Raw genomic sequence first — 69,716 nt, forward strand, 5'->3', positions numbered from 1 at the left:
CATTCTGTTTGTTGTGTCCGTCCTTACTTTGCAGGATTCGAGGAGGAAGTCGTAACAGACAAACTGTAGGAGTCCATGATGCGTTTCATGGACCCGGTACGCATTGGAAAACCATGACCCGGAAAACTATAAATAATCACAGAAAGATGTTACGGCGCTCCGTCATTGTCGCCCCACACGGCATCAAACGGTCGTGTTTCCGTCACAGCGTCATCACTGCTCAACATGGCCCCCGTCCGTCACTGAGAGTGCCGCTCTATTTCCACAGACAACACGGAGAGTCATAACAATGAGAAGTTGTTGTTTACAGGAAATATAGACAGTGGTTTTACAGACAGGAGGGCTGCGCTGTGTAGACCGCATAGCGGTTGCTCCGCAAGACGCGCAAACCAGGAGATAACAGAGCCGAGGCAGCGTTCAATGTAAACTGGGTAAAATCGCGCTGTGCTTCAGAATCTTGGCTTTTTGGGCCCGGTGGACACAGTGGTTCCATGGGGGCATGGTCCTGGACCTTCACCAGCTTTGACCAATCATTATTATTGACTCGTACATACCCGTTCGAAATTTCAGACTTTCTAAGACATTTTAATGGCACAGTTTAACAAAAAGATGAAACTGCCCGTGCATGCCCGCTCGAAATGGCACAGTTTAACAAAATGTCAGGACAACTTTGCAATAAAGAATAAGCACCAAATGTGAATATATTTTGGCTTAAGTCACTTCAGGGATGCATTCAGGATCACCGCGCAGGGGTGTCCCCCTCTCGCATGCGTGTGTGAAGTTAAAGGTCACAAGCCCGGTGCTCGGCTCGCATCTCCAGCGCTTCCTCTGCCCTCTTGTTAGCAATGCAGGCAGCGTTGCTTGCCATGCGTGCGTCTTCACATTGGATCCAAATCGCTCCTCTTAGTGGAACTGGATGATGTCACAAAGCGCCATAGGTGCTCAGACTGGCTCGCTGTTCGCTTGTTTATTTAAAGTTTATTAATGTTACACACGTTGCATGTCCAAATTTGACTAAATTTCGACACTGCGCATGGGTAGGTCCCCAGCGGTACACCCGCCACATGTGAGGTCGATCGGATGAACGGTTGTCGAAATAATCAAAGGACATACAGACAGACAGACATAGAGACATAGACGGACAGTTGTCTATAATTATAGATAGATATATACTTTAATAATAATGTTAATAATAATTACAATTTACATATATAATAAAATAATATATGTAATATATATTATCATTATTATCATCATCATCATTGTTATAATTATTACTATTATTATTACATCTGTAGGTAACTTCCGTCTCAAAAATAGGCAATGCGTTCTCACCTCTATTTGTTCCTTATCGTAAAACTAAAATATTAATTCACAGACTTTTATCCTCTGCGTTTGTTGCACAAAATATAGCCTCAGCTATGCTCTTAAGGAACCTGGGCACATACTGTAGGAGGATATGCTTTTGGTAATACACAGCCACAGGCTCCCAGATAAGCCAAAGCATACTGTATAATACATACAGACCATCTGCCTGCAACGTATGACAGGCAGGACTGATGATGCCCTTACTATGTATTTTGAACGGCCTCTATCAGACATGCAGACTGCATACTTTGCATACCTGATAAGAATGAATGTTGTTACAATAAATGAAAAGATAATAATGAGGACGGAGCATCATATCATTATCCTTACTGTCAATCACCTCACCCATTCATCGCTTTTCCTTCACCTGCTTCACAGGGTCCGTGGGGAGGTTGGAGCCTTCCCAGGGACACCAGTCCATAAATATTTATTTCAAATATGTGAAATTTGTGAAAACCGTCAAAATCATGTTTCTGGAGTGAAAGCGTCAACCTCCACTCTTGTGAAACTACAGACTTCGACTGATTCGATGAATTAAACGAAACAATTATGCCCGTACTCCAGTTTCGTGTTCCACATCCGACAACGCATGGCGCCCACCAGCCGGCCTCATTACATTTTTTCGCTCATGTATAAATCTGTTTTCGTACCCGATTATTTGAAAAGAACAACAATTATTTTGTTATATAATTAAGAGGCACATTCCATGTGACTAGTGTGAAGGATTTCCGTTAATTAAATCTCAACGTTTATGTATCGCCTTGATTCAAATTAAATACTCGTTTCTAATGCCGAGTTTATTTCGCTTAAGCGAGGAGAATGAGTATGGAAGCGGCTCCGTAGCGCGTGCTGAAATCAGGTTGCCCCCGGGGGCCATCGTTAATAGGCATGAAAGGAATTAACAGCCAAACGGGTCTTTATCTCACTCATACGCTGAAAAGCCACGCACAATAAGAAAGTTTTTTCCGAAGCTATTTGAGGAAGCTTCATAAAGCAACTACACCTCAAGGTATCGTCGGGTTATGCAGTTCTAATTGCGGCGCATTGGGGAAAAAATATTAGGAGGAATTAAGATAATGTTTCCCTACTGATTAGGAAGCAGTCGCACAAGCTGAGTACAGCAGATTTTGGGTGTAAAAAAATAATGAAAATCTGCTTTCAAGGAGTTTTACGTCTTCGAGCGCGGCGGTCGCGCCAATGCTGAACATCTCTATAAAAGTCCTATCACATCTTAAACGGTCGCACGCCCTACACCGTTCATTGGCCGATATCACAGCTCACTGGCGATCTGTGATTATATCTGGATTTACGACGCCATGCCCTGCGATATTTTACCCTCTAAAGCAATACACCGTGTACCCTTCTCTGGATTTATACCGCAGCAAGGCCCCTGCCCCGATCGACAGCGCTGGGTGCTACAGTACTTACGCTGTGCTGTGGCAGCGGTGATCACTGACCCCGCAGAGATGATTTACGATCGGTGGGATTACTGGTTCCGAACAGCTTAATTGAGCCTGTATATTCCCCCGTGCAGTCCTTGAGGCGGGCGTAAGGTAATGAAGAATAAAATGATGAGCCGACGACACTTCGCCTTTGGTAAATCAGAGTCGTGTCGGGGTGTCGGCGGCCGAAAGCCACGGTTCCTCCGCTCCGCTCGCACCCTCCTGACGACCCCCCGGCCGCTTCCTTTGTCCCAGAGGAATAGACGCTGCGTGGATACCGTGGTAACCTGGATACCCCCTGCCCTCCCTCTCGCTCTCTCTCTCCACTCTCCTCCATCTCTATTTTCCTGCAAGTCTGGATTTTTTGCCTCATTAGATCTTTGCACCTGGATTCTGAACTGTTTTTTCCCCTCCTCTTGGCCGGAGTGCAGTGCGGTTCCCGGAGGGCCTTGACGGAGAACCCCGAGATCCAGGGAGCGCGTGGAGCTGCGTGGCTCCTGCAGATAACAAACCCCACGGTTGAACGATTGCGTGACCGCTATCGCGCCTCCGCCGTGGCGCCCGTGGAGGGCAAGGGAGGGAGGAGACGCGGCGTTGAAGAAGTAAAAAAGAAGAATGACAATACACTCGGCACCTGCGCGTGTGTTCCTAGTCCGTCTGTTTTGTTTTCCCACTGAATTCTTTTAGCTTTGCCTGCGTATTGGGTTTGGCAGAACAAGGCCAGAATGAGGCCCCCGATGTATGCTGGGGCTGAAAATTGGATCTCATTTCCTGTAATGATGTCCCTGCAGCTATACCGGTCAAGCGGAAGCTCCGTGCGGCGGGTGGGAGTGATGACGAAACTTAATTGAACGGCCATGAAAACAAGCTTCTTTGGCGGTAGATAAAGCTCCCCGGAGATTGAACAATTGCAACTTGAGAACTGAAAAAAAACAAAAAATAAATAATAAATAAATAATAATCATAATTATAATAATAACTCCATCAAAATAAACAAATCCACAAAGGACAACGATGCCAATCTGGGAGGAAAGATCTTTCATCTCCATGCAAGTCATCCATGTAAACATTGACGTCCCCAGCTATCATGGGCCCTGGGATGTCACTCATCTAAAATTAGATGAGTGAGCAGAAAAACATGTTGTCCTTGGTATTTCTGGGTATTCACTCGAGGCGAACAATATTTATTTTCGGTGAGAAATTTCCTGTTTGTTTGTTTTTAGACGAAGCAGGAAATTAAATGCGCATCTCATCTCTCTCAACTGCTTGCTTGAGGTTTATTGAGGGTGATTTTTGATGTCCAAATGGCGATACAGGGGCAGGGGAGGCCGGTACCGCCTCTTTTGCTTTGTCATACCTCAGCTTACATGTAAAAGAAATAATAGATTACCGTCTCCGAGCTCCCTTTCATCATGCTCGGTTTCCTGTTTATATATTCATAGGATTGGAAGAAAATCCTGCATGCCTTGCTTTGCATCAGCCTTCCATTATTCGGCATGTGAATAACTGTCTTTTCTTGAAGCCTAATAGCTGATAAGTAGGATAATTCCCCCGCTCCTTAAATCACACAACCTTTGCGGCATTGTAATTTTCCAATACAAGGGCTGTAATCATTCTGTCAGACCTGTCTCGTGGCGAACAAAGCTGCCGCAAAAATAGAAAGCCCTGCAGGCGACCGCGCTGGATAATTGAGGGTAGTTAGCAGTGGCAGTCGAGGGTTTTTTTTTTTTTGTGATTGCAGATTTGATGTTGCTTTGCATCCAGGAGGAGGATGTGGATTATCGACATGTCCGTAAAGACCGTGGAAGGCTGTCTGGAGGCCGGGACGAGGATCCTCGGCTATTGATCCCCTTTTTAATATAAACCCAGAGGGAGGGTGTGGAGGCCTGGAGGGGCGGAGGGGATGCTTCGTAGGCATCAGGTGAGCCTGTGGGATAGGGCAACTTTTTTGACCAGGGTCAACGAAAAAGTCAAAGGGAGGGATTTGGTGCTGATGGGTACATTTGATGCGCAAAAGCAGATTTATCGAACCCCTTCCGTGGCGTTAGGATTCGCACCAAGCTCAGCCTGAATGGTGATTCTGTGTTCCTATTGGACAGGGACTGGAGAAGGTAGGAGATAGCAGATGAATAGGAGAGCAGCCATTATATACCGATATTTATATACTTTAAATTATATATATATATATTCCACATATTCCTGAAAGATTCATTACATAACAGTCACCTTTGCGGGTTTTTGTTATTTTATTCTCCGCTGGAGAAACCTCAATGCCATCTTGTCATATTCGCGTTGCATATCCAAAATGTATTCACGACCAGAGCCCTTATTTCCATACGAGTTAAAACCTCAACAAAGATGATCTCTTATGTTACTCCTGTTCCCGTATCAATGTGTGCTGATGGCTGATCTTTGGCGCCCCGCTTGATCGGTTTCTTTTCAGACTCCTGCCCCGAGCGGACCAGCGTAAAATAGCAAGATGGCCACCTGCCTCCCGCCTCCATTATATTTGATCCTCTTTTCTACACGGCTCGTTGCTTTGCAGAGCAGACTGTACCGCCCAGCCTCATGTCTCGCTAAGCCCTAACAAAGCCCTTTCCTTTGAATTTGTGTTAGAAGACACTTTGGGTCCCAAGGGGGAGACGCTTCATCTATCACTGCAGAGGCTGCTTTTTGGGGGTGCTGCGCTGTGCTCCCCAAGCCTCGCTCCTTCCCAATGCAATGTGGCGACACTGCAGAATATGTTAGCTAAAAATAGTGCCACCCATAAATGGTGCATGGGACACAGAGTTGTGTCTCTTTTTCCATTCCTTGATATTCTCTCAAGGATAGAAATGCATATTAAAATGTGAATGACGGGGTAGGGGAGGTTTCAAGTCTTAAAATAAGGCCAATTTGCACAGGGTGCAGCGGGAAGCGTGTGACACAAGCGAAAGCCGTTTTGATTTCGGTCCAGCGCAGTGATTAAGCCACAATACCCAGGAAATTCATGTGGAAATTTTCGAACTGGGGCTATTGTGCAAAAATCCCCTTCGACAAATTGTTCCGCGCAGGGGCTGATTTGAATTCATTTCACTCCGAGAAAGAGGAACTTGAGACAGAATCAATTATAACCCGACTGAAATGAAGATCTCCAGAATTCCACTTGAGTAAAAAAAAAAAAAAAAAAAAGGAGTGACCACAGTAATGCAATTTCGAATTGTTTTTAATTGAATCCATTTTTTTTTTTGCACAATTACAGTCAGGGATGGTTAATCCGATACCCATTAGCATTATATATTCTAACTACACAATATTATCTATCCTACACATTATGACAGCATTGCACAAAATATGTCTACGATAGCAAACAGAAGACTCGGCAGTGCTTTCCTTATTGAAGTTTGTGTCGGTTTTTGTCACACACCAGATTCTTCCACCAAACAAAACTGATTTTTCATACACTGGGAGGCGGGGGTGGAATGACATGCAGTGCAGTTATCATAGCCTGGCATAAGTGGTCGTCTGTGGGGGTCGTGATACTTCATTGCTTACACACAGCACCATCTCAGTACATCTAACTGCATGTACAGTTTGTGAAAGGTTGATTAGCCGACTGCGGTTAATAATGTCGCCCCTGAGGTTGCTTTGTTGCTCGGAACTAGTGATATAGCCTGAAGCACGTCTGGCTCACAACCATGGCTCTCTTTTGGGGGGTTTGCTGTGAAAAAACAGGGTTGGTGCGCCATCTTAAGAGCGGGAAGGAATTCAAGCCCCGACAGGAGTAACCTGATTTGCCCATGTGCATATCAAAAAACAACACTGTGCCTACATACGATAAATCAGCGACTCACGTGGCCCTTTTTTACTGATTTGTTGTGCTCTGCAAGTCATGCTGTCGAGAAAGTGGCCGCTGTTTCCTCTCGTTACAGTATGTGTCTTTGACGGTGAGGTCTACAGCTCTAGCTCTGCTCTGTTACCCTGCATGTACAGTACAGTGAGGCTACCGACTCTCTGATCCGCTCGCTCTCTTTATCTGTATCTCACTGCAGGCTTCCTCTTTGTTTCTTTTTCTATTGCAAACATACACTCACACACACCCACACACGCCCACACACACACACACACGCACATGCAGACCTGTACAGACATAACACACAAATACACGCATTCACACACCCATGTGCTTAGAGGCGGTACTTTCGGAGCAGCTCGGACTGCCACATGTTCTTCCTCTCCGGAAAGCGCTCGGGGATCCGAATGCGACGGAAGTCCTGGATGCACTTCTCCAGCTCCTGCTCGGGCGTCATCTTCTCCTTGTTGGCTTTCCTCTTCGCCGCCTCCCGGTCCCGCACGCCGAAGGTCCGCACGCGCAGCATGTCCGTCTTTCGCCGCATCTCGGCCTGCTGCATCATCTGCGACGGGCCGGCCTTCATGGGGCGGTCCAGCGTCTGGATGTTGGTCTGCCGCCGCACGGGGCCGCAGATCACCGTGCCCTGCGGGGAGCTGGCCTCCGACTGGGTCTCGGAGCAGGAGGTGGACAGCTCGTTGATGGAGGTGCCGCTCTCACCCTCGCGCTCGCTTTTGTGGCTCTTGCAACAGCAGTCGCAGTGGGAGGAAGACCACCGAGACGGCCCACCTAGGAAATGCACGCGCGCGCGCACAGGCGCGCACACAAACACACACACACACGCACACACGCGCACACACACACACACACATACACACACACACACACCCACACACACACACACACACACACACACACACACACACCCGTCACTTGTCATGAGCATAAAATACAGTGGACCTGGTGTAAGTATTGCATGGCAGGTAGAACCACCCTCCCTCAGAGAGGGAAGGTGAACTATTTTTCCATTTCATTAGGGAATGATTTTAATTATTTATTATTTATCTATTTATTATATTTTATATATATATATATATAACGTTATATGCCCAGCATGCTGACAGCACAGTTTTTTTTTGTTTTTTTTTAATACAAATAAATAAATACATAAAAGATTTACCTGTGCTGTCAGCATGCTGGGCATACAACACAGAGTATTTGTGCCATTGCATCTAGGACAGAGTTAGTCTGCAAGTGGAGTTCAAGTTCTCAACCTGCAATGCAGCTCTTTATTCATTCTTTAATCATCAAGAACGGCTGCAATAACTCTGTCCTGTGGACATCCTACAGGACGACGAGAGCACAATTTTGATTATAGAGAAATAGCGGCTGATTTTAGCCCAAATCAAAGGAAGCAGTGTGTGGTGACCAACCACAACAAACCCAGATGCCCACAGCTTTTCCAAGGCCGTTCCAAACCCATTTCAAAGATAAAACACCTGGGTTTGTTTAGCGTCGGTGTGCGCGGCTGCGTGCGTGTGCAGGGCGAGGACATGAAAACATGTGGACCACTGCCTTTGACCTTTAATTACAGTGTCTCAGCGAGCTGTTGAGCCGTGCATATTGCTCCCTCAGATAACGAGCGCCGCCCCGGAGCTCAAGGCGGCTTAGAAACACTCCCGGAGACGCTTCCCGCCTTTCCACGTGCAGAGCTTGTCTCGGTGCCAAAGCAATCTGCCTCTGCCCTGGCAGTATCTTATTAGAGCTACGACCTGGCCGCCGTGTTGTAAGAAGCCCATGTATTATTCCTCTTGTCTTGGTCGCTCCCAGTCAAATAAGTCATGGAGGTGCCTCCGTTGCCCTCGGGGAGCCGACAAGGTGGGGAGACGTGGTCAGCGCGGGAACATAATTCATCTGAGCCGCGATAGTACGGCAACAGAATGGGGTCAGTGAGTATTTGAGTGAACGGAGGCTCCTACGGGCCCCACGAGCGCCATGACCCACTGTCACGGAGGATGGATATGAGCCGTAAACTATATCAACAGAGCATTTTCACAAACCATAATACACCCCCCCCCCCCCTTAAATGTCCTGCTTCCATCCTGCGTCTCACTTGCTCCGACGTGGTCAGTGTGACACCGGTGAGAGTCATTAAGGGCTTTAAAGAAGTCGAAGCAACTTCGCGGAATTGATCGGGAGGATTCATTTCAAATAATATTCTCATCAAAATCCTGACAGTTTGCAGTTGTTTGGTTCCACAAATGGTACTTTTTCTTCCATCCCACTCTTCTCTTTTTATACTGGAAATGCTGAGCTAGAGGTTAATGCTCTGAAAAAAAAAAGAAGAAATGTTTTCTGCCCGGCTATGAAAAAAATTCCTTTTAAAGAAAGAAAGAAAACTGCACAACACGTTCGCCCAGACTGTACAACCCCCTGCTTTTATTCTCGACCCCCCGGGTGCTGGGATTTGGTATTGAACGCCGCAGAATATTTGGATACTTTAGAGTATTGATGCATTACGTTTAAAACCATAAAAGTATTGAATTCCAATAGGCCACATCCTGTGCATCTCTTGCCAGAACAACTGTATCAGACATCAGCGGGGACAAATGTATTTCCACAGTTTTCAATTCACTGTAATTGGCCGATAAAAGGTTTATACAAAGCCCTATCAATATTTAATCAGCTTTAGATATCTTGAATAATGTGCTGTGTAGTAGTGTGCTTGGTGCGCTGTGCAACCCCCAAATGGCTTTCTCAATGGAATCTGCACACTCAATAGCAATGATATTTCACTGGGAGGGATTTGGCCATTACTTCCTTCCAGTACATGCACAAATTTATATTGAACAGAGTTCAAAGGGTTTTTAACCTCTTTATGCTCACTGTTATAATGTCCTTATCGCTAGTGCTATTTGGCTGATAGAGGGAGAGAATCGCTAACAGCTTTTTAATAGCTAATCCATGAGTAAAGAGCCCAATCAGAACACCAATTTCCCCCCACAGAAAATGAATGAGGCTGAGTCCAGCAGCCTGGCAGCACCGTGCAAATGGAGGCACTTTGTTGAGGTGAACCGAGAGGAGGAAGGAGGCTGAGCGTTGCCTCTTAATGGATGGATGCTGTAGTCCACAGGGGCAGCCCGTTTCGGAATCTGGCCAGATTCCAAAAATAGCAACATAAAAATTTCAGGCAATCTTAGCAAAATAAATTGTAATGTTGTTACCGCTGGGCATCAGAGCTTCCATCCTGTAATGACCATTATTATTGCATGGCTTTGGGCCGGGCTGGTGCGGGATGTACTGCAATATAGCTGTCTGTATGTCCATGAGGCATAACTTTTAAAGGAGCCAGTTGGGAAGACTGCGGTGTAGGCTCGTGGTCCACTTCGGGGGAAGCCTTGATGAACCTTGCCGGGAAAGTGTATAACGCATGCTTGAGTACATTTAAACAAGCGGATGTGTGTTATACACTTCGGCGTCTTTTCGGGAAAAGGCATTGATTGTGATGCGCTCTCCTCAGGTCTATATTGCCTTCCCAACAGATCATATTGCAAGCCCATTAAAAGACCGGGGCTCTTCCTCAACCCGGTGTCTCCGAGTCGCTCGCTCTATGAGAGTGCATAACTCATAAATAACACAGGGAGGGAGGGAGAGGCGCGAGTCCTGCACTGGCGACGAGCACGGTTCCTGGCATGTCACAAGGGCATCTTAAACCCCCCCCCTGCGTCTCTCATGACAGCGGGCATCTTTCTGCCCGTGACTCGGGGGAGGGGTTTGTAATTTTATGTAAATCCAAAAGCGCACGGAGATTGAACGTAACTAAATGTTGTTGTTTGTTTTTCATGCAGAGAATGATTTTGGCTCAAAGTAAATGGCAGCAAAGTAGGATTTGGGGATTGAAGGCAATCTTCTGTGACACACTCACTGGCAAGCAAATGTCAGTGGGTTTATCGCCGGACAGAGTTGTATGTTGTCGGGTTTTCTTTTTTGTTTTTTTTGTCCTTCTGTGCTTCTGCATTGACTCATCGGGGATTCTAATGATGGCGGTGGGAGCTTTGTTTCCGTTTTCTTGAACAGCGATGCAATCACACGCTTATATAATGGAAATGGAAAAAGGCTCCCACAATTACTCCTTTAGAGGTACTGTATGAAAGATTAATCCAATTATGGCTGACAATGGCTTTACCGTATCTACAGGTTCCATTTTAAAAAGCCAAAAAAATAACGCAGATAAATAACCTTCTTTTCTTCTAGTTGCAGTCATTTAAGTGGATGCAAAGATTTTGCACGCTACATTTTCTGCCCCATAATCCGAAAAGGTTTTGGTCGCGGAGCAAGGAAACCGGCAGAAACCCGTGCGAGCGCTTAAGTCCCTTTTTTTTAAATCGTCCGTGTCTGCGTGCCGTTGCAGCCGAGATGAAAAAAAATGATCGGAGATACTATGATCTCAGGCAGAGACCTACATTCTCCGGCTACTAAATCCAGTTACTCAAATGCTTTTCGCCGTGGGACACGCGTTGTTTACGTGCTCGTTAACTCACAAATTAGGCCAGAGCGTCCTTGCAGGGAGGGGGGGGGGGCTCGTCTTGCAAAGTCGACAACTGTCATCGCAGGGATAAAGGGGAGGGGTGCACAGGATGTATGGTTTCAGCCCGCTCACCTTGACCTGTGGAGCTATAATGATTTCTACAACATTTGCAAACTTTTGTGTGTCTAAATCCATACTTACTACTGTACTTCCTCCTTCCTCCGTGGCTCCTTCCTTGCTTTTGATTAAAAAAAAATCCAGGCGGTAACCCTGGGAGCTTAACCCAAGGTCGCGATGCCACTCTCTCTCTCGCTCTCTCTCTCTCTCTCTCACTCTCTCTCTCTCTCTCCCTCTCTCTTTCTTGCTCTCACTCTCTCCCTAATGTAAATTATCTGCTGTCCATGAATAAAGTGACAATCGCGCCGGCTGATTGATCATGACAACTGGACGCCGGCCACTCCCGGAGTCGGCCGGGGTGACTGGCCGAGCGAGCTCCGTCTTGACAAGGAGATGAAGAAGCAGGGCAGACAGATTGGAATGTGTGTGTCAGCTGCTGGCCCCCAGGCCAGGCCCCCAACACCACAACCGCGACTACGACCACCACCACCACCAAGACCCACCCACCCCACGCAACACACACACAAACACACCCTCCACCTGAACATGGACCCGTGGAACACGCTGCAGCCAGGAGGAGGCCAAGGCAGAGGATGTCTGAAGCGTTTAGGGAGCAATTGTCGCCACATAAATGACGCTCGGGGAAGCCATAGTGGAGCCGGGGGGGGGGGGGGGGGGGGAGTCCTCTATCCTCCAAAAAAAAGTCAAGTGTGGGTAAGAGATGCTCAAAAGCACAGCAGCAATGTTAAGGAGAGAACTCCAGGCATCATGTTCATAACCCCCTTATTTATGATCCCCGGCGTTGACTTACAGTAGGTAAGATAGCTTTACCATTAAAGGGGAGCTATTATGCGTTTCCCTATTTTCAGTCATATATATAATGTTACAATGTCGGATGTTCATATTAGACGCGGCCAAAGCGTCAAATAATGAGGTAAACGAATGACAAAGTAATGGCTGTGAACAAAACACGGAGGCTTCTGACTTCTCTCAACGCTCGGCTTCCAAAAGTGTTTTCTACTCTCTGCGTGAGCTGACGTCAGCTCGTGACGGATTTCTTTGTGTGGTCATCTGCTCCATCCCATCCGCTGTGCGTTTCTCCAAACAAAACCAATAAAAAATAATGTGATTTTAATTGTAGATGTATTTATTTTATGTTCCAACGTATACATGAAACAAAAAACCCCCGCGTGCGAGGGTCCCGGTGCGTCGCGGTGTGGTGTCCCCCACAAGCTTGAAGCACGGCAACGAAAGTCGGAACAAACCTTTAAACGGTTAGTTTAGGTCTTGTCGCTCTAATAGGAGTGAAGGTTCAACAACTGGATTGTTTGTTTCTCGCCTCAGTTGTTAAGAAACTGATTTCGGTGTACTGATAAGGTGAAATCAGTGAAAGTGCATGCATAAATGCCATTGACTCGCAGAACCCAAAACCTGTGCTCAAACCCCATTGGCTCACATAGAACTCGTGGCTTCCACTGAAACAGAGCATCAGGAACACTATGGATTGAAGGTATGTTAGCATGGCTCTAGTGCATAACCTGAGGTCGTATTTTCAGAAAAAATAAACTTCAAAAACATGTTTTGGGGACCTCAGAGACCTATTATCTTTTGTAAAAAGGAGCATAATAGGTCCCCTTTGACACGTCATTTCATTTTTGCAGCTGACATCAGCTTCCTGCCGCTCCGAAATAAAGGCATGGCCGTACAATCACCGTCTGACCGAGATACCATTCAGAAGATTGGAACGTGATCAATGATGCAAATAATCATCACCTTGCAAAATACAGCTGATGAGGCTGAGGTAGAGGTCAGTCGGACTGTGAAGATGGCCGGGAGCCAAAATGTCAGCCCGCTGCAGCTGCTAATTGGCATAGATGTGATTCAGGGTCGATAGATTTTTGCTTGCCGGCTTTACGCTTTACTTCATTTACGGCGAGAGAAGTTGCCCGCGGAGAACTTCCTGCTGCATACCAAAACTAGGGATGTAGTTGCTTTCCATGTACAGGCAGGATCCGGCCGTTCTGACGGCCCGGCCTGGTGTGCCAGAAGGTGACTTTACGGGATTAGCCGTCAGAGGATAAGGCTGTCGTACCCGCTGAGAGACGTAAAGTGCAGAAACCTGGCAAAGAAAATAGTATGAGTAGGAGAAGAATTTCAAAGTATGACTGACAGACAGTATCCACTGGGTCTGAAGCTTAGATTTTTCTTTTTTTTTTTTTTTAACAAAATAAGGATCTTAAACTCAAAGCAACTGAAGCATACAAAAATTATGACTGATTGGATTTATGAATAAAAAGTCTCCCTTTTTGCGGGAGCTTTTCCATAGATTAAAAACTGCTCCCGGGCTAAACCAGCTTTCATTTGAGCTGATGTAGTGCTCAAGGTTCGGTAGCTACAGTAAGAAAAATGGCACAGCTGTACCTTGCTGCTGAGGCTTTTTCTCAGCCACGGTTCTCTCTAGACTCGTGTGAGTTATTCATAGGCGCGCCATCCATCTCTTGTAAGCACTGCCAATCTATTGAGGCTCCAACGAGGCTGCCTGGGAGCCCCGGGACGGCCCAATCTCAGCCTCCATTACACCCAGCAATTGATTACTTTCCTCCTTCCCTCCCTGTTGACTCGTGGCCATTGTTCGGGCCCCGTTACGGTCACAAATCATCCCACTCGCGGGCCAAATGAACACTGCACATTTATATTAGCGCAAGCGCACCTGGCAAGTGTGATCATATTCCATCTGTGTAAGCTCCGGTTTGACAGACACCTCTGAGCTCTCTCCGAGTTGGGGGAAGATGAAACTGTCTCAGACACGACCGTCCTGCCGCAAAAGAAACAAAAAAAACATGCTATTCCCTCTCGCACTAATGTAACCCAATTGTAGAAAAGCTGTAATGTTTTGTTCACTTTGAGAGGCTCCATCTCATCACTGACCGACTGACAAACGCTTTTACTTTGTAAAAATGTTCGTTATCATTGCGAATTGTCATTTTGAGAGATGATTTATTCGAATGATAATGTTTGAAATTATATCTAATAATTTAGCTTTTGTTTCAACACAATCTTAAGATGAGTCTTTTATAATAAAATATAACGTGCGGCGACAGTGGAGGAAGGTAAAAAAAATATTTCATTAATTATCTTTAGCTACCTATATACTAAGTATATGCCATTTTGGACACTTTCGGGTTTTACCCAAATACATTTCAAACACAGTCACGTTATTTTAGCTATTTTAGTTATTTTAGTCATGATTTATATTTATATTTATATATCCTTGTTAATGACTATGACGCCACCTATATAAATTTATTGTCAGATGCATGAAGACTCATCTGCAGAAAAAGAGCTGCAGTCACACTTTATGACGTATTATAGTCTATATGGCAGGGCACTGGATATGACAAGTGCTTTTCCTTTTCACACTTTAAGTACATTTAAAAGCAGGCACTTATATACGTGTACTCATTCCACCGCTGGAACTTTAGGCTCTCAGATTGCTCTTTAATTAGGGAGCGTTCTTCCAATCCCCCAGAGAAAATTAGCAATACAGCGTCAGGCCCCAAGCGCAAACAGGAGGTTGGATTCAATTATAACCGGGGCATTAAGGCAGTCATTATAAATCCAAAACCTAAATATGCCTCATAATTGACAAACCACCATTTCTGCAAGACAAATAGTCTCGTGGCTGTATCCGTCCCTAGAGGACTGCGACACTTTCCTTGTAAGACCAGTCTTTAGTCCCGGAGGGTTTTACCATTAAATTTAAAAGCATTCCGGATCCTAGTTACTATAGGAAACCACATAGTAAAATGGGTGTTGAAGATCAGTTTCTATATGTTTGTTTAATGGTTATCGGGTGAATTAAACCATTTCCAATCAACAAGGAATTGTGTGTTATTGCTGACAATACAAGGAGGGGGAAACCAAGTAAATATACCCTTTTTCGGCTGGACATGATTTTTACGTTATTGGCAGTGCAACGTCTTCACTTCCTCCCGGATACAGGGCCTCAACTTGCATCATCCGACACGTTATCAGCCACCGACGCCTCTGTGAGGGGCTTTCAAAGGTCCACACTCCACAGAGATCCAGAGCGGAGTCTGCAGTGCCTGTGGAAAACAACTGACGCGTGAAACGGGAAGAGCTGCACGAACAGTTCTCACACGCGAAACCCAACTTCCACTTTGCCGTTCTGACTGCCTGAGAGCGGGTAGAATTTGTTGAAGTAAAAAAATAAAATAAAACATCAACGCAGCTGAGTGGCTTGACTGCAGTAACACTAAAGCAGGTCTGTCAGGTGTTGTCTTTTCCCAGTCTGAGTACTACCTGCTCCTGACCGGCCTGTGGCCCACATTTTGGATTTAGGTTACAGTGCTTGTTCTCAGGGCTGATGCCAGCCACCGTGCTGATGCAGAAAGAGGGCTTTCATGTCTGGCTGCCTCACTGGCAGCCAGACAGCCAGCCAGACCCACCCCAGTCCATCATTCTGACTTGGCCTCTGCCTCTTCTCTCTCTCTCTCTCTCTCTCTTCCTCTCTCTCTCTCTCTCTCTCTCTCTCTCCCTCTCTCTCTCTGCCTCCCCCCGCCCTCACCTTGCCTGGTCTCTATTAATCCCATCTCTCCACTGGCGCTTTGCTCACCCACCTCGGCTGATGTCTCATTGATGAGCCTTTCCTCTGTCTCCTTCAAACCTAGTGAACTCCTCGGCTTTTGTGCCTACTCTATCAATTCACAACCCCCCACCGCACGCACGCACGCGCACACACGCATGCACTCACTTCCCCTCTGTCTCTCGACCGCTTGAGTTCTCTCCCTCCTACCGTGGCCAGGACTCATGCAACTTTTACTTTCTCCGCCTCAGCCTCTAATTCCTCCATCTGTTTGCCGTTCTGTCATCTCCTTCCTCCCGACATAACTCTTTAAGTCCCTTTTGTCTACCTATCTTCGTCTTCTTCGTCTTCTTCTTCTTCTTCTTCTTTTTCCCTGCTCTTTTTTCTGTTTTCTGGAGAGATATCCCCTTTCTCCTCTCCCATGCCCCTCTTCAAGGGCAGTGTACTTTGGAATGCGCCATGCTTCAAAATACCAAATGACTCATTGTCATTTGGCATGTTCTGCATGTTTTGCCTGAGGGTCAGACACATCTCTATGGTATAGTTCATATTGATATGAAAGCAAGATTATTAGTGAAGTATACGTCTCACCTTCTTGGGTCCACTACCACACCCCCATCCCTGACCTATAAAGTAGTTTTCTTCCGTTTTCCAAAGGGAGCCATTTGGAATAATGAACAAAGTGCTTTTTAATTGGCCATATGGTTCAGCTCCTTTCTCCTCAAATGATAGAATGAACCAAATTACTGTGTAATGACTGCATATGGTGATGGCCACACTGCATTTCTTCGAATAAATAAAACAACCACATTTTTGTGAATCCACCCACGCTGGCTGTGATATTTTAGTATCCAGAGTTACTATATTATTTATAGCATGCATATGTCCACTTAGGATCTCAGAAAGCAGGCGGTAATCCATAATAAGGCATGATGGACAGGCTAAACAGCTGGTTTGCTGAACTACAACGGCCTGATATTTCACCTTCCCTGATACTATAGAGGGCAACTTTGCACTTTGGGGATGACTATTGATAATATTGAGTATCAAAACATGATATAATATCGATATGCTATTGATATTGTGATGTGAGACTAGATACCGTCTGGGGATTTTGCATGACATACTGTAATGCAACCTTGAAGACAACATCCAACTCTATCACGACATAATCCAATATGATATCTCGTCTCGTGATATCATTATTGTATCGATATCGATATACAACATCGATATAATATCATGTATCGATGTTAGTATAATATTTATATCTAGTTCAAGATATTGATACGATAATAGATATGTCTGGGATTTTGCATTGTACTGTAACTGTAACTATATTAATTAACTATAATAACCAAAATCCCAGGCGATAGTCTCATATCGCGATATGGATACTATATCGACGTATCGCCCTGCCCTAATTGGAACCATTGCAGAAATGCACAAGTCTATATTTAAATCAATAATTCTGTGGTTCACTTACGGTAAAAGACATACTGTGTGAAATTGGACCAGACCCTGTCCTCGTAATGACCCACGGAGGACGCGGTGAGCGCTGAGTTGCAGGCCACGACGTGGAAGCCGCTCTCTGACAGCATGTCGAAGGCCCTCTCCAGGTGTCGGAACCTCAGGTGGAACCGGCAGCTGTACCGGTCCGGAGCCCTGTCACACTCGCGGTTCTCACCCAGGGCGTCTCCGAACACCTCCTTCACCAGGCCCACCCTGCCACTGATAAAGATCCTGGTCGGCAACCTTTTGGTTTTGGCGTCGCCTTGACTTTCTCTGGCACAGGCGCCCCTGACGCCCACCGTGATGTATCCGAACTTCCTGTCCAAGGAGTAAGAGGAGTAGAACCTCTGGTCGCCGCCCTGAGACCCGTCCTCGGCGTCGCTGTGGGAGAAGTCCTCCGGAAACAGCTTGGAGTCGTCGGAGGACAGAAGTTTGGCCAGATCGGGCAGCTGGAAGTACTCCGCTTCCCTTCGCAGCCTGCCCCTCTCGGGGAAGTGGTCGGGGAGGACGACCTGCTTGTCCCTGAGGTAATCCAACACGTACCGAAAGAGGAAGCCATCCCTGTCGATGAAGTAGCGTCCTCTGAGGTCCCGGGACAGGTCGTTGGAGGAGCCCTTCTTGTTGGAGAACAGTCTGCCGAGCAGGGAGTTGGGGATGCTCGTCAGGGTGGCGTGGCGGGTGTAGTACACCTGTCCGCCCACGTTGAGTTCGATGACATCCGACGGAGGGTTCTGCACCGAGCCCGGCTCCTTGGCCGGCTGGGTCTTCGTTTCGCTCAGTGCCATGCTCGGTTGGTCGGAGAGGGGAGAACGGCCCGGATCACGGAGCGCAGATTTCCCCAAAGTTCATCGTAGGGAAGAGCCTCCGATTGATCCTAAAGCGCCCAAGCACGCTGAGACCGAAGCGTCAAACCGAAGCGCAGCTCTCACGCTCTCTCATGTGAACCGACGAGAAGCCAAGGTGTGTCCGTGCGCTTTAACTCCGCGGTGCGTAAATGCGCTTGGCCGCGGCGCGTTCTCCCCTGCAGCATCGATCCCAGTCAGCGGGCGCATCGTGTTACAGACCACCACTGCAATGGGTCATTAGTGCGACTTGGTAAAAAAAATTAAAAAAAATAAATAACAACCCCTAGTTCCCAAGTACAGTAGCTACAACGAAATAATTCCAAAAGGAAGAATACGATCTGGTTATTTTCCCCACGGAGGAATATTTACCCACTTGCGTCGACGGTCCAGATGTTCTTCTTACAGACCGAGTCCAAGATAGAGTCCAAGATTGTTATCATTACTTTTTTGGTAAAGATATTTTTTGAAGATTTTTGTAGCCCACCAGTGTGCTCAGAAACGTCGCTGGGTGCGTGGGATGCTGAAGTGAACTGAATTCTCCGTGGGAGAAGCGCTGCACCGATCACTGTGCGCAACCCCCGTCTCCCCACTGAGCAGCTTGGCCCGGTCAGTGCGCCGCCGAAGGTTTGGGAAGATGTTGCTTCAAGCCGTGAGAGAGGGAAAGAAGAGTCGTCCCATGAACTGATATCTTACCTCATCTTAAAGGAAAATGACGTCTGCAGACTTTGAATGTAAAACGGGCACGTCGACGTGACATTGATGCATCTTGGATAGTTGGACCAAACGCTGCGCGCGTTGTTGCAGTGTTGCATTGTGTCCAAGCTTGGCATTTTAAAATTGGTACTTTTTATGTTCTAGGACAAAACCCCAAACATTTTGAAATCTGTTGTCTGTGACCATATCAAACCCTTTTCTGTTAAACCCCTCCAAGCCTCTCTCAACCCTTTAACTGTTGATCGGATTATGTTACATAATCTGTGTTATATATGACGTAATATACATGTATGTATGTGTATATGTGTAATATGTATATACATATTTATCAATAATTGTATGCATTGTTATTGTTAGGATTTTCATTATTTTCCTTGGCACTTTTTGGGCTAAAATCGTCTGGAACAGAACAACCGCTGCAGCTTCGGAAACGGCTGAGGTGTCGTAGGAACCAGGACGGCGCAGATGAACTTTCCTGCATCACCGACATGCCAATGTTGGGTAATGGAGCGAAATGAGTTTGTGGAGTAAGACGTTTTGTGACATCATCATCCAATTTGTTATAAACGTGCAGGTCGTGACAACAAACGTCCAATAGCGTGTTGTGCGGTGCGTAGCGTAGACTCCATCGCTCTGTCATGGTTAAAGGTAACAAACTAGGCGTGTATGTGTGTGGTTATGTACTGTTTTACATGGGAGATGTGTCTGCGGGGCTGTTCGATTGATATTTTATCTTTTTGGTCTTTTTGTAAATTACATTTTATTCCGATCTAACCGCGTGTTGGATGGGGCATGGTGGTCCTCCTTACTTCGCGGGATTCGCAGAAATTGTAACATACAAAAATGGCGAGTCCGTGATGAGTTTCATGTGCTCAGAACGAATTGGAAAAATAGTATCATGAAAATTGTAAATAATCCCTTAAAAACATCAACCGTTTTTCGGTTTCATGGAATCGTAACCCATCGAAAAACTTGAACACGAAACAACATTAATCCACAGAAAGCTGTCGCCACGTCGAGACAAGTCCACCCCGACTGTGGCAATGAACGATGCGTTCATGTACTCGGAACATGTCGGAAAACTCTTACCCGTGAAATTGTAATTAGTCACAGATGATGAGTTGCCAACGCTTTTCGGATTTCATGGAACCGTAACCTATCGGAAATTTTTTTAGTGGTGATGTAAAGACGTCGCCACTAAAATGACGTAACTTTGCTTCGCTTCGTAAGCTGCCATAAAGAACGTCACCATTGCCCCCAGACAACCAAATGTCAACTTTCGTCACTGTGACTACAGTTCCATGTCCACAGACAACACGGTGAGTTATAACAATGACAAGGTTTGGTTCAAAGGCAAAAATAGACGATTGGATTAAAGAAACTTCATGCACATGCGGCTTCTTACAGTTAAACGTAGCAGTCTTAAAAAAAAAAGGGAGAAGGTGTTCAATAGACACAAGTCCTTCCATAATAAGGCAAATTCCAAATTAATGTGAATGTCCAATGTCGAGTATGTTATCTGTATTACATTACAGGCAATTAATCAATTTACGTAAGTGAGTTTTTCAATTTGACTTACAAACATGTACGCATCAGGTGTGGGGCAAGTCAGGAAAGTTTCAACACCGACAATGAAGACCACAATTGCCAAAGTTGTAATAGTTTCCAAATCCAGGATATATACAACGGTAACATCAGTGGCACTCTGGAAGTTACAAATGATGCAGTGCAGCCTAACCTGGATGCTCCAGTAACTATTACAATGTCTGTCACGTACCATTATCTGGTAAAATACAGAATTACCCACTCAATGACAGATATTGCAGCCATCCAGCGACAATTTGTTCCAGGTGGCTCCTTACGTGTCACCTACACCACCAACAATATGGTGACTGACATTACTTAGGCAGAAAAACATGGCCAAAAAAACCCCCCCAAAAAACATGAAGGTGAATAATTTATTGTTTACCTTTGTTAAGATGGCTTTGGTTTTGTAATGAATATATTACAAATGTCAAGCTGTCTTTATAAAATTAATTTTCTGAACACTATTTTTGTGTTAAATGACTACATATAACACAATGTTTATAAATACTGTTTAATTTGACAACTTAATACAAGTTGTAAATTGCTTTTTTTCTCCCTTTTTTGCAATTACCAAAGATGCCATTTTTTATAATACACAATTATTATACGTTGTGTGATGTTTAGAAATACTGTATATATATACTGTAAATATTATATTTTGTTAGATTATTTTGTCCTGATGTTTTGGACAACTGTTTAATAAAACAATTATGTCACCTGTTTTTTCAACTCTTTTCCCAATTTCCCAATGCACTCAATTTTACAAATATTTAAGGTTTTAGCTTAAATAGGTTCAACTGGTCTAATATTTACAATTGAAGAACTTGACATTTGTGATTCATGTCAATATAAAAAAAAAGTGTTTTGCAAAACCTCAACAAGCTCAAGAACTTGTAATAGCTATAATGTACAAACAATTGCCCTTTGTCCCAGAATTCACCTATTATGCCAGACCGCACAAAATAAGGACAAACAATAAAAAAACGACTATTATGGCCGGACAATTTAAATATTGTCTGACACGACAGATTCAGGTCAGAATCGGGCTCAATTCATGTAATTCGATGAATTTGTGCAGTTTCATTCCAGATAAGGGAAAATCTGCAAAATGTAATCGATAGGTCGGTATAGATCTGTCCAACCAAAGTCTTGCTCTTTATTTTTCATCACTTGACCATAGAAAAATTTCACCCCAGCTTATCGTGTTTTACTGTTCTATTTCAGAGATTTTGGGCACAGAGCACAAAAGTGCATTTGGATTTTGACATGAATTTAATTGCAATTCATTGCAAAAAATACAATAAGGCATCGTGTTAAAAGTAAGGCTTGATTGGCAAAACCTTTCTCAGAAAAAGTAAGCAACTCAATATTTAAAACCCCTGACAATAATGGGTACCGGTGCCAAAACACAGTATTTCTCAGCCAGCCTTTCATCAAAATGCGAAATGTAATCATTTCAATTTCAAAGTCTTTTGAGCTATTTTCTCTTTTCCCTGAAACCCACATTGCATATACAGTACTCGTCTAATAACGCTTATCCTTGACAGCTTACAAAAATCCTTACAAATGTTTCAGTTTTTATGCTGCTCTTTACTTGTTTTTTGTTTTTTTTTCTAGGTTGTGTGGTGGTGATGGGTTTTTAATCCGGGGTTTTAATTCTCACGGTGCAGAGAGAAGAGGACCCTTGACTGGTCACGCTTCACCCTGTTAATTCAGAGGAGTGCTGGATGGGGGGTTGCTAAGCAGCCACGGGGGCCTGAGTGGGATTCAAACAGTGGGGATTTAAAGCTGTGTGTGCCACTCCATTTTCCTGTTTCGCAGTCATGGGAGATTTGGCGGTTACCCGCCTCTGTTTAGGTGGATAGGTCCTCTGTTTGCGGTTTGTTCGTGTTGTCTGGGTCGGTGCTTATTTCTTATCACGTGCTTGGGGATAAAAGCAGCGCCATAGAATGATTTCCTCATCCTTCCCACACCCTTATACAATGTCCCAAAGCAGGTTCTATGTTTTGGGAGGAAACAGCATGCATAATATGATGTAATAAAAAAATATACATGTATAAAGTCCAGCTGAGTGAAAAGTAAGACTTCCTTACAGTATGAACAATAATATGCAGTGTAGTATGCCTATACCTTTTGGAGATAATGAACTGTTTGATGAACTTTGAAAGGAGGGCAGATATTAGTGCATTAGCGTATCCTGGAGTGCTCAACGGACGTGCCCTTGCAGAAAGCATTTATTTCTGCATTTAATCATGATCTACTGGTATTCTATCTGTGGCTGATGTGATATTTAAAGTTTACGCTTCTCTATAAGCTGACGAATAATACCGATCTGATCTGCGTAGCTCATTTGGTGCTGAGGACTGAGTTCTGCCCTGCATCTTGACGCATGAACGCGCTCGGGAGGTTCGACGCTGTGCCGCTCGGGGGCGCTGGAACAAACAGAGCAAACCTGAGCAAAGCTGCGCTGTACCGTAGCTGAACTAAGATAAGATACGGATACTTTGTCAATCCCCAACGGGACATTCCAGTGTTGCAGCGGCAATGACAAATCAAACTCATCACCATGTTCTATTACATGCCTGTCTGAGAATGAGGGGATAGACAAACGCCTGGGCTTTCCCATTTAATCAGCTGTGACCGCCGAGGAATTCCATTCAACAAATTGGAAAAACCTTTAAAATTGCTCAAGAAAAAAAATATTCAAAATCAAAATGAAAAGGAAGGAAGAAACAAGTCCAAATGTAACTAAGATATTTGTTTGCATGCTTGAGGAGGCTATGTCGTATAATCGTGCTATGGTCAATGCTACTACTACTACTACTATTATTATTATTATTATTATTGCTGTTGTCGTTATTATTAACGATTATAATTTATTATTATAATAATAAATAATAAATAATACTAATAATACACTTTATCTACTGTTGTTCGTTCCATCTGCCAAACAATATTTTGTGAAATACTGTTGACATAATGAATTCAAATGAAAACAGAATTATATTGGATATAAATGCTGTATAAATATCTAACGTATTAGAAATTAATTTATTACAGGGGGAACTGCGACGCATACGTGTTACTTATTTCTATCATTTACTGTATGGTTAATATTATTATTACTCCTATGTTGTATGACTAACTGACACAATGTTTATAGGTATTTTATCTGATTATGTTTCCATGTATGTGCAACCGTGTCCTTTGATTCAAAGGTGACATTTTCCAGTGGGGGGGGGAAAACATTCAAGCGTTGCCCGACGACGCTGCCCTCCCTGGAACTCGGAAATCCGTCAATCAAGAGTCGGTGTTTCACCTCCGGGGCGCAACGTAAAAGACAATGAAAACTCCAGAGCGTTTTGCGTCGAAGCTGGACTCGGGGCCCGGACTTCCATTGCCGCTCCTCGCACATCCCCGAAGCAGCAGGAGGCCCCCGGCGTTCACCGCGTCCCAGCGCCACCGGAGCGCGTCACGAGGCTACGTAGCAGACGCCTTCGGTGCAAGGCGACGCCTGCGGCTCCGCGGGCCCGCCGGCAGGGGGCGCCGCGTGGCGCAAACCGACCCGCCACGGGGTTGTGCTTGCCGTGATCTCCATTTTGGATGTTTTTCTCCTGGAGGTTAGCGCCTACTTCGTGGATGTCTCGCCGCGGATCGCCGCCGCGGGCCTGCGCGAAGCGTGGCGTGTGACCGTCGTGCAGACACAGCCGACTTTTGAGGAGGGTCCGAACCGAGTTCGCCCCGAGTCGCTTCTTCCCCTCAGGCGCGAGGCGTCCGGCGTCCGGGCGGCGAACGGTGTTGTCGTCCGCGTTGTTGAATCGCAACCAAAACAATGTTGTCAGAGGATCTGATGACACCCATAAACAAGCAAGAAACTGAACGGTAGGAATCGTCCCTTTGCTTCCTTCCGTGTTAAGGCAAAAACAAAATTAAAAAAATGCACTGTATCTCTGCCTTTACTTGCTAGCTGGCTAGCTAGCTAGTTAGCTGACATTTAGAGAGGTATCAGTAAGTGGAGAGTGGCTAATGTAGCATGCTGCTAGTAACTAGCATACAGAAAGTGATGCGTCCATGACACTCCGCGCTCATCTGACTTTCTGGTGACACTCAGAACACAAACTGCCATGTTTGTCGAATAGAAAGATACTATATTCAGATTGCGGTGCTACGGTAGCTAACATTAGTGAACGGTAACAGTAATAGTAATAGTTTACAAAGTAATAACAACTGGAAAGAATGACAATATGCTGTAAAGTTAATATAAAAAAAAAAAAATATATATATATATAAATTGGCTGTGAGCAATAAGCCAAAAATAACTAGAAGATAAATTTGGCAATAGTAAATTGTGCAAGCGCGCCTACATACATTTTCCAACAATGTAATATATACAGGGTGGTGAAAGATAATAGTTTTAATATCCACACGTGGTTGTCTCAGACGGTTGCTTCTCAGTGTCGTGTAGGTGGTGGAGGGATTGTCCACGATGGCCTGGAGTTTAGCCCTCATCCTCCTGTTAGCCACCTATTTATCAGTGTTTACAAGTTGAACACGTTTCACTCTATGCCAACTTGCAGTAGGTGTGCGTACAATTGACTGGTATTATTTCAAGACCAGATCTAATCCCAGCGGTAATCCCAGTTGGCCTGTAAAAAAAAAACCCAAAACGCTGAGTTCAAACCTGGCGCACACCTTTAATCTCTCTGTTTTTGTCTCCAAAGGATCGAAAGATGGATAAAGAGGGAGTGAATAAGATCAAACATAACCGAGATGACCATTTAAGCAAGCTGTTCTACACTGAAAACCCCGGGGAGGGAACGTTAAAAGTAGCCCCTCACAGTGCCATGTCCATCACATCTGCCACCTCTGTTGTGCTTCCGTCCAGCCCATTGATGCAGCCAGGCGATGTGCCCAATGGCCTCGGTGACTGCTCCCTGCCAGAGGAGCTCACTTCAGCCTCTCTCACTGCCTCTGTCGGCTTTCTGCTGGACGACCCAGAGCCTAAGGGGGGCACCAAGGACCAGAGGCTCCAGCAACAGTTGATCCAGCCTCAGTCCCTGACACCAGAATCTATTGGGCATTACTCCCTAGGAGAGAACTTCTCCCGTTTGGAGGCCAGCATAGCAGACCTCACCCACTCCTCCTCCATGGACTCACTAATTGGGGGCTCTGATCCCAACTTTTTCAAAACGGGGGACTTCAGCATGGATAAGGTAGACCATGATCCCATGGACCTGGACCATGATGCCTTCGGGCACATTGGGAAAGATGTGGACATAAACCAGAAGTTGTTTAATGACAACACCCTGGACCTGCTCCCGGACTTTGAGCTCACCGGGTCCCCTTCGGATTTCTACGTAGGTCCCGACGCTTTCCTTTCCACTCTGTCAGATGATTCCCTGCTTGGTGATGTCTGCCCCGAAAAGGACACCAAGCAAACTTCGAGCACCAATGGAAGCGGAGCCACCTCCGCTGTGCTGAATGGCAGCGGCCTGACAAATCGGGACGACTCGAGCCTGTCCACCGCAGTAGCCCTCACTCCCACCGCCTCTCTGACAGCGGTTAAGAAAGAGAAGGACTCTGCTTTCATTCAGCTCTGCACCCCCGGGGTCATCAAGCAGGAAAAGACGTCTGCAGGCCGCGGCTACTGCCAACTGAGTGGCACGACTTCTCCTGAGCTGCCCTCCCCCAGCCCCATCTCCATATGCGGGGTGAGCACCTCAGGTGGACAAAGCTACCACTTTGGAGTCAGCTCCAGCAGCAGCCCAACCTCCAGCAGTCCCGGCGGAGCTCAGCAGCAGAAGGATCAGAAGCCAGCGTTCAATCTCTACCTCCAAATGGCAACCATTGGAGAGGCCTGGAACCAGGGCCAGGGGATCCGGGACAACCAGAGGGCCAGTGAGACCTTCTCCAGCTCTCCCTCTTTCCCTTCCACCTTTGCCAGGTAAGAGACGCAGAGGTTAAGCTACCAAAAGCAATTTGTGCAGTTCAGGTTACGTTTCAAGAAAGGAACGGATTTGGTGTACACATTAAATACTAGCACCGTGATGAACATTCTTCTTAGTATTGAACAGGATTATTTATAATGTGGACTCTTTGGATTCCTTTGTTTGTTTGAAGTAGCAAAATTATATTAAAGGGGATCTACTATGGGGAAAAACTCACTTTCTCAGTGCTTGTGCACATACATTTGGGTCTTTGATGGTCCTAACACACAAACTGGGAAATAAGACAACACAGTGAGTTTTTTGTGAGTTGCATATTTGAGGAAACATGTCATAAAACAGCCGTTCAGCTTTTCAGCTCTGATCTATGTCATCCAGGGCTTCAGTAGAATTAGAACCACCCCCCATCTGAGTAACACCACCAATGGCTGGAGCGTTACAGAACCCGCTAGTATCAAAGCTAAAAGCTAAACATGGGAAGTGCTCTGTTGTGCGGCAGAGACCAGCACAAATCTTTGAAAAGAAAGAGGAATTAATACCAACTGTCGGTGGGGAAAAAAACTGCAGACTATGAAAATGTAACTATTTAAAAAACAATTCATCTGTGTTTATTTCTTTAAATAAAAAAAATAATGCAGTAGGTTGACGCTGTGCATTTCTCCAATCAAAATAAATCAAAACAGTGTGTTTTTATTGTTTATAAAACATTTATTAACTAACTATAATCTATTTACTTTATTTATTAGGGTTGAATTTTATTAAAGGGCTCAAAGCCCGAAGGGGTAAAATCCTATTGTTTTCTTGCCGGTTTATTAGTATTCTTTGTTCACTAATGCTGTGTCTCAAATTGCTAAGAGCTGGAACGAGCCAGAAAAATGAAACTTGGCACAATAACTGGAAATGATGTGCAAATGCTTCCCAAGAAACATGACATATTGGCCAGTTGGTAGCGGTAATTAAGGCCCAAAAAGTGCAATTTTGGAAAGGCCACGCCCTTCACACCATGACTCAGATTAACTTGAAACACAAGTCCAGCTCAATGGGCTCTACAAAAAACCCTCTTGGACCATAAATGTCTGCCATGATGCGGGGCTTAGCAGGAAATAGGCCATAACTCAAGCTGTTTTAGAGCAATTCTGATTCAACTCGGAGGAGATATCCCCACATTATGTTCTGAAGATACATACCAAATTTTGTTGAAATCTGATAATTTGGTGCAATTATTGAAATGCTGCGTACATTATGATGATACAAGTGTGTGATTCGCCTCACTCATTCTTTTAACAGAATTAAACTCGCTAAAGTGACTTTGCTCGGCTTTGTGAAGCCCCAAACCCGCTCGTTACCGCTCGCAGCTTTTATTTTGGCTGATTGAGCTGCTTCCTTCTCTTGAGTGCAAAAAGGTTTGAAAATATTGCGGCTTGCGGCTATATATATTTTTTTTTTTATTTTCCGACATTTACTTCCAACAGTTTGCTGTGCGCCCTTCACCGTTCCTCAGGAAGTTACTATTCATCATGTCATATCCCTTCTATCCTGCAATTGCATTATGCCAAAAATAAACATGAGAGGTGCTCTGCTTCTGAGTGATCCCACTGCACACAGAGCAAGCTGCGAGGATAGTTTGTTTCAAAACCAGGATGAATTAATTGTGGCCTTATTTTTATGAAATGTTTAGAACTATTGATCCAGACGAAGTCTTTTCATGGTCAGGGGTGGACAACAGGTAGAATATGGTAGTGCTTCATGCTGGCTTAGTAATGTGATTGTGGTCATCATTATATCCCCCATGATCCTCTTTAACAGTACTTACAGTGTGCACAGTGACAGCTGAAACATGCAGCGTTTCCCACCCCAGAGGTAGAAGGCGGTGGAGCTCACAATGTCTTGATTGTCCTTCTCTTTCTATGCTGCCTGTAAGGTTTTATGGGCTCGCTTGTAAAGTAGACTTTGGGGCCCAGTCTCGCAGCAGCGCAAAAGAAATACGTAGGCGGCAAGAGAGAGTGACACGTCTGAGGAGCTTCTATTGTTTCTCTTTCCGTGTATCAACACAGGCTTATTTTCATGCTTGTCTGATTCACGTGTATCTAAAAAGAACTGATGAGTTTTCAGTTGGTGTCCGAAGGCCGGCATGCAGAAAATCCACATACCAGTCGGGGTACAGCCCTGATTATTTTTCTCTCCCTATTATTTGTTTTATAATTTATCCAAATGAGTTTTGTGGGTGTCAGACAAGAAGATATGCCAACTGCTTAGTAACGTTACTTCATAACAGTGTAGTCAGTGACCAGGAACAGATGGAGCAAGACTCAAGATTACCCTGCCTTTATATTCTCAATAGGTGTGTGTTTGTGTATGTTTGACCTTGGGATTATGTGGGTGTGTCTGGTGTGACTTTCGATGACTGCGAGTGTGTGTGTCCCTGCTGTGTTGTGCGGCGTCTCCCGACCTCAGCCTATGTGACATTTAGAGGCGCTTTAGAGCTCGCAGAGCGCCGGTGTGCAATACTCCCACGTCCTCACCAGCTCTTCTACCTTCTCACGCAATGTGGCCACTTTGCCGGAACGGCGTGGCGGTTTAAGTTTGGGCTCACCCAGACTGTGTATAGATTTGGCTCTATTTACCTGCAGTATCCCCGGGGCTTGGTGAACTACTTAACCACTCTGTTGTTTGTCACGCAAGCTGGAGCTGAACAACATATTCATACATGTCTCCATCCCTTTCAGGAACAATAGTTTTTCCCCATAACTCCTTTGTTGAATAATTTGCATATCCCAGGTTTACAGTGTGACTCGGTGGTCTGTCACAGCCGAGTGGTTTCTCACACAACTTGGAAGGCTTGCAACCTTGTTAATAGCATACTTTGTTTTCTCCTACTGTAAGCCTGTGCCCTCTGCCTGTGATAATGTATCTCGATATGATAGGACCTGATTGAGGTGGAGTTTAATGAGTTCATCTGCAATCACTGCTGACTGGTGATAGATGCATCCTCTGCTGAGTTGCATGTCTTTCATGTTACATCATTTTCAGTGTGGAATTTCCCCCGTCTGGTTTTGTTGTGAACCAAACCCATGTTGTGTTGAGCAGTTTGCATATCATACAGTAATACTATTGTCACATGTGCCGCCATCTAAAGTGTAGTGTCATTGTTATTCTCCTGCTATATAGGATTGCCCTTTGATATAGGAGGCAGATAACTGTGCATATAACGTTGTTTTTAATGTACAGTATATTCATGAATTCTCAGTCTGTTGGCCAGATCATGTGTTGTACAGGGTTATGGTATTTGAGGGCAATAAAACCGACGGGAATAGAGCCATTGTCATTGGACAGACATGGCAGTCTTCTGCGTTTTATAGCCTTACGTCTTCCTCTGATACATTTTCAAGTGATGTATTGCCTTTTTTTTTTTTTTTTTTTTTTTTTTTTTTTTTGTTTGGCAAGAGAGCTTTTCATTTTATCCAAATAAAATGTCATTGTCTCTCCATGTGACGCAGTTCATACCACCCTGCTAGTTTTTCTTTGGCTATAGCTAGATAGTGTTGAATGTAATCCAAGAGCTGTTGTTTTGGTCATAATGTGTAACAGCTAAAGGAAAAGTATGGAGACTCTTTAGGTTTTTGCGGTATGTGGGGTAATTAGGTATTGTGCGGTATGTGGATGTCTTTCCAACTATTTTGGGGGGGGGGGGGAATATTTGGTTAAAATAAATTCATACGGGAAAAATACTGGTTGTCTATACTTATTGTAGTTACTTACTGGTTCTCTATGTCGCTTAAGCTTTAAAAATATGTTTATTGTGTGACTACAATCTCCTCATTGTCTGACTGTTGTACTATCCCGCCTCGTGGATAGTGATGTTACGGCATACCATTTTAAGGTATACCGCGGTATCAAGCAACCACGGTTCTGAATCGTAAGCCTTTCCCTGTAATACTATTCCCACGGTGTAAATTTGTGTTGCAAAATTTAGGATTTAAACTTTAATTCACCTTACCTTATGTTGCCGCTACCCGGTTGCAGACAGCCAAATGTTGTAATAATCATTCCAATGAGTAATTTCATTAAGCACCGCATTCCGCCAGAACTGCTTTACGCCAATATTTTACGACACAGTGCTATACGTTACATGCGTGCGCATGGGAGTTTAAACAAGTGTAAACAAAGATGGCGGAACACGGCCCTGGGCAAAATTGCTCATTGGATGGATTGTTGCAGCATTTGACTGCTACCCCGCAGTGGTAACGTAGGTGAGGTGAATAAAAGTTTACACTTTCAATTTTACAAATAATTAGGATTTTAATTTTTATGTCACTTACATTGTCTCTCATGTGAATCTGAGAGCCCTGACAAGCACCTTTCTATGCTGCACCGCAGCATAGAAAGGTGCTACTGTAGAATACTGTGCTACTGCTACTGTAGAATACTGTAAACGGCGGTATTTTGGTCGATACCGTACTATACTGTGAAATTTCATACTGTTACATCCCTACTCATGGAACTGAGTCGGGGAAAGGAAATCCAGCTTTGTTGTACTGAGTAAACAACGATGATGGCAACCAAAACGGTAAAACACATGACATGAAAATTATGAATACTTTAATACTCTCAGCACTTGTATAAAGAAATAAAACCCCACCCAGATCAACTGTTTTGCACGGCTTGGCCGTGCTTGGCACCACTTGGGTCTTTCATTGGTCATTCAGAAAGCTGAGTGACGCACCACTGTACACTGCAAAAGGCTCAACTGGAACTTTTTGGCCCAATCATTGTTCTCACTAAAAATTCTCCCTTTTTTTCGGGGTGGCAGGTAGAATCTGTGATGCGATGGGAATCGTCTTTAGATGAAGGGGCCACATGAGGGAAAGAAGACCGCTGCAAGAAGCTACACGTGTTGCCCAGTGTTGTTTCTATGTACGATTCCTTAATGTGTGGCTCTAATTGTGCCAATTAAAACCATATAAAACCAAGCCTTGCACAAATAACAATACTACTGTAAGTTTGCACAGGCAAGTTGAGCAAGTTTGTTCCTTGATTCTCAGCCTTTTTACTACAACTCAGAAGTATTGAAATCACACTAAATACTGCACAACAGAGAAGGGTAATGGAGCGAGGCTTACACTTTTCCCTGGTAGCTGCCATTTGGGAGAGGCCCCGCTGCTCCAATGACGACAAAGTGCCATGCGGCACCACATTGAATTTCTATAAACCAGGGCAAATTCTTTAACGAGTTGACAAACTTTTGATCAGTCCATTTATCACAGTTTTTATGAATGTATCAACAGGATTCTGGCTGTAGACCCAGCTACATGAGGTATCTTTTTATCCTCCGTTTTAGCCAAGTGTTTTCGCTCTCGACGCTTTGAACAGGGCCCCCATTCAGTGCACACGGTCTTGATATGTCGCTCCCTCCTTTCGCCCCTCGGCCCCTGTTGTTGCTTCCTGCAACCAAGGGCAGAGACCTTGCGTGTCAGCAGATGAGCCATTGTAAATCACGTTTTATGACGCCCGCTGTGTTTGTGTCGGTGAGAGGGAGTGAGTGAGAGATGCCTGTGTCAGTTTTTTTTTTTTTATATTATGCAGTATGCATGAGTGTAGGGAGTTGCGCATGCTTGGACGTGGGTGTGTCGTGAGCGCTCAGGCAGGCAGGCATGCAGGCAGGCGGACCACAGAGTGTTGCTGTGAAGCTCTCAATCTCCTGACCTACTTTCTGTCCCCGCCTCCCACAGCTGGCGCCAAGCTAACTCACCAGATGAAATGCCTGCCATTCCTTTTGCTTTCCTCGTTATTACCACGCACCCCAGTAAATACCTTTTTGCCATTTTGCACACTCAAGCTGTAGTCACGTTCATGAAGTCAAACAGGTTTACAGCAGAAATAACTAGGGTTCGAACGGTAGAGCTACAGTTCTGTGTTTCCCCCCCCTGCTTATTTTCACTGCTGTACAGTTGTCAAGTCAGCAATTTTCAATGTTTTTGGAGTGGGTTCCTCCCACATCCAGTGGTATGTTGTCCAGCTCGAGGTACCGTGGCGAATGTGGAGAGAACCCGCCTTACAGTGACTCCACTGCCCGTGAAGTCCTGTCACGCCTTCACACAGGCAGTAACTGTGTGCAATATGGAAAATAATATGTAAACTCAGATCCTTGAGGTTGTTTTTCTTGCGCCAAGCCCAGGGTAAAGTCCCACACCCCACAGGCAAATAGGCCTCCGTCTCAGGTTTAAGACAAAAAAGTTTATTTTGCAGATAGAAGAATTGGTTCATGTCAAGATATATTGCATGTGTATAGAATTCTTATACATATTTTTTGCTCATAAATTGATCAGTAAATTGACGAATTGATCCGCTTCCTAGGATCGGTCATCTCCAAGTCTGCTCAAATAAACCCCTCCCTGCTCCCTGATCAAAGCTCTGCTGTTGTTCAGCGTGTGAGAATGATTCAAAGCGAGTGGACCAGTTCCCCTTTCTATTTCGGTGGCTCTTGCCTCAGGGAAGGAGCACTTCCTTCTGCTCCTCCCCTCTGCTCACTCCTCAGCAGGGGGGAGGGGTGTTAAGCTAAGGAGTGGTGTGCAATTATGATGACCCCAACTATACAATGGTATAGTATCTAAAAGCCAGTCAGATTTATTTTTGTATCATTCATTCCCCCACTCAGCCATCCATCTTGGTTTACCACCAGGGTCCATCTGGCATTTTGCTCGGTTCCTGGAGGCACGACCTTTAGCTAAGATGCCTCCTCAATGTGAGACAAAGAGCAGCACTAACAACGTTTCCTTATTTTATTATTATTTGTATGGGTGTGGGTGGGCGGGTGGAAAAGACCACTTGTTACTTTAACTTGGAACAATGTAGCCTGAATAAATGTCCACAGGCTGAAAGGTGTGAATAGCTGCACATACTCCATATCAGCTTTAAGAGATACTGCACTGTTGTGTTCTTTTATCCCTCAGTGGCTGCTTGTCTCGATCCGCCGAGAGTGTAGAGCATAAGGATCAGGGGCCAGCCTGGATACTGCTGACAGTTGCTGGTAAAAGGGGATTATGAATTGTCAAGCAGGGCACTGGGCCACAGTATTTAGCGTTGGTGCAAGAAGTGGCCTACTTCATTAGACCTACGCTGATTGATTACATAGCTAAAAACCAAATGGGGGAAATTGTTGAGGGGAAGGCCCGTCTTTGAATCTCCGTTCTTCCTCGCCCTGGTATTGCACTGACCGATAGTAAACCCAAGTGGGAATGCAAGCGCTTCCTGAAGACGGCAGGCAAGAAGCTCAACATATGGCTTCCAAAAGGAGGAAACTTGGAAGAAGGAAACGGTTGCTGTACTCCAGACAATCCACAAAAACAGATTTCTGGCTTGTCTAACCACAAGTCTAAGGTTAGACAGACTCACTAAATGTGATTGATTGATCTCCTTCCTGAGTTTGTTGGAAATTAGGGATGCAAATGTCAAGGACTTTCCTTAATTGGTGGTTATTAACCTCAAGAAAAACAATTTCTAACATAAAAGCTAATGCCATCACCAGGGGATGGCCCGTGGGGACCTACGCAACTCCCCACGACTTCGAGATTTTGTGACTTGCCGCGAGGAGCGTTTCTCCTCATTTAATTTCAATGGAGGAGTTCCAGGCAAGACTCGCCAGGCTGGTTCATGCATACAGGAATATTTTAGACCCGTCTTTGCGCAAATTTAAATATTTTAACTTTTTGCTGTCCTCCATGACGTAATTAGCCAGATGTGACGTAGCAGATCAAGTCTGGTGCAGATATGAACAGAAATGACTAAACATTACTGAAATTCTTATACAAAATAATGGGCACAAAATAAGTCATCACCATAGCACCATATCGCTTGTTTCGTTCTTGCTTCGTACCTCTCCCTTACTCCGGGGGTTTTTTGTTTTTTTTCATTTTGGGTTTTTTTCTCGTCAAAATCTTAATCTATTCAATCCTTATTCACAGTTCATCGATAGTCTCTGAATTGCTGTTATCCCTAGCGGAAATCCTCACATGACAAAAAGTCTTGTACTCGTAACTCAAGTGCAAGGCAAACTAATCAACAAGATTTGCGCGAACGAGGTTAGTCCGGTTTGCACAAACAAGTGTCGGGGCAAAGCACTCACTTCAGGCCTTATTTGTTGTTGGGTGGCGTAACAAGCTGAATACTGCAGTAATTGGATTTAGGCCAGTAACCTTAAGCCTTTTCATAGTAAAGCTGGCCTGATCACACCTTTCAGCCTTGATCCCAAGCGGACGACTGAAGGACAAACATTTTTCTTCCTACTGTTGACCATACTTGCGCTTGGACCTTCACAGTCTTTTGTATGTGTCTGCGTGTTAAGCCTCCTTTTTCAGTTTTGCATAAAAACAGTTCTACATACCTTAAATTATCAGGGTATGAAGTTACCTCTTGTCATCGGATCATGTCGTCAAACAAGGCGTGTACCTCAGTTGCCTTGCGTCCCCTGCCTAGAAAATGTATCCGGTTAATCTAGTTTAGTAATCTAAATCTAGTTTCGCCTTTTGATTCATGAAGTAACCTGAATCAAAAATCGTATTATCCAGCCGAATCGGATTAGACTGTCAAAATTGTGAGTCGGGTACAGCTCTAGTATGGTACACAGTAAGTACAAGTGACCTATGTTTTTTCGTGGGTGAGGCAAGAATACATCTTTTTAATATATTGTAGAGTGATACAAGAGACATGGGGGGTAGAGAGAGGGAGCGACACACAGCAAATGACCACAGGCTGGATTCAAACCTCAGTCGCTGCAGGCTTTTCGCCTTTTTCGCCTACAAGTTATGGTGGCCATGGTTCCAGGAGAAATTGCATTCATTAAGGATTAAAGGGGCATTTCCCCCTGGTGAGACATGGCCCTGAAGTGGGTGTTCCACATAGGGCAGGGCAAATATAGACTGGTGATAAGACAAAGGAAGACTCAATTCATGGAAAGTAAAGGTACAAGCTTTGGCACCATTTCACCAAGCAGGCATTAGCTTACATTTCTTCCGGCGCTGTTAGAGATTCATCTCTATCGTGTTTTAGTTACACACACATACGGGTCGCATGTCTCAATCACTCTAATTTGCAAAGCTGAGCCTGCTGTGTCAATTTTTGTTTATATCATTGTATCTGTGTGAAGTATTTTCTTAACTTTCTTTCTTAACCTAATGAATAAAGAATTCTCTATGATTAGGAAGCCCTGTGAAGCCCACTTACGTCATTCATAGATGTCCAAGTGATATTTCAGGTCTAGAACACGGTCGGCTGGTGGTCATTGCTCGAGGAAACTGTAAAAGATGGGCTTTTTGATGTGGACAAGGAGGTGGTGATTGTTTGTCCTCTCACTGACTAAAAACGTGAAAAAGTCAAAGAATAATTACTTTCTTGACCCCCTTGGTGAAAGGTGTTCTCTGCTTCTCTGCGCCCATCCTAACTGTTTAGGAGCAGTGGGCAGCCACAGCACGGTGCCTGGGCACCAAATCATGACGTAGAGTCGAGGGCATTGGCAAAAGTGTGAACCTGACGTAGAATGACGGGGCAAGAAACCCACATGAGCATGTTTTCATGTCCTCCCCATGTTCATGTGGGCCTCCTCTGGCAAATTTCCCCATGGGGATCTCTCCACGAATTGGTGATTAATATGTGGAGGGAAAGCACTCCCAAACCTCTCCTCCCTTCTAATTACGGGAGGAGAGGGAGTAGGAGCCAATATCATTTTGTTGACCGTGCTTCCATGATGTTCGTCAATAGAGCTCGGTAAAATCTTAAGAGGATCCCCGGCGGCTGGGCCGTTAATCTCGCCGCCTGGATCTACTGAAGGCAGTGCTTTGATGTTTCACCTGGGGGCGATGCGTCCGGGATCCAGCTGCACCCTTCAGATTTTTGGGGGAATCGCCTGCTCTCATTCAAAGAGCCGGATGTAGTATAACTCGACTGTGAACTCTTGCCGCCCGGCGAGGGCAACAGCAGCAGCAGCAAGCCTCCGTGCTGGCATCACGGGGGTGCCGCACAAAGGCTCCCGTCAAATTAGACAGCCTTTGTTTTTGTGCTGCTGCAGTGGCAGACGGACTGACCGATGCATGCGTTGTCGCGTAGACTCAATATCCTCATTGTGTGGGCATGGTTGCTGTGGCTATTGGGTTAGAAAGAGGGTGGGGACCTCTGGCACAGGGCTGCAGCAGAGCCAGGCGCCCTCTAGTGCATTTAGGAGTGCAACACGCGTGGGAATATCTGCGGCGAAGTCATGAGGAAAAGAGCAGCTTTATGACAACCACTGGCATTACCGTTGAAACCGCGGGCCCCCTGAGAATTTAGGCTCTTAAGTTCTAAATGGGACACACAATGGGACTTTCCCTCCCTCCAGTTGGAGGTTTGGAAGGAAAGTAAAAAGGAATTTGAAAACAATAAGGAGAGCACTTTTATCATCTGTTTTTTTTTTTTTGTTTTTTTACATGGAAACTTGTGTTTTCTAAATAAAATGGAAGCTTTCAGGGAAAGGCTTGGATCATGTGTGACTGTTTACGCAGCTGCTATTATGCATGTTGAAAAGGTAAGCAGGATTAGTGGTCACCACATTAGCTAGTGGCCCCTTTCCCTACTCGTGCTTCCGTTTTGAGGCCCGACCCTGACTCCTAATGCCGTCTCTCTTTCCTTCCGTGCCCTCTGCGCAGTTCTACCTCCAGACAGGAAGGCGAAGCGGCGTCCTCCTCGGTCCAGGTCAAGAGCGCCGGGACCGCCCACAAGATCTGCCTGGTGTGCTCGGACGAGGCCTCTGGCTGCCACTACGGTGTGCTCACCTGCGGCAGCTGCAAGGTCTTCTTCAAGAGAGCCGTGGAAGGTACGGAGGGAGGAGCCCGCTTATCCGCCGTTTGGTGACCAGCCACACTTGACACGGGTCAAAGTGACGCCGAGACTATTCCTTCGGCTAACCACCCTCTCTCCGTCCCCCCCCAGGGCAACACAACTACTTGTGTGCCGGAAGGAACGACTGCATCATCGACAAGATCAGACGAAAGAACTGCCCCGCCTGCCGCTTTCGCAAGTGTCTGATGGCAGGCATGAACCTGGAAGGTACGAATTACCTGCTCCTCTCGTGTGTGATTTATTTCTCTTTTGCCTTTTGCTACTGAATAGACATTGTGCATAGATGTGAAACACAAACACTTAATTTGCCACCTTCTAGGTTTGTGTGCGCTGAAATGCTTATTCAAGGAGTCCTGCGCACGGGACATAAAGACACGAAACATAAAGAAACTGAACAAATAGCTTATTTTTATTCACTGCAATATTATTACAGAGTATTTGTTTATATTGTTTATTGAATTTAACTAAATTTGGCAACCTATGCAATACATGCGACAAACACGTGTGATAAAAGTATTGGAAATCAGCCTGGGGGGGGGGAAGGAATTGTCACCTGAGAATGTCCCCCAATACATCGGATCCAAAGATGCATATCAAATCAAAAAGAAAAGCAGCTGGATTTTCTTTTTTAATGACACTGAAATGGATTATTCAGTCATTCTGTTCTAATGTCACCAAACTAGCAGTCTGTAATGATCATTAAAAGTAATGGATACAGGTTGTCTCAGCCGGTACCTCCAAACCTTCAGGAGTCAGAATCGGCGTCTGCAGTGACAAAGCAGCCCTAATGCAGATGACTTTGAAGGCACCTGATGACGTTCCTTCTCTCCTCCTCCATGTCTCCTCTCCCGGCAGCGCGCAAGACCAAGAAGCTGAACCGCTTAAAGGTCCTCCAGCACAACAACGCGGCGGAGCTGCCGCCGCCCCCGCCAGCCGAGGCCCGCTCCCTGGTGCCCAAGTCCATGCCCCAGCTGGTGCCCACCATGCTCTCCCTGCTCAAGGCCATCGAGCCAGACACCATCTACGCCGGCTACGACAGCACCCTGCCCGACACCTCCACCCGCCTCATGACCACCCTGAACCGGCTGGGCGGGCGGCAGGTCATCTCCGCTGTCAAGTGGGCCAAGGCTCTGCCCGGTAAGAGGCCGTAACGCTTGTCACCAAATACCTTGAATGTGATAGTGTTGTGATTGGACAGCTGTTGGTGCTTTGATGCTCCTAGATACATCAGATACTCGGATGGGTAAACGCAGAGAAATTTCAAATTTCCCCGTTGTGGGACCGATAAGGGTTTATACATACATAAATAAATATTTGACTTAAGTTTCCAAAGTTGTCCAGAGTTAATTATTCAGTAAAGTAACACAGTATACAAGCTATATCAATGTACTGTATCTAGTCTCCACCAAACAATTTTTATATTATATTATATTATTATTGCTCACGACTTATTTTAGGTGTATTGTTATTGTCAGTTGTATATTGTAAATTTTCCTATCCCCTAGTTAACTTTAAGGTTTACTGCACCTTTTATTTATTTATTTATTTATTTATTTATTTATTTATTTTTAATTTTTTTCCATTACATTTTTTAGTTTTATACGGGGGGACGGGGCACGGAACCGTCAATTCTTAGTCATGTACAGCCCTACAAATAATTACTAATAATCGGACACACAGAAGAAATCCCCCATATTTTTAATGGACTGTCTCTCCCCCTTCGCCGCGGTGCAACGTGCTGAAGTGACGAGCAACTGAAGTATTGTTTCTTCAGAAGCCCTTGAACATCGGATGGAAGACAGTCAATGATGATAACTAAACGATAATTATTGTGTTTATATTTCAAATCCTCCTGTCGCTCTCACCAGGCTAATCTTTCCCACTTATTTTTATGTCATTTTTACAGTTTTCATTTAAACTCTCAAGTTTATATTTATTGTTTGTCAACAGGTTTATTGTACATTCCATATTTTCTTTTACTTTACTGTTGATCTTAGGTTTATTGTTTTTTTTCACACCTTTCCCATCCTCTCAACTTTAAGGTTTATTGTGCATTGCCATTTATTTTCCCTATTTTTATGAGATTGCCTTATGATTGATGAATAAATGAAGTATAAAGTACCTATCTTATCTAGTTATATATATATATATATATATATATATATATATGGATATATCTAAACCCACTAGCAGCGATTGGCCAATCTGCCAATTAATGAGGATTGAATGAATCCTCATTGTTTTAAGCATGAGAACTGAAGAACCGGAACTGGGACCCAAACGGCGATGGCCGCAGCAGCTCAACTAAAATGACTGACTTAGATAAGAACCGATGCTATTGGTGGCAGTAGCGTTTAGTAAAGATCGTTCCCCGTCTCCTTCCGCCCCTCAGGCTTTAGGAACCTGCACCTGGACGACCAGATGACACTGCTGCAGTGCTCCTGGCTCTTCCTCATGTCCTTCGGCCTGGGATGGAGGTCGTACCAGCAGTGCAACGGCAACATGCTCTGCTTCGCGCCCGACCTCGTCATCAACGAGTACGTGCCCTGCGCCCTGTGTTGAAACCATGAAAAGAAACTGGTCTTGTTTTTTAATCTGTTAGCGCTCCCTACGATGTATAGTTTGATAATCACATTACATATAAGAGATAAGATAAGATAAACCTTTATTAGTCCTACAACGGGGAAATTTGCACCGTTACAGCAGCAAAAAGTGACAGCAGAAAATAAAGCATATCGGGGTAAGCACTATAAACAATATAAAATATAGACCTAAGTAGAAATGTACTATATGTAATACATGAATTGACATAATTTTTTTTTTTGTCTTGGGCGATTACCCCTAAACCGCTGTTTGTGTTCTACCTCTCTTCCTCCTCCCCGTGGTTTAACCTCGCCACGATCCAAATGTTTAAACACACTTTTTAACTGTTTTCATTCCACCATCTGGTACAAACCGCAAAATCTGCATGTTGGCAACGGAGGCCCTTGAACCTGTATATTTTACAGATGAGCTCAGATGAGCGATGGGAGCTCATCTGCGGTCTCATCGCACTTGATTGGAACCGTCTCGCGGCCCCTACGATGACTTGCTATCGTAAAAAAACGAGGTGATTAAAACCGCCTCGGAGGAGCGTAGTTCCTCTCCGCTGAATCACCATGAGTTTGATCAAAGAAATGTGTTTCTGCCTGACTGCTTCCTGGAACTGGACGCGAGCCTGGGCATGCAACTCGAAACATTTGGTTTAAATGGGAATAACGTAATCTCTAACACTCGAGATGGCATTCCTAGCCATATAAACCCACGACCAGTGCAATACCTGTGTAATAACTGTCACACCTGTATAAGGCTTTGTGTGTGTTGCTACGTTTTTTTTAACCCCAGGGACCGGATGAAGTTGCCCTACATGGCCGACCAGTGCGAGCAGATGCTGAAGATCTCCAGCGAGCTGGTCCGGCTGCAGGTTTCCCACGATGAGTACCTGTGCATGAAGGTCCTACTGCTGCTCAGCACAGGTCAGAGTCTTCTCTTGGATCATTTCTGCTGATAGAGTTAACTTGGGTGTTTAAAGTCATCTCCTCTCAGTGGTATTGTGATGTAATCAAGACGTCTCCATACAGCAATGCCTCATTTTTCTAGACCGCAGCTGGTTCCTCTAGAATATGACTTTGACTGTATGCGTGAATATCATGATGAATATCCAAAGATGCAGAGCTCCTGTATGTTTTTTGGCGAGACATAAAAAGCCGGTCTTTCTTAATTTCCACCCAACAGGAATTTTCAGTTAAATCATGGTAACAAGACATGGCACTCAAGGCAAATGATGTCTGAGAAACGTATGAAGCAATAAACCGCCTGTGTATTATGACAAACAGCGTAGTCTTTTTGTCTATTTGTCTTTTGTCGAAAATATTCTGCTATTGCGGTTAGTTCTGCATATCTGGCAACCGATTGCACGATATACTTTGTGGTTCAGTGTAAACTAATATTTTTGTCCAGAGGGTTAGAAGTTACTAATGGCCATTCAGGCTTAGTCCCCACAGTTGGATGAGTTAATTAAAATGGGAAATGTTTCACCAAGCTCACGACATCGGAAGCGTAAACGGGAGCTGGGTGACTCGGCGCAGCCGCCACCATCGCTCTGGTAGAAGTTCAAACGCCGTCCTCTTCTCCGCTCCCCGTCCCAACACCCCTCCCCCTCCTCCCCCCGCAGTGCCAAAGGACGGCCTGAAGAGCCAGGCGGTGTTTGACGAGATCAGGATGTCCTACATCAAGGAGCTGGGGAAGGCCATCGTCAAGCGGGAGGAGAACTCCAGCCAGAACTGGCAACGCTTCTACCAGCTCACCAAGCTGCTGGACTCCATGCACAAGGTACGAGCTCGCCGCCGTCCTCCCATGGCAACGGTTGCAACGAAGCGCTCGTCGGGTCGGTTTGCTCGGATACGGAAACGTCAGCATCTGTAAACGTTGTTGTCGGAAACAGGAAAACGAACATGTGACTACATTGTTTATTCTCTTTATTTTTTATTTTTATTTTCTTACTTCTACAAATATTTGTATTTGTCTACGTTTGCGTTACTTTCCGATTCTGATTGTATCTAAAGGAATTTTATGATTGACACTAAGGCTGAAAGATTAATCGATTATTCAGTATCACAATTGCACTTTGAAGGAGTAATTGTAAACTTGCGAAGGGTGGGGTTTCTTGGATGATGTTTTCAGTAAATGCTGTGCGTCTGGCTCGCGGGCCCTGTGTGTACCTGAGGGTCTGTTTGTTTTGTGAGTTGACGTTTGCCAAGTGGGCGGCGGCTCTTTTAGTGACGCACGGCGATTCTGGTGCAGGAAGCTCCACCCACCCAGCGAACGGGGGGATGGAAAGAAACTCCCCCGCTGAGGATTCTAACCAGTTAGACATCACGGCCCCCCACTGGCCCTAGCGAGTCGCGTATGCATAATATCAGCCCCACCCAAGCGTTCATCATGCCCATCGTATTGACGATGTTCCCTGTTAACTAATTTTTATTTTTTTTCTCCCTGTTTCCTATTGAATGAAACAAAAAAAGCCCCCCCGACATGTGAATAAGCCAATTAAAATTTCTGATGAATATTCCGATCAAAGCCGTCGTTCTACACTGGCCTGTGTGTCACCCCCGGATTTTCAGGGGCCCCATCTGGCCCCCCCTATGAAAAGTCTCTGGGGGCGCCACTGGCAAAGGAGTTAAATAGACATTGGTGCCAATTCACATCATTTACACGGGTATCATAGTTTATATTTTAACTCTTAATATGGCTAAGTTCTATATAATGTAGTAAATGCACAGGTGCATATATGTACATCTAAATCTCAATATCGGTTAATGAAATTGCTATTGGGTATCTTTTAACACGTTTACAGGCTTCTTATCAGGTCCTTGAGGTGCTTGAATTTCATCCTTGGTAGCCATTGGGGGGGGGGGGGAGACCTCTGATATTCCCCCTGGTTTTGTGATTCAAATCCTAACGCAGTAAAAGACATTCCACAGTGGCTTTTATGACATAGGTTATACCAGGGAAATGTACATTTAATCCAGCATGGTTGACACTTATAATATTGTATTGTAATAGTGTGTGTGTGTGTGTGTGTGTGTGTGTGTGTGTGTGTGTGTGTGTGTGTGTGTGTGTGTGTGTGTGTGTGTGTGTGTGTGTGTGTGTGTGTGTGTGTGTGTGTGTGTGTGTGTGTGTGTGAAGTGTCCTTGAAAATAAAGTGCTTTAAAAAGAAGCACTCGAAAGTCCTTGAATGTGATTTTGTAACCCTGCATTTCAGGGCTGACTACATCATGTGCAGAACCACGGTTTAGTGTCGACAGTTAAAGGTGCTTTGCCAACACTCGCTTTGCTGCATTAATGCAGTGAGGACACAGGTGGCCATGCAGTCCCGCCTAATGACCCCACCCGCCTCCGTCTCTCCGCAGATGGTGGGCGGCCTGCTCAACTTCTGCTTCTACACCTTCGTGAACAAGTCGCTGAGCGTGGAGTTCCCCGAGATGCTGGCCGAGATCATCAGCAACCAGTTACCAAAATTCAAAGCGGGCAGCGTCAAGCCGCTCCTCTTCCACCAGAGATGACTGCCCCCCCCCCCCGACGGCACCGCCGCCCCGAAAGAGGAGGAGGACGAGGCGAACGAGAGGAGGACAAAAAAATAATAAAAAAATGTAAAAAAAGAGAGAGAGAGCGAGAGATATTCCGATGGGATGTTTGGTGAAGGGTGGACGGCGAGGGGACTTTTTTTTTTAAGAAGGTTTAAAAAAAAAAAAAAAAAAAAAAAAAAAACAGAGCGAAAGCAAGAGATTAGGTTCTGTGGCGGAGAGGACGTAGTTGTATAGTGTATAACAAGTAGGATTTATTTTGTAAGATAATCACCGAGTGAAATAGGCTTAACCATCCACATCGTCTCAGGTTTCCTACCCTCAGATACCGAAAGATATCTACAGCGGAGAAAAGTAAATATCGATGTATGTGATTTAAACGTATTTTCTACCGTTTTGTTTTTGGAAAAAATGTGCGGCAGTTCCCCCCCCCCTGCTCCGGGGTGGTGTGTTGTTTGTTTGTTGTTTTTTTCCCCACCCGGGAAGGCGACGGGACGAACCTCACGCTTTCCCGCTTTCCGGCTTCCGCTCAGAACAATATCCTCGTTTTCCAAACCGCCATTGAAAGAGCATGTTTTTTGTTTCTTTTTTGTTTTGTTTGTTTTTTCTTTCTTTGGTTTTCCTTCCAAAATCGCTTCGACGCACCGGACGCGACGTGGGGCGCGGGCGGGGTCGCTGCTCGGCGAGGCTCTCGCGCCCTTCTTCCAGGATTCAAGCATCTGTTTCAAAAGGGAAAAAAAAAATTTTCAACAAAAAAAAATGTGCCTTGGAAAAAAAAAAAAAAAAAAAAAAAATTGTTTTATATATATATATATATATATATATATATATTAAAAAAAATAAAGAAAGAAAGAAGAAGCTTCGCATCCGATTTGTCCTCAGCCATACGACAGGACCCCAAGACCAGCTTCCCTTTGCTCTCATTATGGTCTGCCCTCGTTATCCGTGATTGTATTTTTCTATTCTCGCAGTTGCACATTGGCTTCCCTTCCGAGGCGTCGGCCTAAAAAGTAAGTCACTCCGATCGACGTTGGGGGGGGGGGGGGGGGTGGTGCCGCGTTCACGTGGCCTCTCGCCGTCTCTCCCGCTTTGAAACCCAGTCAGACGCACGTGCTGTTTCAGCACCTAACCCCGCCCGCCCCCCGGAAGCGACTCGTACCGAAAATACCGAAGAGCGATGAGATGTAGACGCTGGTGCACAACCGCGTTCCCCCCCCCCCCCCCCACCCCACCCCCCCCCCCCCCCCCCCCCCTTTTGTTGCTCCTGCTCCGTGAGCGTAGCGGCCGCCGCTCACATCCGCGTTGGAATCAATCAGAATAGGAAAAGGTCTAGCTTTTTTTTTTTTTTTTTTTTTAAATCTCATTGTAATTTTCTTTTTTTGTTTTCATTTTTGTTTTCAGAAGATTATTCGGTTCCGTCATGACCTCTACACGTTACTCAAACCGACGCTGATAAATATGACAGTCGCTCTGCGGCGTTGCACACACATTATTGTTATAAGGACGCCAAGACCAAGTCTGTTAATCGCAATATAGAAAACCTAACATGCAGTCCACAATCCTGCCAATTCCAAATCCGGTCCAGCCCCCTGCGTCGGCGCGCGGAATAAATAATAATACAAATAAATAAATAAATCGGAATTACCCAGCGCGCCCTCTGCGCGGGGGGCTTTTTTGGGATCTGACGTTGGCAGGTTTGTCTCCGGTAAAACCTCACACAGCTGTTGAAACCTCAGAAAACCCCGTAATTTATGGCCCTTGGTTTTTCTATTACCCCGTAGGCACCTTGTCTGGATGCTGTTGAACTCGGAGCTTGCACATGCTCAGTGCATTAGAGAGAGGGAGAGAGAGATATCTATATATATGTATATGTGTGTGTATATGTATATATATATATATGTGTATGTATGTGTATATATATATATATATATATATATATATATATATATAAACCCCATGTTTTGACAGCACTTATCAGAGCCATCACTCTGGTTCAGCTCACAGGTGTGTTACACGCTGGCAGGGAGAATGGACCTTTTTAATTTCTCTGGGAATGATTTCAGTGCCAAAATCCTTGTTTGTTTGTTTTTTTGTCTGTTCTCAATAGAAGGAAATCTGGAAAAGAAATAGGTCAGCCTTTAATATCCATGCATTAAAAGTTTCTTATCTTATTTTCTTCTGAAAAAAACGGATTCATATAGCCAACGACTTTTAATTGGATACGTGTGAAAGTAATGACACGATAGCTGGGCTCTAGTTGAACTACAAATCTTAAATCTTAGTGGTGTTACATAGAATAAGGTAGGCCTCGGTAACACCCCCCCCCCCTCTCTTTTCTGTGTTATGTTAAAAGGAAACTGGAGTTTTATAAACAAATTTTGCAAAATGTTTTCTTTTTAATCACGTCAGTCGAATTTGATTTGTCTCTCTTGTCCCCTGTTAGTTTGGTTTTGAGTTTTAAAGTGCAAACCGAAATAGGAATGAATGTGAAACATTGAGGGGAAGTCATTTTAATAGGGTAAAGTTAAGGTGGAGGCGCTGGCCTATAGGATCGGCTTTTAATCGAATCATTTTTTAGGGATACCTTTTGTCCATCGAGCACTTTGTGCGTTACTCATCACACATGCAAGCGGTGTTTTTTCCTCATTCAACGCTCGTTGATTCACTATGCCAACGGCAAAATATGACACGACTCCTCTGGTTTTGCAACGCTGTTATGGTGTGTGTGTGTGTGTGTGTGTGTGTGTGTGTGTGTGTGTGTGTGTGTGTGTGTGTGTGTGTGTGTGTGTGTGTGTGTGTGTGTGTGTGTGTGTGTGTGTGTGTGTGTGTGTGTGTGTGAAACCCGGGTTCCACCTATGCCCTCCCCTGACAAAAAAAAAAAAAAAAGGATGCTTCTGTATTTTCTTTTGGTTTTTTTTTTTTCTGTTTCATACAAAATCAACATAGGAAAAAAAAACATTTAAATAAAACTGCGTAAGGGTTACTTTCACATCCAGTGTGTCTACCAATCTGCTGCTGCTGCTGCTTTCTAACAGGTATATGAAACCGCATACTTGCCTCTCCTTGCTCAAGAATGTTTCCGGCCCCTCCGCCAGTGCTACATTTTTGAGAAGGATAACTAAATATGCAATAGGAATTACACGTACAGAATACATTTCTGCATGAGATATGTAATTTTTTTTTTTTCTTTTATGTTTTTAAGTATAAGCTATTCATCGAGGGGATTCACATTCATTTATCTCTGCAGGCCAGACCTTTTCAGGAAATGCTCTCTCGTGTCAGTTAGTGATTCATTCACACTCTCCCGTGTGTCCGGCTCCACGACGACCAAAGCAAAGTGCAGACAAAATTCACCATATTTCCGTGTAGCTCTTTGGACACAAATGTACAGTTGTTTGTTTTATAACACATTTTTGTATTCTGTCTTGATGGCTTTGGTCGAGTTGTGAAATACTGTGAATAGGATAGGAGTTAAAAAAAACAAAAACAAAAACAAAAAAAAAAAGAGAGAGAAAAATAAAGTATTTTCACTCAAAACAACCTGTTTGTGAAAGTAATCAACCAGCTTGAATCTAAAAAGTTTGCACTACCCAAATATTGTTTTCAAAATCTATTTTGTATAAAACATATGCAGACATTAACTTTTGAAAATAATCAAGGGCGGATCATGTTTCACTGGTGTTTGTTTTTATTTCTTCTTTTTTTTTTTTTTTTTTTACTTTGTTTCGCTTCAACTTTCAACTATGTACATATATCCAACTATGTAAAAATGTATTGGTTTATCTCATCTGTATTATTTCTCCACTGTAGTGTGAACCTGGTTGATTTTCCTCCCTTGATTAAATGTTAAATTGTATGCCTTTTGTTGTGTGGTACTTTTCCAAAACAAAGATATTGTATACGGTTGTATACTATGGTGTTAGCCCAATTCTGAACAATAGAAATGGTAGGTTCATTGTACGCCACTTTTTATGATCGCAGCAAGAACTTGCTCAAACAATAAATGCGCTTTTCCATTGTTCTCCATGGCTGTTTTATTAATGCGGAGACCTCCAATTCTAAAACCTCTGGGCAGCTCGTTTAACGACATTTATCAGTAATAGAAGGTGGGGGCACCACCCTCATAAACTCGGTAATTCGTTTTTTTTGGGTTGTTTTTTCTTTTTGTATGAAAATCATCACAATAATGCCCCATTGTTCATGGTTTTAGGCCGCTGCAGGTAAAACAGATTAAGTGCTAAAGATGATTTTTTTTTTTGTTGTTGTTTTTGTTTTGTTTCTTTTAAATAATCCGTGAAAGAAGAAACGTCAACATCAATTTTGTGTTTTCCAGGTGAAAATGAAAACGGAGATTTAAAAAAAAAAAAAAAAAGAAGAATCATCCATTTTAACAACTAATCGCACCACACATCGTATCAGTCAGATAAGCGTGTGCTTGGTTCGCCCCCGGGGGGGACTGCAGTGGCAAACAGCTGCCGTGCGAATAAAACAACGGAATAACAAAGAAAACGCCCATACACGGTAAATTAAACATGACAATATGCACAGTAAAGCAAACAAAATGTCACCTAAAAAAAAGAAATGAAAAAAAGACAGAAAAACATTGATTTTAAATGGTTTACAAAATAAATAGAATTGGTTAATAATAAAATCATCGTCATGGCGTCTAGGTTGAGTTGGGGTTTTGGGTTCATTGCCAATTTGTATTATTGCTTCTTTATCATTATTATTGCCGATCGATCACTGGGAGTGTTCCCTTCAATGACCCCAGCCTCCCGGAATAAGGACGCTCGCCCTTGGAGGAGCGGTGCTGCGGACGTGGGGGCGCCCGCTCTGCGTGGTCGCCGCTGTTTGTTTTTTTTTTTTTGGTCCCGGGGACCAAGTGCGGCGCCACCTGCTCCCGCAAACGACGCCGCCTTCCAGCCCCGGAACACCCGCGTCCCGCAGCGCGAATCCGGCGTCGCGGGCTGATCCGCGGCATGGCGGACGTTGCGCTTCTCACCCCGGCAGCACCCGCGGCGGACCGCAGGAGCCTGACCCGCCTGTACTGCATGAATGGCGGACACCACCTCCAGATCCTCGCCGACGGGGCGGTGCGAGGCCAGCGGGACGAGCGGGACCGCTGCGGTGAGACGGAAACGCGGCGTTTCACGCGTCGCGACCTGGCGACACGATGTCCGTATCGCGATAAGGGACGAGATCCCTCCAGGGAGTTCAGTCCAACGTCATCTTCATGACATTACTATACGGCAGCAACGTCATCAACTTAAACTGTTTTGATCAACATCTTGGTGTAAATATCATTCATCTGATATAGCTCCCTCCATCAATCATGTGCTCTGGGTGTATGTCTTTGTTGGTGTTGTTGTGTTCTGTTTATTTTAATTTACTTTCTGATCGTTCATTCACTTTTCTTTTCGCTTCCTTGGGTTGTGTTGGACGTTTCGTTAGTCTCTTACGAAAGCTTATCGTTGGAGATATCCTTGGAAAACATGCAAATAAATGTTTTTTGGGTTTTTTTTTAATCTCTCTCTCTCTGCTACAAATTGTGACGTCAAGACGATTTTTTATTTTTATTTTTTTTGGAACTTTTAAGCGTTTCGCCGCTCACGCCGCGCCAGCATGCTTCCAGGTCACCTCAGCTTGAAGCCCAATCCCCCCCCGGAGAGGAGGCCGCCCGTCGGGGGCGGGACGACAGACGGACGAGGAGGCCGCCTCTTCTCCGTGGAACGGCGTTCAGAAACAAGCAGGACGCCCGACGTGACCTTCCATTCCACCGTTGGCCGATTTCGGCAGCGTTGGGATTCCGGGCGTTATCCCCAAATCGCGGGCGGCCGACCGACCCGCCGAGTCCGCAAACCCCCGCCTTCTGCTTCCAGACGGCGAGAGCGATGAATAGTCGTGGCAGGCCTATTTTGAGTCCGTTTGATATTCTTTGCCCGTTTCCCTCCCTGTTATCTGTCAGCGAGGGCCTGAAAGATCCGCAACGGCGTTTTTAAATAGATCACCCACGCCACAAAGCTTTGTTCCTTTTGGGCTCCGCGCAGAGTTGTCCTCGTGCCATTGAATGTTTTCCCTCGTCAGAACATTTCGTTTTATTCCCCCCCCCCAGCTTTTGTTTGGCATCTGTTCGCTCTTGACCCCTTTCCTCTGCGCTGTTCTTCGCCCTCTCAGCCGTCGTGAGATTGAAAGCCGTGGAGCGCGGGGTGGTGGTCGTACAAGGAGAGCACACCGGACGATATCTCGCCATGAGCGACGAGGGACGCCTGCATAGCTCGGTGAGTATCTGCGATCGGCGCGGGGGGGGCCCCGGGCCAAGCGGCCTTGCAGAATTCAAAAAACAAAACGGGCTGCCAGGAAAACATTGAGAAGTCAAGCGGGGGCGCATTATCCAAACCATAATGTTGTGCTAAACCGCCTCGGACCATAGACGCCCTCGTAACCGTCCGAGGAAGCCAACGTCCCACTTTGTCTGCGTGTGTGTGTGTGTGTGTTCCAGCTCACGGTGACGGACGAGTGTTACTTCATCGAGAAACTGGAGGAAAACCACTACAACACGTATCAGCCTGTGAAATACAAGGAGAGGGACTGGTATGTGGCGCTGAAGAAGAATGGAAAACCAAAACTGGGTCCAAGAACCCACATCGGCCAGAAGGCCGTCTTCTTCCTGCCTCGGCGGCTGGAGGATACGGGGGAGTGAGGGCGGAGATTACGGAGCCAGCGTCTCCACAACGGCTTCCAGAACAACACGTGCAATGTCTTCTCTAGATCTTAAGGCTTCAAAATCAAATCATACTTAAAAAAAAAACAAGCATTTGATTTTGATGCTCATTATCACGACACCTTGCAGGCATTAAAAAGAAAAAAGTATTATCCCAAGTGTCTAATACTAAACCGCCTTCCACAGTCTTATCCTCATAACAATGACCATGGCTGCTTTGTGAAAATTGAATGTATTGTGTATGGGATGTGACTGCGTATTATTCTACTGTATCATTAAAGAGCTCGCGGAATTTTGCAATTTTCTTTTCAATACAACGAAGATTAGACAGATTACCGACCACATTTTAAATAAGAGCATTCAGACTTGATCGTACCTTTTGGAGCAGTCATCAGGTGAACTAGGCTTCATTTTCAACATAATCTTTATTCATCTGTTGTTTATATTAGAATATCAATTATTAATGTCAATGTCATCTACTATTATAAGTGTCTATTTTGCTGTGATTCTGGAAAAAGTTTGACTTTCAAGCACTGCCGCCAAAGATCGGACATTTTCAAGTTATTGAGAAACCAAAAATGACACACCAAGGGTGACATTTAGTCGACACAAAGCATTTTTTTTATTTTTATTAGTTTAAAACATTTCATAACAATATTACCCAAAGGTTGCAGCTCTACATTACATAACTAAGGGCATGGGTTGGCTTCATGGTAATGGTACTGTACAAACATAGTTTGATAGGAAATTCTGACTTCCCTACAAGCCAATCCTAAACAGAACAGTATTTGTATTGATACAGTTAGTGGGATGCCTAATAAGTCAATTTATTCTCATAATAATTAAAAGGACATTTCCACACAAGGCTGTCACGCATCACAACCCATTTTCCTGGAATATAAAGCAGAGAACGTGATTCACCCGTACGTCATAAATAAATCTAATGTTATATTGGGATCTTCCTCTGGGTTTTATTGAAATTTTACTAAAAGTGCTCCTGCATACAACATTCTTCGATACCATGATTTCGATTGGTACCAACTATAAATTCTAAAATCTTCTAAATCACAACGTATGAGCAACATACTAAAAAATTAAATATACATTTCTCTTTTGGAATAATCACTTCACATTGTCCTCCAGACAATTTGATCAAGACAATCAAAAAATAAACATTGAAATTTCCCCAGAGAGGGAATTTCAAAGCTCATTGCTATTTTAATGTCTTTAGAAAGGTCCCATATTTCCGAAGAACAACACGCGCTAAAGTAAAAGGAAGCGGCCGCAGACAGGATCCCTCACACCATGTGACACGAGGACTTTTAGTGAGACTCCTTCCTGTTCACAATCTAGACCGACCCGTCTTCCGCCGCAGGGACAGCACAAATCATATTCCAGCTTGGGTTGCTTTTTTTTTTTTTTTTTTTAATTTTTATTTCTCACAATAGCCTAAATCATTCTCTGGTGTGGATACATTTGGAATCTGCTCATTTCATCGACATAAGTATTCCGTTTAAATACGACATTTAGAATTGCAAGCAGCAATATTATGTGAAAGACGATGCCCTTCTTGAAATGGGTTTGTAGAAAGCCCAGTACTGCCCCCTAGAGGCTGAGACCAGGACAACACTACTTGAAGCCAACAGGTGAGTTGAGCGGCGCCGCCAGTGCTAGAGCTGACGTTAACTCGCCCAACGCCGGATTTTATCAATTTAATCGAATTATTATTATTATTTTTTTTTAAACACAATACAAGAGTCACGCCAAATCGTCATGAGGGAACTTGACAATGTTTACGCCACCGCTTCAATCAAGTGGTTTCCCACTTCAGGACACCCGTTGGCTTTAAGCGGAGTTTCCCCGTCGTGGAACCGGTTCCCTACCCGGGGGTGCACACGCATGCCAGCACACTACCATCAAATGATATAAGGCATTACTTAATATATTACAGATGTAAAATGTGAATAGCACTTAACATTCGCCACTAAATGACTACACAGAAACTACTACGGTTACAACTTTCCATCGATAAAAGTTTCAAACAAAGTGGAGCGAGTGACACAATTCCTGAATGTTTTATTGAGAGGTGTACACAGCCAAACCTCACCGCGTGTCTCCAATTCCGCCTGAAAGCCTTTCGCAGGGTTGTCTTCGTTGCCGCCGTTGTTTGTGTTGGTATGTTTAGCTCGTCTATACAGTTTTCTGGAAAGATCTGTTGGGAGGCGATGGAGGCGACGTTGAGGTTCAGGCGATGAAGGCTACAACTATAAGTCTGTCTACTTTTTGATAGGAATTGTGATTTTAATCGTTAGATTTTGTCAAAAGGTTGTTTTTTTTTTGTTGATGGTTAAAGGAGTTTTCGTTTCAAGAAAATACACAAATGTTTCATCAATGTTTTGGCCACAAACTCGTAACGACAACTTGAGTCGTGTCTTTTAAAATGGTGCTTTACCGCCTTTCAGAATGGATATGACTCCATGTCATGACGTAACAACTTTGCTTTTCCTTTTAAATGTACTCGGGGGTTTCAGACGCACCTCTAATAAATGAAGAGCACCCGGGTCCTGGGGAGGTTGGCGTAGGAGGGATCGGCCAGTTTACGCACTCTGGAGTAGTTGACAAACCCTCTGATGAACAGCATGAAGCCTGAACGGGAGCAAACCAGGTGAGAATAGCACTGGGATTTGATGGAGAGTCATGAAATGACGTAAATTTTATTTATTCTCACACACACACACACACACACACACACACACACACACACACACACACACACACACACACACACACACACACACACACACACACACACACACACACACACACACACACACACACACACCGGGATATTTGGCTTTCGGGTGAAATTTATGGAAAATGTAAAAAGTTCGAGCTACAGTGATATTATATCATGAAAGTAGGGCATTTAAGTAGAAGCATGCAATGGTGATTTCCTCATCTCAAACAATTTATTGACAAAAGCCATCAACAGCGGTGGGTTTACCACAACAAAAAATGTCAATGTCTCAATAACTTGTCATGTGCCCTTGAGCATCAATTACAGCTTGACAACGACGTCTCATGCTGTTCACAAGTCGACTTATTGTCTGCTGAGGCATGACCCCCCCCCACTCTTCTTGAAGGGCGGCCCTCAGGTCATTGAGGTTCTGGGATACAGAGTTACGAGCCTCTACACGGCGACTCAGCTGATTCCATAGGTTTTCTATGGGATTCAGGTCTGGAGAAAGTGCAGGCCACTCCATTTGAGGTACCCCAGTCTCCAGCAGCCGTTCCCTAATGATGCCACCTCCATGAGCTGGAGCATTGTCGTCCATGAAGATGAAATGAGGCCTGTGTTGTTCATGCAGGGGCACAATGACTGGATGAATGATGTTATTCAGGTAGTATGGGCTTGTCACTGTACCATTCACAAAGTGTAGGGCAGTTCTGTATTGACTAGACACACCTGCCCACACTGTAACACCACTACCACCAAAGGCTCGTCTGGTGACAACAGTGGCTGATGCATAGCGCTCTCCTTGACGTCTCCAACATCGTTGGCGGCCATCATTTCTGCTCAACGTGAATCGACTTTCATCAGTGAACAGCACTGAGGCCACTGGTCCCTCGTCCAGCATCAATGCTCCCTGGCCCGTGCAAGACGATGATGCCTGTGCCTGGTGGTGTGGTCAGGTACCCTTGCAGGTCGTCTAGCACGTAGACCACGCTGATGTCAATGGTTTTGAATGGTCTGACGTGACACTTGGGAGCCTCTCACCTCCCTTAAATGTGCCTGGAGTTGAGTGACATTCATCATCTGGTTCCGCAGGGCACTGTTCACAATGAAGCGGTCATCAGTGTGGGATGTGGCCAAAGGACGTCCACGTCTATGCCTTTCTGTGACTCTTCCAGTCTCTGTATCTCTGTTGCAACCTGCTGATGACGCTCTGTGACACTCTAAGCTCAGTGGCCACTTCCCTCTGTGAACATCCTGTTTGAAGCCTCACAATGGCGAGGTACTGTCGATCAGTTGTTAGGCGTCGTCTTGGTCTCATGATGTCAAAATGTGAACAGCATGATGAAGAGGACTGTTTAAATACCAATTCTAATTGAACCTGGAAATGTATTGGTCGATTCATGGATCAAACACCTGTTGTGAATTTTGCCGTTCAGCTCCTTGTTAGAGAACAGCAAGTTGTGCAAAAAGTACTGAAACGTTGAACAGTTGGACATGTGCGTTCAAAAGTTTAGAGAAGGTCAAATTAAGTTCACCTGTAAAGGTTGTAGTGCATTTTAGGTTCATCCTGAAATTTCACCCGAAAGCCGAATATCCCTAACTTTTTGTGAGTAGAGTGCGCACACACACACACACACACACACACACACACACACACACACACACACACACACACACACACACACACACACACACACACACACACACACACACACAGAGAGAGAAGGCGAACTCACCCAGAGCCAGGAACACCCACCACAACCAGTACTGCTCATCAAAGTAGCCAGGGAAGTAGGTGGAAAACTGAAAATCCATAGAAAAACAGAGGATTGTGTTGATTCATCTGACATCCACGCACGGCTGAAGAATTTTACGAGGGTGAATATGACATAGTAGGCGGCTCCGGGGTTAAAGCAGAAGATCTACGCGACGCAGATCTACCCTCTCGCCCTCACCCGAACGATAAGAACCCATTTGATGAGGGACAGGCCGAATCCGGAAATGGCCCCGTAACGTCCCGCCGCCGAGGTGGTGAGGCAGAACGACAGGAAGAAGCCGATCCAGTTGAACAGGAAGGCCACTGGAGACAGAGTTAAATCGACAGAAGAGTCGATCATCTTCAAACCAACATGGGGGTCTACAGGAACTTAGTTCAGGGGAAAAACACGGAGGAAAGTAGAGACCGTCCAGTTCACGTTCTCCGCTAGCACCGGGGTTTTAAACCGTTCTCCTTCCGGTCACAAACACATTTCACTAAGATGTACGACCTTGTTGAAGTGTCCTAAAACCTTTCAGCATTTTTTTTTTTTTTAATAAACGTACTTGAACCCATCTCGCAGCCGAGTAACAGAAATCATGGCGGAGTACTCACTGAAGAAAGTCAGCATGAATATGCCGTCGTTTCCTATCCGCAGCTGGTCAGCATCTTCAAAGTCATCCCTGGCAACAAAGTCTTCCTCCTGCACCGCAAACGGAAATATGTTCACTTTATATGAACGTTGTGCGACACAAAATGAACCTGGAGTGATGTGACCACGGGGCGAAACGCACAGTGACTCTCCCAGTGACCAGCGGGATGACGGCCTCGGCCTTGGTTCTCTCGGCCTCATCGTAGCTGGGCAGCGTGGTGGCCACGTTGTAGGACGGCGGGTTGGGGAAAGCCGCCCCATCTTCCTTGTAGTCGAAGAAGGCTGCGGAGGCAGAATGCACACAATACAATCCTTTATTAATAATCAATTATCACAAATCCATTGTCATTCTTATTTATACATGCATGATCAAACGCATGACAACGCAGGGCACTTTACAACGCGGGGGGGCTGTTATGCACGGCCGCTCTTTAGGGATGGAGGGAGACAGGTCCCAATCTAGATCGGATCTAAGGTCTCCTGAAGCCTCCTCGCTTCCCCTGATAAGCAGACTGTGCCGCGACTCTACCTGTGCGCGCACGAAACCTGCGTGCTTTCAGTTTTGTAGCGTCCGACTGATAACGCGCTTAGTATTTAGAAATGAAGAGGTTTTTTTTTTTAATTTGATTAACGTCGGCGCTGATACGCGGACACTAACAAAATAGGGTTTTATTTCTCAAAAAAAAGTTATAAAAAAATTATAATAAAAAGAAACAGCAAACAGACAGTGGGGCAAGGTGGAAAGAATTGGGTAGGCAGGTAATCAAATGACTTGTATGCCCGAAAACACCCGTGACCGCGGCAACCCTGCTGGCGTAATAATAAAAGTTGTAAAATCGATTCTGCTTTTTTTTTTTTTAATTATTATGTTTTCGATTTGAATAACAAAACCAGGAGGGTTTTTGCGATGTTCCAGTACAAGCACATCAAGGACTTGGTAAGTACATTGCGAGGTTTAGTGTATTATGCCATATCTTGTTTTCACGGTTTATTGTATATTTTCCATTTGCCTACTGTTTGGATGTGAGCTGCTGTGACAATTGCAATTTTCCTTCGGGGACGAACAAAGTACACATCTATCTATCATAGTAAAGTTGGTTCGAAAATAATACTAAATTGTGAGTGAGCTGATGGTGTTGGGGGGTGTAAGGGGGCTTGAACCTGCGTTTGCCGCAGTCACACTGCTGTAGGGCGGGGGCTCGTCCTGGGCAGGGGCCTCGGGGGATGGCTGGGGCGGCTGGGGCGGCTGGGGCGGCTGGGAGGGCTGGGAGGGCTCCTCCTCATTCACCAGCTGAGGAAAGTAAACAAGCCACATCAGGACATTCCAACGAGCCTAATCATTTTGCCCAGGTGCTACAGTCACGTACAGCTGTCACAATTAATATGTAGTCGCCTGATTGTAATTATTTGAGCAGATGGTGAACTTTTAGTAAAATAGTTTGTATTCCATAAAAATGTTTCTTTCCAAATTCAGCAGGTTTTTTTTTTTTTTTTTTTTTTTTTAAAGCAATTTGAGAAATGGCACAATAAATAGAACGTGGATTGGGCTTGTTTCCATCCGTTTGGTTGGAGCAAGTTAACCCAAATTGTTATGTTCCAACTTCAATGCCAATAAATGACTCTTCTGCAACAGCTGGACATGAATAATTACACTATTATGCATTTTCTTTTATACCACTATTACAGTTGCATAAAATATGGACAAGATTGTGATCAGCAATTTCATTGACAATTAATCAACTAAAATTGAATGATTGTAACGCCCCCCCTTATGGGAATCCAAAACATTTCAGCTACAATGATACAGATGCCTTTTAGATACGATTTTCTAAAAGGCGATACAAACAAAACCTGGCTCATAAACGCACCGACCCTTTGAAGGACGTAAAATGGATAATGGTGAATGGATCGCATATGAGCGATATAGATGCTATGAGCAGTGTATGTAGCGTACATATCAAAAATACGCCCTAATGTACGACTTGGGTAACAGAGAACCATCTGGTGCCCTTGCTGTAAGATGTAGGAAGTGGTTCAATTACGCTCTGGTCAATGCTGACATTAACCTGTGATGCACCCGGACACGCCTGCCATTAGAGCGCTGTGAAACCGCACACCCCATTGATATGCATTTAGTTGCCCTACATCTCCAAATTACGTTTTGACCAGTTTCGGGTTTTGACGAAGCTATCAACGAAAAGAAAACACACCGAGACGAACATTTCTGAACCTTATCAGTCTATTTTTGCACATGATTCGCTGACATTGCTGGATATGTTGTGATGTATAGCCATATTGTTTGTTCCATATTTGTTGTGTTTTTTGGTTACTTCTGCCCATCGGGTATTTCTCACATTAAAGCCACTATGAAGAAAAAGCAATATGTAACCTTTCAAACGCGTTTCACCACTGGGCCCCTGTGTTTACTAGCCGAATAACAAAGCGCAGTTTTAATACAGCAGATTATTAAAAAGGACATGCAGTTGGACAGAAAGCGGTTAAAGTAGATGGTGATTCGTTGGGACGCGGGGGTGGAACAAATGAATGGGCCTCTTCCCGTCGGGGTGTGATCAAGTTCGTGTTCTGTTTAAGTGTATTTACTCGTTTGTCTTATTCAGAGCGACAATCTACGTCGATGGGCGGGGCGCACTTCGCCTCCGGGCCGCCGGTTGAATAGCACCGTGATGCGCCATCGCTATGTCCGGCTCGTTCGAATAAACGTTTCAAGGCGATGCCAGCTTCAGCCTCCGCGTCACCGACTCGTACGGGCGGCGTATGAGGTCGGTTCGATTAGGAAGTCGATGACGTTTGGCAAAACGTCGCGCCGCTCATGTCGACGTCAACACATAATGGCAACGATCATGTAGGGTGTAGGAAGCGTCATTTTCTTTCTTTCCTCCCCTTTTTCCAAGATTTCCGAAGAGAAAAGCCGTCGATCTACCGAGACGGTTTTGCTCCGGATGTTTTCAATGTAAAAACCAGGCCGGACCGGGGCCCGGGCGACGACGCTAGCAGGGAGCGCTAACCCGCGCCCAACGCGGCCCTGCCTATCCCTCCCCCCCTCGCGTTCGGTCGGAACCGCGAAACCGTCACCCACCTCCTGGTACCGCACGTTGCTGCTCTGCTCGGCCATCGTGGACTCGGCGAGTGGGGGGGGGCCGGCGCTGTGCACTTCGACGATCGGAGGGGCTCGGCGGACGTTGGCTGGCGGGGGAGCGCAGGTGCTGACGGCTAACACACGTCCGCCATCTTGTTTTTCCGCCCTGCGGACGACACGCAGCGGGGGGCCGGCGCGTCGGAGTCACGTGACACCCCCAACCCCCTCCCCCCGGCGCGCCCTCTGGCGGACAGACCACGTCAGAGCGACGCGACAACAACAACAACGAGTGTTTATCAAATGTGTTTTTATTAGGAGCACAATCACAACATCAGGTTTTTTTTTTGCCGGAAAGTCAAAAGTAGACTCGCCGTGCCTGAGGAGAACCGATGTTTCGGTCGTGGATCCCCGCGACGGAGGGATTGGTTCCTAGAGTTCCGAATTTCCAATGAATAATAACAATTTCTCAGTCACGGCATAAAAAGAGATCACTTGATTTCATTTCTCCCAATGGCGACGCATTCACTCCATCCTTTCTTCGGAGCAGGGGGGGAGAGGATCCACCAGCTTGTTGTGCATGTGCATCATCCCTACGTGATGTGGGGGGGGGGGGGAGATGTTGACGTTTTGAGTTCCATATTAAAAAATGCGAATTGCAGAACCGTTTTAATGAGACAATAATACAACACAAATTCACTGCACTGGAAATCCTCAGGCGGTTTTAGAGCACTTATTCGGAGCGATATAATTATCACAAGCAACACAAAACCGTAACGAAGCCCAAAGGGATATTTGCAACGACATAGTATTTTGTCGAGACACGACGGCTTCATGATCCTCACCTTTAAAGTATTTCACAGTTTTAACCCGCAGCTCCAGAGTGGCATCCTCATCGCAAACAAAAATGGTCTGCGGGTGCTGTTGGAAAGCTGATACGGTCCACATGTGGTTAACGCCGTCCTCTATAGCTTTGTATAAAGCAAAGGCCTTGTGCGCTCCAGTGATGAGAATCATTACCTGAGCACAAAGTGGAACACAAGCACAATATGATAAGGATTTGGGGCTATACCTTCCTAGTTAGTAAGTTGCAAGTTAGTTCGTTTGTTAGTTAGATAGATAGAGTGATAGAGAGACAGAGTTAGACAGATACAGTAGCTAGATAATAGGCAATTGAAAAAAGAATCGAAATAGGAAAATTGGTAATACACAGTGAACTTAATTATCCAAACAATGGACAATAATACCAAAAGTAATTTGCCAATATGAAATAAAACTAAAGAAATGGAACATTTGGCAATTTACAATAAACATAAAAATAAATGAAATAAAAATAAAATAAATAACAATAAACCTCTGTATCAGCTATTCCCATTCTGACAAAGCTGTTGATACAGGCTCTCAGCTTGACCGACAGCAATTGCAATTTAATTTATTAAAAAAAAATGGAAACATAACAATTTATACATTTTCATTTATTTTATTTTTTTACACAATATACATTTACCTTTAAGACATTGGCATACCACAAATGATGAAAAAACTACAATTACTACATTGCGGTTGTATGCCTCTGCCGACCAGTCAAGTTGCAGTTTACATCCATATCTGTCCAGACTCATATAAGATTCGTCTCCCCAATTCAGTAGCCGACCAAATGTGAAATACGGTCATAATCTCCCATTCTGTTTTTGCGGAACATTATAATGTCACAGTGAAGATGACCGTTGACCCCTTGGATATAAAATGTCATAATTTCATATTAGACATTTTTAAATTTTGTCATAATTAGTGTATTAATTCTTGAGTTATGGACAAAAAAACATGTTTTGTGAGGTCACAACGACTCTTGACGTTTGACCACCAGAATCCAATCAGCTCATCCTTGGGTCCAAGTGGACGTTTGTGGCAAATTTTAAGAAATCGGAGACGGACGCACAACCTAAAAACATAATGTTGCTGCTGGCGCGGAGGCGTAACAAAAACAAATAACAACTCTCACCTCCTTTGCATCCATGACAGTGCCCACCCCCACGGTCAGTGCCATGGTGGGCACCTTGGACAGATCCCCATCGAAGAATCGAGCGTTGGCCAGGATTGTGTCCATGGCCAAGGTCTTCACCCTGGTCCTGGAAACCAGGCTGGAACCAGGCTCATTGAAGGCAATGTGGCCATCAGGCCCGATACCTGGTGAGGAGAGGAGCGACACCCTTAAATATGATTATCCCATATTTTGAATTCCGTAGATTCTCTCAATAAAAAAGTACGGTTTTCTCACCGCCAACAAAGAGCTCAATCCCCCCTGCAGCTTTTATCTTGTCCTCAAAGGCCTGACACTCCTCCTGCAGGTCAGCAGCATTGCCGTCCAGGATGTGGGTGTTCTCTGCCTTGATGTCAATGTGCTTAAAGAAGTTATTCCACATGAAGGAGTGATAGCTCTCAGGGTGATTTCTGGGGAGGCCTTGGGGATTTCACACACACACACACACACACACACACACACACACACACACACACACACACAAAGACCTCCATAGGATCAGATCAATAATATCAATAATATTAGATCGCTGTTTAACACCAGCACACAAATGAGAAACAAACATTTGAAGACCTACCTACATATTCATCCATGTTGAAAGTTTTGACATATTGGAATGACACTTCTCCTTCCTTGTAGTACTCGATCAGTTTCTTGTAACATCCTAACGGGGTGCTGCCTGATGACACAGACATAGGCATGGAGGGAAATTGTGGTGTAACAGCAGCTCACATCAGAAAACAATAGGCAATCAATAAACTTTAAGTAATAAAACAAAAAAAGAAAATGTAAATATGCATTACAAAATACATATACAATAAACAAAGAAAACATAAGAAAATGTCAATATGCAATAAAAAAAAACAACTAAATATCTGAAGAAAAATAAACATTTGGCATAGACGATAATAAACATTTGCCAAATACAATAAACAAAAGAAAACGAAAGTAGAAAGAAATGTTAATAGGTATTACATCTTAAACATGCACGCCACTACAGTGCCCCAGCGGGTGTGTTCCAGCAGGAAGTAGCGTCTCACCAGTGGGAAGCCCCAGAGTGAAGTGTCGCTGCGGAGTGGGTTTGAAAAGTAAAATCTTATTCCTGATGTACTTCGCAGCCCACTCGCTCGCCTGCTCGTATTCGTTGAGAATGATCAGCTTCATGCTTCCTCCGAAACGTCGAGGACGTCGGTGAAGTGGAAATCCGCGCCGCGACACTCCACGAACACCGGATAAGACTTTAGACTCCTGGACCCGGATCTGCGGAGCGCGGTGCGGGTGAAAGGCGCCGGCGGATCCACGGGGGCTGGGGGCTGGAAGCGCGGGTCTGATCATGTGACTCGTGCCTTCCTTTCCTCCGCGACCCGTGCGGTTTCCTGGCGGAACCAATTCATTTTCGATTCTCAAACTGAAAATAAAGGACGGGGGTCTAAAAAAGTACTCTGCAAGGTTAAAACAACAAAAAAAAAATGCATTCATCGTAAGACTGAATGCGAGACTTGCACATTGCATTCCACCAAAATCGTGATTCACACTTTGGATTTGTCTGCCAAAATAAGTATCTTTTAAGATAATTTGGCTGAATGAGGTTCTGGTACCAGAACCACGCCCATCCACTTCCTATTCCATTAAAGATCGATTTACAAAGGCTTTAAACAGCTTTGGCCCAGGAATTATGCCTAATCAGAAAAAAAGAACATTTTAGTTCCAACACAAGACAAAGAGAACACCAATTCTCCATTTTTACTTTATTTAAACCATATTGTGACAGACTGGAACACCATAGGGCACACAACAGAAATAAACACCATTATGTGTACAGCGCTCATTGTCAACAGGCTTATTGCGGTTGGATTTTTCCATTTATTCCAGCAAACAGGAAAGGACATGCTTATGGCAGCAGAAGAAGCTGGGGTCAATGTGCTGAAAGTTCAGCCTGTTTTTTGACTGTAGCGTGAATCATTAAGAACACTTCACCAGCTCTGACACACCCGAGCTGTATCTCAATCTGAAACAGCGCACTCCCTCTTACTCTTGATGTTTTATTCCTACGCAAGGTCGACAGTATTGTTTATAGGCCGTATAATTGACAAAGCTTTTTTTTTTTTAAATTTTAATTTTTTTAAATAATCCGATTCTCCGCTATCCGTCATGTACATGGAGGACGTAAAAATGCAGTGGAGAAGGTGGTGACTGGTTCAGACTGAGGCACAGTTGAGGAGGTCAGGTTTATCTGCCTGCTTAGTCAAGGTCCATGTCAGGCTTGTTTTCCGTGGCGGCGCTCTCCGCTGAGCCGCTGTCCGCAGCGTCGGCCTGGGCTTTCTCCTGTCCGTTGACGGGTCCGTTCTGCTCCGTGGGCTTGTCGTCCTTGGGAAGCTCCACTTTGGGCTTGGGCTTCGTCATGATCGGGTTGCAAGCAGAGAACAGCTCCTGGGGTTTTACAGAGAACGTTTGTGAATGTCAACACGACATTGTGTAACGTTAAATACCGCTTTCCTTTCACATTTAACATCCATGAGCTAGATAGTATTTTTCATAACTTAACTATTATATGGAAATATCTTGAATGAGTAAATAAATAATTGTATCAAATGGCAGCAAAACACTTTCAATTGCCAACAACCTTACCCTTGTTTTTGCCTGGATATCTTTGACTTTGACAGAGGGATCGACTGTCAAGCTCTGTTTACTTTGCTGGTTCATAGCACTGTTCATCCAGATCATAGCATCGCTCGCTAACTTATCCACTTTGTTGACATCAGCTTCTTCCAAATGGTCATATTGCTCCTCCTAGGACACAAAAATCAAAGTTCAAAATAAATAAATAAAAATTAACACAAGTGGTGGCGGCAAATAATGATTAATAATTGATTAATTAAGTCAATCCCCCACCACAATGGACATTTCAATTAGGACTTAAGGAGTTATTGTTATAGTCCTGGCAAAGCAGCCATTCCTGGTACTGTGCCTCATGGACTTTATTTGCACCTTGGTTTTGAAAGCCTCGACAGCCTTCATGTACAGCTGGATCTGTTTTCCCAACTCTTCGAAAGCTTTGGGCCTTTCCTCAGCCTCGGCATACCTCTCCTGGATGGGCTGGCCAAGTTTCTGCAGAGGGAACCTCAAGTCAGGAACCAACCAAGCTTAACTCGCCGTCGAACAACCAAATAGATAATAGCACTGATTATCACCTTTAACTCAGCCAGTTTGTCGATGTAAACCTGCTTGGGTTGGTCCTCTCCATCTTCATACAGCCAGTTCTCGGTATCCTCCAGTTTTAATGACAGAGCGTCTCGGTCCTAAAGAGATGGGACAGCGTCAGACCCACGCTCGCTGCGTGAGCATATGGCATGGAGTGGGATTACGACTGCTGTTTGGGATTTATCTGCCTGATTACTCACAGATTCACTGACAAACTTCTCAAACATCCCATGCAGCTTGTCCCTCATGTCATACACATACTCCTCAACGTTGTTCTTGGCGTCATTCCTCTCCTTCTCCAGCTTGTCCTGCATTATCATCTTACCCTGTTGACAACATGCGGCGCACACGTTAAACCGGGATGGATCTTTATAGACATGAAGAAAGGCTAAAAGCACAAATGAAGTGGACGTGCACGTCAGTCAGAGGGCCGGACAGCGCCACGCAGCAGACGTTTACCTCATTTTCTACAAAGAGATTAAGCATGTCATCTGCTAGTTGCCACTGTGGACTGTTCTCAATTGGGAGCTCCAGCACTTTTGTTTTGACTTTGGGCTTTTTGGCCTGTGGGGGCTGGTCGGACTTCTTCTCCCCCTTCACCTCCTCCGTGGTCGTCTGAAAACCATACAAGAGAGCACGCTCAGATGGAGATTCAGAAAAGCGGCAGCACCACAAGAACAAATGCAGTTTCACTTTGGCGTGACAGCCTTTAAAAAGATAGAATAACCTCATCAAAAAAGTTATTTACTGTACTTACCCCGCCAGAAAACAAACTATAAAAATCCTTAAAAATCACAGTAACTTCATATCAACACGGGGCGTTACCTCCATGTCTTCATTGTCTGCCGTTGTCTTCTCCTCCGTCTCTTTCTGTCCCTCTCCCTGCATCTTCTGATCGTCCTGGTCAGTCTGCATTTTGCTCTACAAACAGCACGAACACACGGTGATTTCAGACTCACCACTAGATCACAAACGTTGCCCCAGAGTCTTTGGAATTAAGTAAGTATATTCACACGTATTTATTGATTCGTTGAAGGTGGTGTGTGCCGGCGATGGAGCGGCTTAGCTAAAGTTACCTCCCCGTCCTTTTCGTTTGCCTGTTCCGTTTCCATGGGCTCCTCTGTCTCGTCAGACTTCAGGACCTCTACCAGCGAGGCGCCGGACACGCTGAAGATGCCGTGGATGTTCACGCGCACTTTCACCTTGACCTTGGAGCTCTCCCCCGACGCCTGCGGGACCACCTTCTGGATCAGGAACTGACCTGCGGGGCAAAGACCAAGGAAACCTCTGGAAAACACATCCCAAGAAAAATATCCCAATTTAACCATTTGAAAAAGGGGGAAATCGAACGGAGGCGTTAGATGCACGGCTAATTATTCCCGGTATGCGAGGAGGTGCATAAAGCGAGATAAAAGACAAGAAGATTACCGATTGTGGGATCAGGGTAGGGGAGCTCTTTAGGGCAGCTGTAGTACGCTTCCAGAGAGAAGGGCTCCCTTCGGTAGAAGGTCAGCACTTTAGAGAACGGTGCGGCGTGGTTCTTTGGGAATACCTCACAATCGCTGGAACACAATGACATTTCAAAGTGATCCTCTTGAGAAATCAGACGATGACAAGGGAGTGAAAAGAAATACAGAAACCAACAGTGGCGTACCTTAGCCCTTCCTCCGCAGCGGAGTTCCACTTCAAAGAGATCGGATACGGAACTACATCCGTGGTGGAGAACTCTCTCACTTTGAAGGCAGGTGACAGTATTGCACACTGTCGAAAGATGACCAGTGTTGTATTGTATATTTCAGGGGGTAAAAAATGAAATCTTAGTAATCTTTAATACAGAAAACAAGACACTTTCTTAGACGCTACTTTATCATCCCTGTGCAGGAATTTCCACATTTTTATACACAATCTGGTGAACATGTACTACGGTACAAATGGACACAATGTGATTATATATTTAAATCGTGGCAGACAGAGGGGGGGGCTTCGAGCTCATTCTACATTACAAGGAGACGTACCTGCAGGGCACAACCTCTGGCCACGGCCTCGTCGGCATTCAGGGTGGTGCTGAGCTCCTTCCCGAAAAACTTGCTGATTCTCTCCTTGACGGATGGGATCCTGGAAGCGCCCCCCACTATCTCTACTGCATAGATGTCCTCCTTCTTTAACTCTGTAGGGGCAATAAGACCGTTTTAGATGACACCGCCCCATTTGCTGTCATGCAGAAATGTTCAAAGTTAATGTAAAACATGGGAACAACGAGGAAATCATCACATACTGGCATTTTCCATCAGAATTTGGAGGGGAGCCTCAACTCTGGCAAGAATGTCAGCACACATCTCTTCAAACTGACCCCTAGTGTGAGATGAAGAGAGAGGTTTGTTCAGTCTCAAAGTGTAATTGCATCTAAAAACCACAATCTGAACTACTTTTCTAAACTCCTTATGATACTTTAGACAGCTAAAAAGGATCTACGATAATTTTTAATTACAGTCAATAGCAATGGTGGTTTCAAGATATGAGATTTGGGTTACATCAATTTACATGTCATTTCCTATTACAGGCAATTACTATTTTAGTAAGTATTTCAAAATTACAAGTAAAAATCGGATCAAATAACAATTACGGCCAAAGATTGCTGAGTCTACCTGTTGAGCTTTCCAGAGACATCAATATCATTCATGAAACACTCGATGTTGAGCGGCAGGTCAGAGGAGTTGGCGCTCATCAGCTTCTTCAGCTTCTCACACTCCTGATAAAGCCTCACCAGAGCCCTGGGTTTGGACCGGACATCTAATTTGTACTTCTTGGCAAACTCTTCACAAAAATGCCCAACGAGCATCTCGTCAAAGTCCTTTCCACCCAACTCCGGGTCACAGGCCGTGGCCAGGATCTAAGAGATGACGGAGAGGACAGTAATGTGTTATTTAAGTGCCAAATCCAGACCACCTCGAGCCTTTCAAAAGGGAGATAAGCATCTGCGTGCAGTCTTCTCCAGTCTTTACGAACCTTGAGCTTTCCCTTGTTGAAGGCACACACTGAGGTCTGGTATCCAGAATGGCCCAAGTCCACAAACACCACAGTTCTGGCCTTCTCCTCCGGGGCGGGAAGGTCTTGTTTGTAGATCCCATATGCAAGTGCAACTATGAAGCAGTAATGCAAGAGTTACATATGAAGTATGAAGTGAACCATCTTCTATTTCTACACGACAATTCATACATATTTCCACCCAGAGATGGAAAAGGTGCCGCCAAAACTAAGTCAATTGGAGAGCGTGTATATCACTACAGAACCGTGTTTGCAGACATTTGTGCTCAGCACAATAATAATTAAGAAATCAAAAGCCTTGTGAATGAGCTACATACCTGCAGTCGTCTCGTTCATGAGCCTCAGGCAGTTAAGGCCAGCAATCTGTGCTGCGTCTATTACGGATCTCCTCTCAGCATCAGAGTAGTAGCACGGAACCTAGTGATAATGACGTTACAAGATGGGTTTTCAGTAACAAGTGAAACGGTCCCTTTGCAACAAGCACACTGGCGTGTACCAATACTCACAGACACCACACAGTCAGCTACAGGTTTCTTCAGTGCACTCTCAGCAGTCTCCTTGAGTTTGGTCAGCAGCATGGCAGTGACCTGCTCAATGCTGAACACCTTCTCCTCCTCCATGTACATCACCTTCAGGTACACAACAAAATAGACAACTTAGATTAAGCTCTGCTGCCAAACCTTTATTTCTCCATAGGGCCAATTTCATAAAATAATTTCATTGTTAAACTCTTAAGTGCCAAACCATACCAATAACATACCAATCACATACATACGCATACGGTCGTACATATATGCAGTGAAATCATACGTATTTTAAGCCAATGTTAGAAATGTTGCAAGGAATAAAATGTGCATTAAGTACATTTGCATCAGTGAGTTGGGGCAAATCAACTGTCTACTAAAATGTATATTTTCCAATTTCCAATGTCAATAAATAGCTCTTCTTCACAAGGTGGCTGTGCATTATTACACTACTATAAGCATATACCATGTAAGGGCCATGAAATAAATGAAATTTAAAAAAGACAATTGCATTGTTAATTGCATTTACTTGTATGACAATTAATTGCCAACTAAAATTTCATGATGGGGACACCCCTGCCTCTTGGTTCATGAATTTCCCAACCTTGATGCCAGTGGTCCCTGTGGGCATTTGCGCGAGGTCGTAAACCAGGCTGGATTTTAGGCGCTGGATGAATGGATCTGAAAACGCCCGGCCATGAAACCTCTTGAAACCTTGGACTGTATTCTTGCAGTTTGTGACAACCTATTTAAGGGAGGAAATACAAAATCATCCTGCGGCAGATAGAGTACATCCATTACTTGGTGACGCAGTTGGCCCTTGACATAGACATTGGTATTGAAAAAAGGTTTTATCCATACAAAAATGTCATTTTGCATTCCTCTGCAAATATTCAAAGGGGGATAAAAACATACCTGGCTTTTGGCAGCAGCACCAATGGAACGATTCCGTGGTCCAAAAGAAACACATGATCTGAAGAAAATGAGACATTTTGACTTGCATAAGACAGAGATACTTTATTCCTCCCTAGAGGAGAACTTGCAATGTTTCAGCAGCTCATGTCAATAGCAGCAGGCTGTCAGAATAAGCAGAAAAATGTGGCAATATACAATTAAACCTAAAGATTATTAATTAATATCTGTATCAACAATTCATACAGGATATTGGGGAGATATATATATGTTCATACATCAGGGTGGAACACGAGATGGTTAGAACAATTTAATATATTAAAGAAAAAAAGATCATTGGGTCTTGAAGTTCCAATGGGACAGCCTGCAGCTATTGAAATGTATGTTGACAGCTACGGCCTCCTCCCATCGTGGTCCTATTCAGAGGTCCAATGAAATAAAATACAAAAGAAACGAGTGTAAGTCAGTGAGCATTGTTTAAACTTGTGCTAAATTCGTCCGCCCTTTACCCATCCCAAATACAGATCGTTGAAGTAACATTTACAATTGAGCGCGGCTCGGCTGAGCCGCTTTTCAGCTAGCATTAGCATTCACGTGCTGCTTCCTGGGCTGAAATCATGAGCGGCTAGCATGATGTGCCGCTAGCTAGCTAGCTAGCTGAGGTTAGCCGCACGCCCCTTGCGAATTTAGTTACCGCGATTTTATGTGGTGAAATGAATAAACCGATAATAAATACCGCGCCCCTCCACACTTACGGTGTACTTCGGTCGCTATATTCGTTGGCCACAGTCTCGATGCCTCCAGCCCGAGCCACCGCTACGTAGCAGCTGAGAAAGCCGACGTCAAACCCGACAACAGACATCTTGAACAAAACGGGAGAATTAAAAATGACAGTAACCGCGACAGAGGGTAAAATGACGTTTTAAGTGCGAGGCGCGGTGGGAGCTGCGGAATTGCTTTAATTAACGGACGATGTCGCTGCCGCTGTCTCCATGAAGCGACGCCGGTGGAGCTTTGTGCCGCCCGTACTGAGCCTTCACACGGAACCTTCTGGTACTGGCGTCCCCGAATAAGACGCCCGTCCGGCAAACCGGCTCCAGCATAAAGGTTCCGGGGTCCCGTCCCCCGGGGAGTGGGGACAGGATACGCAATTCTGACGACATTTAGAATAAACAAATGAGGAATATATTTAAAGATGAATTGATACGATTTAAGATTGAGATTTAAGATTTATTTTTTTTAATCCGGACTCCAAAGGCAACGGCATACGCGATGGCCCACTTCAGCAAGAAAATAAATACGTCTGATATTTCTTTTCTTTAAACATCGCCCCTTTCCACAAATAATTGCTGCATAAGACACATGAGGAATTAGGAATATTGCCTCTAGGTTATTCTAATATGAAGATAATTACGTCAACTCGCGTTTATTTATATAGACCTTAATCGCAGTACAAATAGTGTCAAAAGGGCTCCCGAGACCCACATTTCAGATCTAAATCAACAGCATCCCAGTCTTTAACACCACCTGGCCAAGGGGTTACAGAAGC

The 69,716-nt window shown here is 44.7% G+C and overlaps 6 protein-coding genes across 7 annotated transcripts; 2 read left to right on the top strand and 4 right to left on the bottom strand.

Moving 5' to 3' along the window:
* Window positions 1–6,976: 6,976 nt before the first annotated feature.
* Window positions 6,977–18,187, bottom strand: kctd16a (potassium channel tetramerization domain containing 16a; the record flags this gene model as incomplete). The annotated part of the gene is made up of 2 exons (XM_080007925.1): window positions 6,977–7,428; window positions 17,377–18,187. The coding sequence occupies 2 exons, from the start codon at window positions 18,185–18,187 to the stop codon at window positions 6,977–6,979; spliced, it is 1,263 nt and encodes a 420-aa protein (XP_079864051.1).
* Window positions 18,188–24,161: 5,974 nt separating this feature from the next.
* On the top strand, window positions 24,162–44,503 carry nr3c1 (nuclear receptor subfamily 3, group C, member 1 (glucocorticoid receptor)). Its single transcript, XM_080008521.1, has 9 exons — window positions 24,162–24,430; window positions 25,270–26,492; window positions 37,167–37,333; window positions 37,450–37,566; window positions 38,215–38,496; window positions 39,752–39,896; window positions 40,744–40,874; window positions 41,573–41,730; window positions 43,311–44,503. The coding sequence occupies exons 2-9, from the start codon at window positions 25,279–25,281 to the stop codon at window positions 43,461–43,463; spliced, it is 2,367 nt and encodes a 788-aa protein (XP_079864647.1). The 5' UTR covers window positions 24,162–24,430; window positions 25,270–25,278; the 3' UTR covers window positions 43,464–44,503.
* A 3,859-nt stretch (window positions 44,504–48,362) lies between these two features.
* fgf1a (fibroblast growth factor 1a) lies at window positions 48,363–50,472 on the top strand. Its single transcript, XM_080007827.1, has 3 exons — window positions 48,363–48,611; window positions 49,659–49,762; window positions 49,984–50,472. Exons 1-3 carry the CDS (start codon window positions 48,464–48,466, stop codon window positions 50,182–50,184), a joined length of 453 nt encoding a protein of 150 aa, XP_079863953.1. The 5' UTR covers window positions 48,363–48,463; the 3' UTR covers window positions 50,185–50,472.
* A 332-nt stretch (window positions 50,473–50,804) lies between these two features.
* Window positions 50,805–58,608, bottom strand: ndfip1 (Nedd4 family interacting protein 1). The gene is made up of 8 exons (XM_080007792.1): window positions 58,448–58,608; window positions 56,512–56,641; window positions 55,493–55,632; window positions 55,314–55,401; window positions 54,898–55,022; window positions 54,679–54,745; window positions 52,743–52,851; window positions 50,805–52,417 (listed from the first exon to the last, which is right to left on the bottom strand). The coding sequence occupies exons 1-7, from the start codon at window positions 58,481–58,483 to the stop codon at window positions 52,745–52,747; spliced, it is 693 nt and encodes a 230-aa protein (XP_079863918.1). The 5' UTR covers window positions 58,484–58,608; the 3' UTR covers window positions 50,805–52,417; window positions 52,743–52,744.
* Window positions 58,609–58,754: 146 nt separating this feature from the next.
* On the bottom strand, window positions 58,755–61,783 carry gnpda1 (glucosamine-6-phosphate deaminase 1). 2 transcript variants are annotated; one of them, XM_080008340.1, is made up of 6 exons: window positions 61,526–61,783; window positions 61,063–61,149; window positions 60,723–60,905; window positions 60,447–60,631; window positions 59,290–59,464; window positions 58,755–59,037 (listed from the first exon to the last, which is right to left on the bottom strand). In XM_080008340.1, exons 1-6 carry the CDS (start codon window positions 61,647–61,649, stop codon window positions 58,970–58,972), a joined length of 822 nt encoding a protein of 273 aa, XP_079864466.1. In that variant the 5' UTR covers window positions 61,650–61,783; the 3' UTR covers window positions 58,755–58,969. The 2 variants fall into 2 exon arrangements, with proteins under 2 accessions (XP_079864466.1, XP_079864465.1); XM_080008339.1 differs by having other exon boundaries at window positions 61,063–61,164.
* A 435-nt stretch (window positions 61,784–62,218) lies between these two features.
* Window positions 62,219–69,215, bottom strand: hspa4b (heat shock protein 4b). Its single transcript, XM_080008611.1, has 19 exons — window positions 68,923–69,215; window positions 68,171–68,228; window positions 67,860–68,000; window positions 67,238–67,360; window positions 67,049–67,148; window positions 66,693–66,826; window positions 66,332–66,576; window positions 65,962–66,038; window positions 65,702–65,853; window positions 65,341–65,447; window positions 65,115–65,248; window positions 64,763–64,947; window positions 64,512–64,607; window positions 64,146–64,301; window positions 63,887–64,012; window positions 63,677–63,784; window positions 63,474–63,593; window positions 63,114–63,275; window positions 62,219–62,915 (listed from the first exon to the last, which is right to left on the bottom strand). The coding sequence occupies exons 1-19, from the start codon at window positions 69,027–69,029 to the stop codon at window positions 62,727–62,729; spliced, it is 2,520 nt and encodes an 839-aa protein (XP_079864737.1). The 5' UTR covers window positions 69,030–69,215; the 3' UTR covers window positions 62,219–62,726.
* Window positions 69,216–69,716: the final 501 nt, after the last annotated feature.

This window comes from Zeus faber (assembly GCF_960531495.2).
Source record: "Zeus faber genome assembly, chromosome: 10".
NCBI classification, from domain to species: Eukaryota; Metazoa; Chordata; class Actinopteri; order Zeiformes; family Zeidae; genus Zeus; species Zeus faber.

What these genes read in the sequence shown, in the direction of transcription:
- nr3c1 (XM_080008521.1), top strand. Translation starts at nt 25,279, where the DNA reads ATGGATAAAGAGGGAGTGAATAAGATCAAACATAACCGAGATGACCAT. An exon ending in CCTACTGCTGCTCAGCACAG is followed by an intron (nt 40,875 to 41,572) that starts GTCAGAGTCTTC and finishes CTCCCCCCGCAG; the next exon opens with TGCCAAAGGACGGCCTGAAG. An exon ending in TGCTGGACTCCATGCACAAG is followed by an intron (nt 41,731 to 43,310) that starts GTACGAGCTCGC and finishes GTCTCTCCGCAG; the next exon opens with ATGGTGGGCGGCCTGCTCAA.
- fgf1a (XM_080007827.1), top strand. Translation starts at nt 48,464, where the DNA reads ATGGCGGACGTTGCGCTTCTCACCCCGGCAGCACCCGCGGCGGACCGC. An exon ending in GGACGAGCGGGACCGCTGCG is followed by an intron (nt 48,612 to 49,658) that starts GTGAGACGGAAA and finishes TCGCCCTCTCAG; the next exon opens with CCGTCGTGAGATTGAAAGCC. An exon ending in AGGGACGCCTGCATAGCTCG is followed by an intron (nt 49,763 to 49,983) that starts GTGAGTATCTGC and finishes TGTGTGTTCCAG; the next exon opens with CTCACGGTGACGGACGAGTG.
- ndfip1 (XM_080007792.1), bottom strand. Translation starts at nt 58,483, where the DNA reads ATGGCCGAGCAGAGCAGCAACGTGCGGTACCAGGAG. An exon ending in GCAACGTGCGGTACCAGGAG is followed by an intron (nt 56,642 to 58,447) that starts GTGGGTGACGGT and finishes TACTTTCCTCAG; the next exon opens with CTGGTGAATGAGGAGGAGCC. An exon ending in AATGGGTTCTTATCGTTCGG is followed by an intron (nt 54,746 to 54,897) that starts GTGAGGGCGAGA and finishes ATGGATTTTCAG; the next exon opens with TTTTCCACCTACTTCCCTGG.
- gnpda1 (XM_080008339.1), bottom strand. Translation starts at nt 61,649, where the DNA reads ATGAAGCTGATCATTCTCAACGAATACGAGCAGGCGAGCGAGTGGGCT. An exon ending in CAACATGGATGAATATGTAG is followed by an intron (nt 60,906 to 61,062) that starts GTAGGTCTTCAA and finishes GAAATCCCCAAG; the next exon opens with GCCTCCCCAGAAATCACCCT. An exon ending in AACTGTGAAATACTTTAAAG is followed by an intron (nt 59,038 to 59,289) that starts GTGAGGATCATG and finishes CACATCACGTAG; the next exon opens with GGATGATGCACATGCACAAC.
- hspa4b (XM_080008611.1), bottom strand. Translation starts at nt 69,029, where the DNA reads ATGTCTGTTGTCGGGTTTGACGTCGGCTTTCTCAGCTGCTACGTAGCG. An exon ending in CAGGGACCACTGGCATCAAG is followed by an intron (nt 67,361 to 67,859) that starts GTTGGGAAATTC and finishes GTGTACCTGAAG; the next exon opens with GTGATGTACATGGAGGAGGA. An exon ending in CTACCCTGATCCCACAATCG is followed by an intron (nt 64,948 to 65,114) that starts GTAATCTTCTTG and finishes TTTGCCCCGCAG; the next exon opens with GTCAGTTCCTGATCCAGAAG.